The sequence below is a fragment of the Cibotium barometz genome, chromosome 48, assembly GCF_041138505.1.
Source record: "Cibotium barometz isolate CiBa-2024 chromosome 48, ASM4113850v1, whole genome shotgun sequence".
Classification (NCBI taxonomy): domain Eukaryota; kingdom Viridiplantae; phylum Streptophyta; class Polypodiopsida; order Cyatheales; family Cibotiaceae; genus Cibotium; species Cibotium barometz.
In genome coordinates, this window is record NC_141093.1 from 19,318,770 (window position 1) to 19,390,858 (window position 72,089).

Here is a 72,089-nt window from a genome sequence, read left to right on the forward strand (position 1 = left end):
TGGAAATATAGTTACATAATTTGATTAAGCATTAGATAGTCAAAAGTCCTCATTTTCTTAGGTACAAAGTTTATGTATACTACAATAATTGGCCAGAGGATACTGATTTTTCAGAAGGGAAGGAGGATGGAATTCACCCTACGGAGCATTCTTCTTAGAGTGGTACTCCAACTTGTTGCTTGCGCATGGAGAGAGGATACTGACTTCTGCAGAGGGTATTTTCAGAGCCAGTGGGGTTAAACTTTCAGGAAAAGTTGCTGGTATCCACTGGCATTATGGCTCACGCTCCCATCCTGCTGAACTGACGGCTGGCTATTATAATACTCGTTTCCGGGATGGGTATCTGCCAATCGCTAAAATGTTTGGTAGGCATGGTGTTGTTTTGAACTTCACTTGCATTGAGATGAAAGACTTTGAGCAGCCAGCTGAAGCTCGCTGTTCTCCTGAGAATTTGATTAAGCAAGTGGTTTTGGCGGCAAGGAAAGCAGAAGTGCCCGTTGCTGGAGAGAATGCATTGCCTCGCTTTGACGATGGAGCACACAGGCAGGTGGTCAAAAATTCAAGATTGATGTTCCATGACGATCCGCATGGGGCCACCTATGAACCAATGTGTGCTTTCACCTTCCTGAGGATGAGTCAAAGTTTGTTTCAGGGTGATAATTGGCGATTGTTTGTGCGTTTTGTGAGGCAAATGGCAGAGGGAAAGACTTCTAGTGAATGGGATGAAGAGCACAAAGCATCTGAGCTTGTCCATGCAACACGACCACTTGTTCAAGAAGCTGCAGCTGCGTTGGCCTAAACACCAAAGAGGCTCACAGATTTTTGTTGGATGAAATAAGGAGCTACCCTCTTTTGTACAGTTCTGCCACAGTTATTTGCCACATCATATAACGCAACCCTTCAACAATACGTTGTCTCAAAGCTCTTCAAAGAAGTCCTGTTTCTAGCTTGCAGTCGGGTTTCATAATAATCCCAGGAAACAAAGGACCACCTCTGCAAGAGGACCTGAAATTGAAGACCTTGAGTCTTCATGGAGCATACAATTAAGACTTTCCACATCAACAGCAACGAAAATCCAATTAATTCTAAGTAAAATCATTTCTTTAGAAGCGTTCATGTGTCTAAATATATATATATATATATTCCTCAAATCTCTTGTATTTTTTTGCTTCATTTTGAATTACAACTCTTTTTGGTATTTTGGTACACTGGTTTCATTAGACTCGGTAAATAGCTGGGAAGATATGGAGGACGTCATACTAGGGAAAGGTTCCGACCCCTATAATCTTATCTCTAATGTGAGCACTCATCACAAACCCTTGTCCCAACGCCACGCCATTGTCATCCGTTACCTTGAGCGCCTGTCCAGATTGGCAAACATAGTGAAAAGTCTATTCTTGAAGTAGCAGTTGAAGTGGCTGTTTGTATGTGGAGTTTTGTCTGTCAGTGAAAAGTTTAGACACGAAATGGCCGGTTGTATGTGACTTGAGAATTATGCTGTCTGTCTGTATTTAAAATTTCTGATCTTGTTCGGCTGGTTCTTATATAACAAATCAAGACTGATAATTGGGTCATTAATTTGTTAAATTGATCTTCATCCATTTCATAACTCAGACTAGACGTACATTAATTTATTAATCCCATATGCTAAGTTTTAGGTGTGGCTGCAGCTGAACCTCAGTATATGCTAAGGTTTGGATCGTGCGGCCAAGGAAGATACAGACCAACAGGTCGCTCGGTCGTGATGCAGACGACCAAGCAGGTGATGCAGACGACCAAGCAGATTTCGACAGCGAGAGGTCATGTGAGGAGAGTGAGAGAGAGTGAGAGGGGTCACATCTCCTTGTGAGGAGAGTTCGAGAGACAAGCTCACTCTCTCTCTCTCTCTCTCTCTTTAAACTCTTAAATAGTGGGTGGTGTTCAGGCGGCATCACCTCTCTCTTTGCATCGTCTGGGAACTCTGCTTGTCTCTTTCTGGCTTTTTCTTCACAAGTTCACTCTCTCGAACTGTCCTCACAACTCCGAGAGAAGGGAGAATTACCAGAGTCGATTGAAGAGAGAAAGAGAGAGAAGGGCGACCCTAGAAAACTCTAGAGCGTCCGCGTGCTCCACATGCATACGCCCCTCAAAACATCCTTGAAACCTAAGTCCACGACGTCCCCACCTTTTAAAAATAAAAAACCATACCTGCTCCAACGACCCTTGCCTACCATCGTAACCTCACCTATTGAGCCTCAATGATTTTTAGTAATCTATTGGAATTCACAACTTGCTGCAACTGACCTTGCAACTCTTATCCTTTGCTTGGTTAGCCATGCCACTACTTGCATTCTTGGCGAAACTTTCTATATGCACTTATGCAAGGATTGCATCCACTTCTAAGGGGAGGATTTGTGAGACACATGCAAATTTAGTAGTGGTAAATGAGTTAGGGGGTTAGTAAGAAGTGCTAGGGGTGCACACACTTATGGTAACAAGGTCAATACACACTATTAGTACTAGTACTTGACATACGGTTTGATGCGGCTGCACGCTACCCTCTTGGTATTACATTGCTATCATGTGCCACGTGGTCGGAGAGAAGCTCCCAAACTTGCCACGTGGTAGGTATGGGTTTAGTTTCCCGCATTGCTTCTCGAGTGGTTGTGCCACCTTCAGAAGAGAGAGAACCTGCCACGTGGTAGGTATGGGTTTAGTTTCTCACATTGCTTTTGGAGTGGTTGTGCCACCTTCAGAAGAGAGAGCATGTGGCAAGAGGGAGCATGCAAGTCGTGGACCCACGTATAAAAATAAAACTTAGCAATCACCTTGAGATAATATTTCAATTGTCCTATGTACCAACTTGTGAGCTTATATTTGAATATGAGTTGAGTATATGTGTGAATACACTCATAAGGTTTTGTTAGGATGAACTCTACTATAAATATGTATGTGTACATGTGTGTGGGTTCACACATCTCTCTCTCACACACATACACACATACACGTGCACCCTCTCTCACACACACATATACACCCACACGTGCACCTTCACATACACACACACTCTCTCGCGTGCTACTACAGGTATAGACCCTTGCACTTAAATAGTGTACATGTGTGTGTGTGTGTGTGTGTGTGCGCGCGCGCGCTTGCATACACGTGGAGTTGCATGTGTATACGTGTGTCAATTGTGTGCATACCAACTTCATCCGTGCACGTGCGTGCCACTATATGTGCTTTTATGTGTCGATAGTGTGTGTGCACGTCTATGTGAGTGCACCATCAAGTCGTAAAGCCTTAATGAAGGCGGCTCATGCTGCCCTCACGCTCAGACTGTGTATGTGTCGATTGTATGTGACTGTGTGTCAACTTTGTGTACATGTACGTGCAATTGTGTATTGCCCCGTGTGTGTGTGTGTGTGTGCATGCGTCAATGTGTATGCATGTGTATATCTCTGTGTGCGTGTGCGTGTATGTGCACGTGCGCAAGAGTGTGGGTGTGTATCTATATGCTTGTGTGTGTGGGTGCACGTGTGTAAGTATGTGCATGTGTGTGTACGTGTGTGCGTATGCACGAATACTTGTGTGTGCATACGTGCATGTGTGTATGATTGCACACGAGTGTGTGCATGCACGTACACGTGCACGTGCATGTGTATATCTGTGTGTGTTGTGCGTATGTGTGCAAGTGTGTGTGTGCATTTATGTGTATACACAGTGACTCCAAAGGAGCAGTATACTGGCAGAAAACCATATTTTTCACACATGAAAGTGTTTGGATGCATTGCATATGTACACATTCCTGATGAGTTACACATTAAGTTGGATCTAAAGGCTAAAATGTTCATTAGTTACTCCCTTAAGAAAAAGGGGTACACATGTTATAATCCTGTCACACATGAGATGAGGGTGAGCAAGGATTGTCCTTGATGATGAGATGAGCAATTGGTATACTACTGTAAAAGACTCGATTAGATGATACACAAGAGCAGATGGTTGTGTAGAATATAGGTCAGTAATCACAGTCACTGATGAATGGATCGAGAGAGTCCTCTAGAGCAATGGATCTATTGATAGAGCATGGAATGGTAGGCTGTGTTAGAAAATCAATCTTGCAGGCTCAGCAAGTGCATCACATAAAGGTAAAGAGAAGGTTGATGAGTCAGTATGCCTGACATTTCAGAAGGGCATTCATAAGTTGATGGAGAGTTTAGTAGATCATAGCAAAGCCTTGATGAGGAGTTTAGAATTCTAGCTATTAGGACAGCTGGTGCAAGGAAGACTAAGGCAACCACAAGGACACCAAGGATAGATCCCAAGAACATGCATGTCGAGTAGGGTCAAAAACCTTGTTTAAGAATTAACTATGATGGTTATGTAGCTCACCATTATGAATATATGGCAAAGGTTGTGCAGCAAGAGGTTGAACCCACATGTTTTGAGAATGTTGTTGGGCATGTACATTGGGAGAAAGCCATGGATGAACAAATGGCTGTATTGGATGCAAATAAGACATGGGAATTGGTGTCTTTACCTCAGGGTAAAAAGGATATTGGATGTAAGTGGATCTACAAAGTGAAGTATAACTCAGATGAAAGCATTAGCATGTTGTACAAGGTGAGATTGGTTGCCACCCAAAGGTTATGCTCATACCTACAACATTGATTATGAGGAGATATTTAGCCCCGTTATTGCCAAGATGGCAAAACGTGAGAGCTATGCTCATACCTACAACATTGATTATGAGGAGATATTTAGCCCCGTTGTTACCAAGATGGCAAAACGTGAGAGCTATTATTGTAGTGGTGTGGATGTGTCAAAAGTTTGGGTTTTACATCAGATGGATGTTAAGAACATGTTCTTGCATCGTGAGAAGCAACAACAAGAAGAAGTATATTTGGACTAGCCACCTAGTTATGAGGATTTAAGTCACCTAAATTATGTGTGCAGGCTACGTAAAGCCTTGTATGGCTTGAAGCAGGCACCACGAGCATGGCATGATAAGATTTCACAGTATCTTATCACTATTGGCTTTCATATGGTAGATGCTAGTCATTCACTCTATGTGCAAAGAGTGATAAGGGGTTTGTGGTGGTCATCACCATCTATGTGGATGACTTGATTGTTGGGGTGGTAAGAAAGTTCAGAATGTAAAGGGTCTCCTTAAGAAGAAGTTTGACATGAAGGATTTGGGTAAGCTAAGATACTTTCTTGCCATTGAGGTCATCATAGGACGTCTGAGGGATAGTATGCATTGGACATGATGTTGTCCAAATATATGGTATTGTTGGTTGTAATTTTTGTACTATTGGATTAGAATGGCAAGCTGAGTGCAAACATAGGTGAGATTCTGGAGAATGCCACTATGTGCAGGAAGATAGTGGGCAGCTTGATCTACATGACGATCACCAAGCCAGACATGAACCACACAGTTGGGTTGGAGATCTAATTTATGCAGGCTCCTAAGAAGCCACATTTGGATAGTGTGAGGTCTACAGTGGAATATGGCCTCTTTTATGAGGCTGGTATACGATTGCAGGTGTATAGATACACTGGTGGGTTGGTAGCATCTTGGATAGAAGATCTACTAGCAGGTTTATGTTTTCCTTTGTTGGGAGTAGTACTATTACGTGGAGCACAAACAGCCAACAACCGCCTTGTCAACTATAGAGATAGAGTATAGAGGCGTTGTGAGGTAAGCTACTTTGAGATTTAGGGCTGCATATGTGGACATGCAGGTTGTCATCTATAACCTTTGTAGCATACACTTGGCTAGGAACCCAGTGTTTCATGTGTAGACCAAACACATATACTGGGTTCCTCTATGACTTCGACGAGAAGATCATGTGGCAGGAGATGTTGATCTTGTGTATGTCAGCACATAGGAGTAGGTAGCTAACATTTTCACCAAGGCCTTAGGAGAAGAGAATCTTCACAAATTCTACACTATGCTTGGAGTCTTGGAGATGGAGTTGAGCTTGAGGGGGAGTGTTGAGATGTCAATCTTAACACGAGCTGACATTGATGGGTGACCATTCCACCTTTACACCACTTATGCATTTTGGTAGCCTCAACACGACGTATCCTCGCAAGTAATTCTACAGCCGGACTACACATAGTCCAACCGAGTTATGGCATACTTACCTTGCCAGCTCACCTACTTAGCATGTTCACATTATGAAATGCTTATACATAGTACTCTAGTACTTATATTTGTTTTTTCACTTATCTTTCGTAGACCTCTTTTAAGAGCAACAAGTAGAAGAATATTTTAGCCTTCCATCACTATGTGTCTTCTCCATTATTGTGTGTGTGTGTGTGCTTACAAGAGCTCAAGCTCTCTCTCTTCCCCCAATATTTTCAAAATAGAAGGGTCGTATAGAAGCCTTAAGCTTCTAACATCTTGACAAGGGGATCCAATGGTGCTGCTCAGGGGTTGGGGGTAAAACTCTATTGTGTTAACAGATCTCCACTCATGGGTAGGCTTCTGGTGGCTGCTGCTGCTCTACTGCCATATCTTTGCTTGGACATCATGCTTCCCTCATCTAGCCAAGGTACTCTTGGGAACCCATGACCTCCCTGAAGGGTTGTTGTTGTTGAGGTTAAGGTTTGGGGGGTGGCCTTCATCCTCGCTATATTTGATCTCCATAATTTTTTGAGGAGGTGGTCAACATGGCGAGGCAAGAGGAGTGTTGAGTGTTAGGTTACTTGAGGTGATGGCTTGTAAGTGAAGGATGTTGATAGGTGTAGGGCGTCCTCATCCACTAAGGGTATAGATACGGAAGCTTGAGTGTTATAGTTCTTTTCTGCCAATAGACTACACAATCAGTGGGCTACAATCAATCCCCTCCCAATGATGATTCTCTCTTTCATTCTACCTATGGGGGGTCACATAAAATTTGTAAAATGATGTAGGTTTAGTTTTAAAATAAAATTCAACTTCAAAACCACCGATGGTCTCATAGATTAGGAATTGTTTATCGTGGTAATGGTTGTTGAGGATGGTGCAAGTGTTGGGTGGCCTAATGAGGTCCACATCTCCTAAGGAAACATGTTATGACTAGCCCTAGTGTCAACAAGGTGGGCCAAGACTGGCTACATGGTATTTTAAAGGGAATTCTATCTCAAGACAAGCAGGTTTGATCAATGGTTCTATTTCAAATGTGGCGAGAACAAACAAGGTATGATTTTGGCACCGTCTAATCATGCAAACTTTGTCCCAAGCTTGTATGGAGGAGTATTCATGGTCATCACGAAAACCTAAATTTGGTTTGCATGCTCTGGGAGGGGCTCATATTCTTGTTCCTCATCTTTACCATCCAACATATTCTTATAAGCTCTATAGATATCAATCCTTGAAGTTAGCATGCTTGGAGGGCATCATATTCTTGGTCCTCATCTTCACCATCCAACATTATAGATATCAATAGATGTGGTCTAAGTGGTTGTATCACAAATTCATTGGCAAGAATGCCTCAACCCATGGGATGAGGCTTCTTTATTTTCAAATTTATTATCCCTCCAAGGACTGGTTACCCTTACGTACGTATATGTGATTACTTTCCCAATTGTGAACCAACCTTGTGTCTCTCATATAAGGTTTTCCGAGGATTATGGTGTATGACCATCTTCTTTGAAAATCCATCACCACAAATGTGTGGTGGAAACTTAGCCCAAAGGTCTTAAATTTATAAGCTAAAGGATGCCAAAAGGTTTAGTTGTGTTTCCATTTTGGCAAGCTTAACCAAGAGGCTTGTGCCTACAAGATGTGGGCTTCCACAAGCCTCCTAGAAATCCTTGATGATTATGTTGACACTAGCATAATCACCAGCACCAATATCTAAGATTTCAAAGACCATCATTCCTTTATAAGTGATAGTAGGTAACACGACATTCATTTCATTGTATTAAGTGTTCCAGCTTGTTCGTGTGGGCACTTTTAGCTTTCATTTCATCGTATTAAGTGTTCCAGCTTGTTCATGGGCACTTTTGGCTTTCATTTTGTCATGGGTATGGAAGAAGAGCACTCAGTGTGGCATAGCTCATCCTCCTCCTCTTCAGGTTCAAGAGTGTGGGCTCTTAAGTTCTCAATCATTCAGGTGGATAAGTCTCTCCAAAGTTGAGAATTTCCTTATAAAAGAGAACTTATTGAGACTTGAACTTCCAAGGATGAGAAGATTTTGAGGCCTACTGTCCCTCATGCAATATTTATACTAGCTTCACTTGTACTCACTTAGAGGTGGTCTTATAAAGTGAATGTAGGGGAGAGGGAGAGCTTGAAATCCTTGCAAGAAAACACACACACATAAGAGAGAGAAAGACCTAATAGAGAGATGGATGGCTGAGTTTTCTTCTATCTTCTTCTTCTCTCAATCTATTATATAATAAAGATAAGAATACATACTATAAGGGAAAGTACTCTCCTCCTAAAATTATACAAGGTAGGTCCATAGTGTGAACCCAACTATGAGATGGCACTATAACTATGCCATACTCTAGTAATCCAAATGTGGCCATCACATAGCATGTCATCCACTGGAGGCATAATATCAACCATAATCTCACCAACCGTGCAAGTGTGGATGCTATCACCTAGGGTGGGTCATCAATGTTTACTATGTTAGTTGAGACCAATATCTCAACACTCCTCCTCAAGCTCTACTCCACACATTTCACTCTAAGTAAGCTCCTAAACATGTAGAGATTCTCTGTACCCAGTGCCTTCGTAAAGATCTTAGCTACATGTCTCTGTTTTTGCTGACATATACCAAATCTACATCACTTGCTAAGACCTTCTCCCTCACAAGTGATAATACACTTCAATATACTTTATCCTAGTATGATAAGCACCATAATAAATGACAATGGCCCTAATCAACATGGGCACATCAAGTAGCTTTTGAAGCCAAGCTACCTCACACGCTGCCATAGCAGCACCCTTGTACTCTACCTCTATATACTGGATATGTACTCTACCTCTATACTGCATATGTACTCTACCTCTATACTGGATAAGGTAATTGTCGGCTATTTCTTACCACTCCAATTCCAACAGCAGTCTTAAAAGAAAACATAAAGCTAGTAGATATGACACAACCAACCCAATCAGCATCTGTGTGTACCCATGTAGCTGTATCTTTTTGCTAGCCTTATAAAAAAGTCCATAATCAATTGTAGACTTTATGTACTTGAGAATCCATCTAGCCACATCTAAGTGTGGCTTCCAAAGGCCTACGTAAACTAACTCACAAGTCTAACAACATAGCTCAGTCTGGCCTAATAATGTTGATGTAGATCAAGCTACCCACTATGTGCTTGTACATAGTGGGGTCCTCCAAAAGCTCACCTGTTTATGCAACCCAAGCCTTAGAATCTTCCTTGACAGTTGAGTCTTCCCTTGCCATTTGCGTGTCGACTTCTTCACGTGCTTGCTATACAACTCAGAAAGACAACCCTCACCAACTTCATGCCATGCTCCCATGCGACTGCTAATTCTGTCGAGCTCACTTCGTCTCGATGGTCGAGATGATTCTGATGACTAGTTCGTCTGCCAACTTATTCACACGGCTGCATCAATCTTGATGTGTTGTTTTTATATCCAATGGTGGCCACTAAGGTATTAGATACCTTGGTGAAAACCCTTTAAATGATTTTGTACAATACCTTTATATACATGATAAAAAACTACCTTGCTATCACTCTAGCAGCCAATCAAAATATTGGTCATGCCTTAGTGTTACCCAACCTCGGCCACCATCACCAAACCTTGTCTCTTCTTAGAATAAGCCACAAAAAATAGCCTTTGTGATGATAAACTCTTGAAATGATGAACCACTGCACCCAGTCTTCTCAAGCAACCATTGTCAAAGTTTACCAGCCTAGGTATCATTACCAATGTGCTACTATTGGGTTCAAAACATATCAATCATGGAGAGCTCTTGACAAGATACATCATCATCTCTTGAGCTATGACATTCCCACACAATGCATCCAGCATAATGCTATAAAAATGCAAAATGTAATAATGCATTTCAAGCACAACCCCCTCTACTCTCTCTCTGAAGATCAAACATGCTATAATGCCTACCCTAAGTACAAACCAACAATTATTGTTTGATACACAAACAACACAAATATACATGTTTTTTTGGTTTGTTTTTCCAGCCTCACAACGGTAATCCATGATGTACAAAGATTTTCTTGATAAACAAGTGTGCGGCTTGTTGAGATGTCAATGCCTTTTTGTATGGAATAAACCATGCAAAAACGAGGCTTGTTTACTAAATAGGCTCACTATATTCCAAATCATGTCTTTAATAACCTAGGCTTATTTACAAAAGAGGTTTACTATAGTCCAAACCATGTCATTAGGATTCACAGAGGGAAGTCCATTGATATATGCTCCCATGGTTCATTGGCAATGGGTAATGACATCAATGGCCTTGAGTCTTGCCTTTGCACCTCTTGATCTTTTGACAAGTCATGCACTCGACAATAAATCTAGCTACATCCTTTTTCATTTTAGGCCAATAAAACTCTCTATCCATAGAATGTAATGTAGAGGATACCCCTCTATGACCCATGTATGGAGGTTGATGCATCTCCTTTAAAATAAGCTATCTAAATGGTTATCTGTGAGATATAATATTTTTTTAGAAGAAAATATATCCTTCATTATATGAGTAGGAATCTATATTTTATGTTTCATTGAGTTCTAAGACTCCGAAAAATCCAAATCTTGCTCATACAAATCCTTTATGGTGTCAAATAACTCCTTGCTAGGTTGATATTATATCATTGTGGCTGAAAACTCTAAATAAAAGACATCCATTCGTTGATGTGTATATCTGAAATCAAGGGTTGAGAAAGTGTGTCTAATACTCTATTTATTAGTCTTGATTAGGAATTTGAGACCCATAAGATAATGTTTCAAAGCCTAAGAGCATTACTACAATAATCAATTCCTTGTCATATATGTACTATAGTTGCACTACTCTAATTGTCTCAGCTTGTGGCTCTCATAAGAAAAGGGCATGAGGACTGCCCCAACCCTATATCCACTGACATCGATCACAACTACAAAGAATGGTCTAGTAAAGTCAAGAAGTTGTAACACAGGGGCATGAATAAGAGCTTCTTTCAAATCTTGAAAAGATCTATCATGACTTTTGGTCCAATGGAATCATGTCTATTTGGTACAATGGAATCATGTCTATTTGGTACAATGGAATCATGTCTATTAGTCCAATGGAATTGTTTAGCCTTCTTTAGGAGATCTAGAAATGTATGCAAGAAACAAACAATCACAAAAATAGACATATTTGAGGAATATGTGGTTCATCATGTGCCTAAAAGTCACAGGAGCATTGGTAAGTCCAAAGGGCATTACAAAAAACCTATAATGACTGGATTGAGTCTTGAATGTAGTCTTAAACACATCCTCCTTGTCCATTCTTACTTGATATAGCCACACTTAAGGTCAATCTTGCTAAATTTCATATCCCCTCTCAATTTATCCCAATAAGTCATCAACTCTGGGGATGGGATACCTATTCTTTACCGTAATCTTGTTTAAGGCTCTATAGTCTAATACACATATGGTATGTGCAGTTATTTTTCTTGACCAAAAGTACAGGAGCACCATAAGTTGAGCTACTACATCTAATCAAACCTCTCTCTAAAAGTTCTTTTATCTAACATTGGATTTCTTTTTTCTCTATCATATTAGCTCTATAAGGTGCACCACACCCACCATTGACCACACTCACACAGAGCGATAGACAAAACACCACAAGAGTGCAACACTGTATACCAAACTATAGACAAGAATGATACAAAAGAGACTGTGCTCCAACACAGAGAATGTGCTACAACACAGAGAATGTGCTCCAACACAAAGAATGTGCTACAATGTATGTCCTACAAGAGGGTGTCTATCTCTAAGAGTGTGTGTCTATATATCCCCTCGTGTGCCGAGAGAGTGCTCCCCTTATCTCCTCCTCAGGCGTCCTCCTCCTCGAAGTCCCAACCCTCATCATGTAGTGTACAGGGAAGATCTAGAGAGAAGATATTCTGCCGAGAAAAGGAAGATGGTGCTCAAGAGGATCTCGCCATCCCTCCGGAAAGAGAGAAGGGTGTTGCCTCCTTGAGTGCCATTGGAGTTGGCCAAGCACGTCGGAGATGTCGGAGGGCACCGACACTGACGATGGTCGGAGGGCACCAACAGTGGTGATGGTCGGAGGGCACTGGGCGGTGATGGCGGTTGGAGCCGTCGGAGGGTACCAGTGGTCGGAGCACACCGACGGTCTCAGAGTGGTCGGAGGGCACTGGATGTGATGCCGGTCGAAGCCGTCGGAAGGCACCGGTGGTGATGTGACGGTCGGATCCGTCAGAGGGCACCGATCGGTGATGAAGGTCGGAGCCGTCGGAGGGCACTGGTGGTCGGAGGGGTCGAAGGGCACCAACGTTGACAACGGTCGAAGCCATCGGAGGGCACTGACGGTCAGAGCGATCGGTGGAGTGTGGAGGACCTGGATTCCCGTCCGTAACATGGTTTCATGCCCAACCTATCATAACGCACTTTGCCATCTTACTTGCTCGAATGGTACAAATCCAGATTGGCCAGCTAAAGGTTATGCTCAAACCTACTGCATTGATTATGAGGAGACATTCAGCCCCATTGCCCAGATGGCAACACCGTGAGAGATGTAATTACAGTGGGGCTGCATTAAAAGGTTGGGTCTTACATCATGTAAAGAATCCATTCTTGCATGGTGAGTTACAAGAAAAAGTGTATCTGGACTAGCCACCTAGTCACTCAGATTATGTGTGCAGGCTGCATAAAGCCTTATATGGTCTGAAATAGGTGCCAAGAGCATGGCATGACAAAATCGTAGAGTATCTTGTCACCATTGGCTTTCATATGGCATATGCAGATCATTCAATCTATATGCAAAAGAGTGATAAGGGGATTGTTATCATTACCATTTATGTGGATGACTTGATTGTTGGGGGTGACAATGAGCAGGAAGTTGAGCATGTGAAGGGTCTCCTCAAGAAGAAGTTTGACATGAAGGATTTGGGTGAGCTGAGATATTTTCTTGGCATTGAGGTCATCAAGATGCCTGAGGGCATATGGCTATCACAAAGACAGTATGCATTGGACATGTTGTCCAAATATGGTATGGATGGTTGTAAGCCCATTTCTATATCACTGGATCAGAATGGCAAGCTGAGTGTGAATACAAGTGAAATGTTGGAGAATCCCACTATGTATAGGGGTATCTTGATCTACATGACGATCACCATGCCAGACTTGAACTACATAGTTGGGTTGGAGAGCCAATTTATGAAAGTTCCTCATAAACCACATTTGGATGGTGTGAGCAATTGCTGCTCATTCACATGACCAATACGTTTGTGCCAAATATCTATGTCGGCCACAACACTTGCACGTTATGCAAACATAGTTGTTTTCACCTCAAGCATGCGTACATCTAAAGTAAACATTCTACCCACTCTTTTTCTCTTTGTTGCAACCAAATGATATTTATTGTTGAAGTCTCAACATAGCAGCTCTTAGGGTTACAGCATACCTACAAACTCGGGTCAATCATGGGTGGTTGCAAGATCAGGGTGCCCAGTTTTGTCCACTCAGGCACCCTGTAAACAGTAAAAAAACAGGCATTTGTTTACCTTTAGTGGCTAATCTCTCCTAGTAAATCAAGGAATTTCGTTTCAAGTTCTTTTGTTGGAACATCATATTCAAAGTTGGAAATATAGTTACATAATTTGATTAAGCATTAGATAGTCAAAAGTCCTCATTTTCTTAGGTACAAAGTTTATGTATACTACAATAATTGGCCAGAGGATACTGATTTTTCAGAAGGGAAGGAGGATGGAATTCACCCTACGGAGCATTCTTCTTAGAGTGGTACTCCAACTTGTTGCTTGCGCATGGAGAGAGGATACTGACTTCTGCAGAGGGTATTTTCAGAGCCAGTGGGGTTAAACTTTCAGGAAAAGTTGCTGGTATCCACTGGCATTATGGCTCACGCTCCCATCCTGCTGAACTGACGGCTGGCTATTATAATACTCGTTTCCGGGATGGGTATCTGCCAATCGCTAAAATGTTTGGTAGGCATGGTGTTGTTTTGAACTTCACTTGCATTGAGATGAAAGACTTTGAGCAGCCAGCTGAAGCTCGCTGTTCTCCTGAGAATTTGATTAAGCAAGTGGTTTTGGCGGCAAGGAAAGCAGAAGTGCCCGTTGCTGGAGAGAATGCATTGCCTCGCTTTGACGATGGAGCACACAGGCAGGTGGTCAAAAATTCAAGATTGATGTTCCATGACGATCCGCATGGGGCCACCTATGAACCAATGTGTGCTTTCACCTTCCTGAGGATGAGTCAAAGTTTGTTTCAGGGTGATAATTGGCGATTGTTTGTGCGTTTTGTGAGGCAAATGGCAGAGGGAAAGACTTCTAGTGAATGGGATGAAGAGCACAAAGCATCTGAGCTTGTCCATGCAACACGACCACTTGTTCAAGAAGCTGCAGCTGCGTTGGCCTAAACACCAAAGAGGCTCACAGATTTTTGTTGGATGAAATAAGGAGCTACCCTCTTTTGTACAGTTCTGCCACAGTTATTTGCCACATCATATAACGCAACCCTTCAACAATACGTTGTCTCAAAGCTCTTCAAAGAAGTCCTGTTTCTAGCTTGCAGTCGGGTTTCATAATAATCCCAGGAAACAAAGGACCACCTCTGCAAGAGGACCTGAAATTGAAGACCTTGAGTCTTCATGGAGCATACAATTAAGACTTTCCACATCAACAGCAACGAAAATCCAATTAATTCTAAGTAAAATCATTTCTTTAGAAGCGTTCATGTGTCTAAATATATATATATATATATTCCTCAAATCTCTTGTATTTTTTTGCTTCATTTTGAATTACAACTCTTTTTGGTATTTTGGTACACTGGTTTCATTAGACTCGGTAAATAGCTGGGAAGATATGGAGGACGTCATACTAGGGAAAGGTTCCGACCCCTATAATCTTATCTCTAATGTGAGCACTCATCACAAACCCTTGTCCCAACGCCACGCCATTGTCATCCGTTACCTTGAGCGCCTGTCCAGATTGGCAAACATAGTGAAAAGTCTATTCTTGAAGTAGCAGTTGAAGTGGCTGTTTGTATGTGGAGTTTTGTCTGTCAGTGAAAAGTTTAGACACGAAATGGCCGGTTGTATGTGACTTGAGAATTATGCTGTCTGTCTGTATTTAAAATTTCTGATCTTGTTCGGCTGGTTCTTATATAACAAATCAAGACTGATAATTGGGTCATTAATTTGTTAAATTGATCTTCATCCATTTCATAACTCAGACTAGACGTACATTAATTTATTAATCCCATATGCTAAGTTTTAGGTGTGGCTGCAGCTGAACCTCAGTATATGCTAAGGTTTGGATCGTGCGGCCAAGGAAGATACAGACCAACAGGTCGCTCGGTCGTGATGCAGACGACCAAGCAGGTGATGCAGACGACCAAGCAGATTTCGACAGCGAGAGGTCATGTGAGGAGAGTGAGAGAGAGTGAGAGGGGTCACATCTCCTTGTGAGGAGAGTTCGAGAGACAAGCTCACTCTCTCTCTCTCTCTCTCTCTTTAAACTCTTAAATAGTGGGTGGTGTTCAGGCGGCATCACCTCTCTCTTTGCATCGTCTGGGAACTCTGCTTGTCTCTTTCTGGCTTTTTCTTCACAAGTTCACTCTCTCGAACTGTCCTCACAACTCCGAGAGAAGGGAGAATTACCAGAGTCGATTGAAGAGAGAAAGAGAGAGAAGGGCGACCCTAGAAAACTCTAGAGCGTCCGCGTGCTCCACATGCATACGCCCCTCAAAACATCCTTGAAACCTAAGTCCACGACGTCCCCACCTTTTAAAAATAAAAAACCATACCTGCTCCAACGACCCTTGCCTACCATCGTAACCTCACCTATTGAGCCTCAATGATTTTTAGTAATCTATTGGAATTCACAACTTGCTGCAACTGACCTTGCAACTCTTATCCTTTGCTTGGTTAGCCATGCCACTACTTGCATTCTTGGCGAAACTTTCTATATGCACTTATGCAAGGATTGCATCCACTTCTAAGGGGAGGATTTGTGAGACACATGCAAATTTAGTAGTGGTAAATGAGTTAGGGGGTTAGTAAGAAGTGCTAGGGGTGCACACACTTATGGTAACAAGGTCAATACACACTATTAGTACTAGTACTTGACATACGGTTTGATGCGGCTGCACGCTACCCTCTTGGTATTACATTGCTATCATGTGCCACGTGGTCGGAGAGAAGCTCCCAAACTTGCCACGTGGTAGGTATGGGTTTAGTTTCCCGCATTGCTTCTCGAGTGGTTGTGCCACCTTCAGAAGAGAGAGAACCTGCCACGTGGTAGGTATGGGTTTAGTTTCTCACATTGCTTTTGGAGTGGTTGTGCCACCTTCAGAAGAGAGAGCATGTGGCAAGAGGGAGCATGCAAGTCGTGGACCCACGTATAAAAATAAAACTTAGCAATCACCTTGAGATAATATTTCAATTGTCCTATGTACCAACTTGTGAGCTTATATTTGAATATGAGTTGAGTATATGTGTGAATACACTCATAAGGTTTTGTTAGGATGAACTCTACTATAAATATGTATGTGTACATGTGTGTGGGTTCACACATCTCTCTCTCACACACATACACACATACACGTGCACCCTCTCTCACACACACATATACACCCACACGTGCACCTTCACATACACACACACTCTCTCGCGTGCTACTACAGGTATAGACCCTTGCACTTAAATAGTGTACATGTGTGTGTGTGTGTGTGTGTGTGCGCGCGCGCGCTTGCATACACGTGGAGTTGCATGTGTATACGTGTGTCAATTGTGTGCATACCAACTTCATCCGTGCACGTGCGTGCCACTATATGTGCTTTTATGTGTCGATAGTGTGTGTGCACGTCTATGTGAGTGCACCATCAAGTCGTAAAGCCTTAATGAAGGCGGCTCATGCTGCCCTCACGCTCAGACTGTGTATGTGTCGATTGTATGTGACTGTGTGTCAACTTTGTGTACATGTACGTGCAATTGTGTATTGCCCCGTGTGTGTGTGTGTGTGTGCATGCGTCAATGTGTATGCATGTGTATATCTCTGTGTGCGTGTGCGTGTATGTGCACGTGCGCAAGAGTGTGGGTGTGTATCTATATGCTTGTGTGTGTGGGTGCACGTGTGTAAGTATGTGCATGTGTGTGTACGTGTGTGCGTATGCACGAATACTTGTGTGTGCATACGTGCATGTGTGTATGATTGCACACGAGTGTGTGCATGCACGTACACGTGCACGTGCATGTGTATATCTGTGTGTGTTGTGCGTATGTGTGCAAGTGTGTGTGTGCATTTATGTGTATACACAGTGACTCCAAAGGAGCAGTATACTGGCAGAAAACCATATTTTTCACACATGAAAGTGTTTGGATGCATTGCATATGTACACATTCCTGATGAGTTACACATTAAGTTGGATCTAAAGGCTAAAATGTTCATTAGTTACTCCCTTAAGAAAAAGGGGTACACATGTTATAATCCTGTCACACATGAGATGAGGGTGAGCAAGGATTGTCCTTGATGATGAGATGAGCAATTGGTATACTACTGTAAAAGACTCGATTAGATGATACACAAGAGCAGATGGTTGTGTAGAATATAGGTCAGTAATCACAGTCACTGATGAATGGATCGAGAGAGTCCTCTAGAGCAATGGATCTATTGATAGAGCATGGAATGGTAGGCTGTGTTAGAAAATCAATCTTGCAGGCTCAGCAAGTGCATCACATAAAGGTAAAGAGAAGGTTGATGAGTCAGTATGCCTGACATTTCAGAAGGGCATTCATAAGTTGATGGAGAGTTTAGTAGATCATAGCAAAGCCTTGATGAGGAGTTTAGAATTCTAGCTATTAGGACAGCTGGTGCAAGGAAGACTAAGGCAACCACAAGGACACCAAGGATAGATCCCAAGAACATGCATGTCGAGTAGGGTCAAAAACCTTGTTTAAGAATTAACTATGATGGTTATGTAGCTCACCATTATGAATATATGGCAAAGGTTGTGCAGCAAGAGGTTGAACCCACATGTTTTGAGAATGTTGTTGGGCATGTACATTGGGAGAAAGCCATGGATGAACAAATGGCTGTATTGGATGCAAATAAGACATGGGAATTGGTGTCTTTACCTCAGGGTAAAAAGGATATTGGATGTAAGTGGATCTACAAAGTGAAGTATAACTCAGATGAAAGCATTAGCATGTTGTACAAGGTGAGATTGGTTGCCACCCAAAGGTTATGCTCATACCTACAACATTGATTATGAGGAGATATTTAGCCCCGTTATTGCCAAGATGGCAAAACGTGAGAGCTATGCTCATACCTACAACATTGATTATGAGGAGATATTTAGCCCCGTTGTTACCAAGATGGCAAAACGTGAGAGCTATTATTGTAGTGGTGTGGATGTGTCAAAAGTTTGGGTTTTACATCAGATGGATGTTAAGAACATGTTCTTGCATCGTGAGAAGCAACAACAAGAAGAAGTATATTTGGACTAGCCACCTAGTTATGAGGATTTAAGTCACCTAAATTATGTGTGCAGGCTACGTAAAGCCTTGTATGGCTTGAAGCAGGCACCACGAGCATGGCATGATAAGATTTCACAGTATCTTATCACTATTGGCTTTCATATGGTAGATGCTAGTCATTCACTCTATGTGCAAAGAGTGATAAGGGGTTTGTGGTGGTCATCACCATCTATGTGGATGACTTGATTGTTGGGGTGGTAAGAAAGTTCAGAATGTAAAGGGTCTCCTTAAGAAGAAGTTTGACATGAAGGATTTGGGTAAGCTAAGATACTTTCTTGCCATTGAGGTCATCATAGGACGTCTGAGGGATAGTATGCATTGGACATGATGTTGTCCAAATATATGGTATTGTTGGTTGTAATTTTTGTACTATTGGATTAGAATGGCAAGCTGAGTGCAAACATAGGTGAGATTCTGGAGAATGCCACTATGTGCAGGAAGATAGTGGGCAGCTTGATCTACATGACGATCACCAAGCCAGACATGAACCACACAGTTGGGTTGGAGATCTAATTTATGCAGGCTCCTAAGAAGCCACATTTGGATAGTGTGAGGTCTACAGTGGAATATGGCCTCTTTTATGAGGCTGGTATACGATTGCAGGTGTATAGATACACTGGTGGGTTGGTAGCATCTTGGATAGAAGATCTACTAGCAGGTTTATGTTTTCCTTTGTTGGGAGTAGTACTATTACGTGGAGCACAAACAGCCAACAACCGCCTTGTCAACTATAGAGATAGAGTATAGAGGCGTTGTGAGGTAAGCTACTTTGAGATTTAGGGCTGCATATGTGGACATGCAGGTTGTCATCTATAACCTTTGTAGCATACACTTGGCTAGGAACCCAGTGTTTCATGTGTAGACCAAACACATATACTGGGTTCCTCTATGACTTCGACGAGAAGATCATGTGGCAGGAGATGTTGATCTTGTGTATGTCAGCACATAGGAGTAGGTAGCTAACATTTTCACCAAGGCCTTAGGAGAAGAGAATCTTCACAAATTCTACACTATGCTTGGAGTCTTGGAGATGGAGTTGAGCTTGAGGGGGAGTGTTGAGATGTCAATCTTAACACGAGCTGACATTGATGGGTGACCATTCCACCTTTACACCACTTATGCATTTTGGTAGCCTCAACACGACGTATCCTCGCAAGTAATTCTACAGCCGGACTACACATAGTCCAACCGAGTTATGGCATACTTACCTTGCCAGCTCACCTACTTAGCATGTTCACATTATGAAATGCTTATACATAGTACTCTAGTACTTATATTTGTTTTTTCACTTATCTTTCGTAGACCTCTTTTAAGAGCAACAAGTAGAAGAATATTTTAGCCTTCCATCACTATGTGTCTTCTCCATTATTGTGTGTGTGTGTGTGCTTACAAGAGCTCAAGCTCTCTCTCTTCCCCCAATATTTTCAAAATAGAAGGGTCGTATAGAAGCCTTAAGCTTCTAACATCTTGACAAGGGGATCCAATGGTGCTCAGGGGTTGGGGGTAAAACTCTATTGTGTTAACAGATCTCCACTCATGGGTAGGCTTCTGGTGGCTGCTGCTGCTCTACTGCCATATCTTTGCTTGGACATCATGCTTCCCTCATCTAGCCAAGGTACTCTTGGGAACCCATGACCTCCCTGAAGGGTTGTTGTTGTTGAGGTTAAGGTTTGGGGGGTGGCCTTCATCCTCGCTATATTTGATCTCCATAATTTTTTGAGGAGGTGGTCAACATGGCGAGGCAAGAGGAGTGTTGAGTGTTAGGTTACCTGAGGTGATGGCTTGTAAGTGAAGGATGTTGATAGGTGTAGGGCGTCCTCATCCACTAAGGGTATAGATACGGAAGCTTGAGTGTTATAGTTCTTTTCTGCCAATAGACTACACAATCAGTGGGCTACAATCAATCCCCTCCCAAGGATGATTCTCTCTTTCATTCTACCTATGGGGGGTCACATAAAATTTGTAAAATGATGTAGGTTTAGTTTTAAAATAAAATTCAACTTCAAAACCACCGATGGTCTCATAGATTAGGAATTGTTTATCGTGGTAATGGTTGTTGAGGATGGTGCAAGTGTTGGGTGGCCTAATGAGGTCCACATCTCCTAAGGAAACATGTTATGACTAGCCCTAGTGTCAACAAGGTGGGCCAAGACTGGCTACATGGTATTTTAAAGGGAATTCTATCTCAAGACAAGCAGGTTTGATCAATGGTTCTATTTCAAATGTGGCGAGAACAAACAAGGTATGATTTTGGCACCGTCTAATCATGCAAACTTTGTCCCAAGCTTGTATGGAGGAGTATTCATGGTCATCACGAAAACCTAAATTTGGTTTGCATGCTCTGGGAGGGGCTCATATTCTTGTTCCTCATCTTTACCATCCAACATATTCTTATAAGCTCTATAGATATCAATCCTTGAAGTTAGCATGCTTGGAGGGCATCATATTCTTGGTCCTCATCTTCACCATCCAACATTATAGATATCAATAGATGTGGTCTAAGTGGTTGTATCACAAATTCATTGGCAAGAATGCCTCAACCCATGGGATGAGGCTTCTTTATTTTCAAATTTATTATCCCTCCAAGGACTGGTTACCCTTACGTACGTATATGTGATTACTTTCCCAATTGTGAACCAACCTTGTGTCTCTCATATAAGGTTTTCCGAGGATTATGGTGTATGACCATCTTCTTTGAAAATCCATCACCACAAATGTGTGGTGGAAACTTAGCCCAAAGGTCTTAAATTTATAAGCTAAAGGATGCCAAAAGGTTTAGTTGTGTTTCCATTTTGGCAAGCTTAACCAAGAGGCTTGTGCCTACAAGATGTGGGCTTCCACAAGCCTCCTAGAAATCCTTGATGATTATGTTGACACTAGCATAATCACCAGCACCAATATCTAAGATTTCAAAGACCATCATTCCTTTATAAGTGATAGTAGGTAACACGACATTCATTTCATTGTATTAAGTGTTCCAGCTTGTTCGTGTGGGCACTTTTAGCTTTCATTTCATCGTATTAAGTGTTCCAGCTTGTTCATGGGCACTTTTGGCTTTCATTTTGTCATGGGTATGGAAGAAGAGCACTCAGTGTGGCATAGCTCATCCTCCTCCTCTTCAGGTTCAAGAGTGTGGGCTCTTAAGTTCTCAATCATTCAGGTGGATAAGTCTCTCCAAAGTTGAGAATTTCCTTATAAAAGAGAACTTATTGAGACTTGAACTTCCAAGGATGAGAAGATTTTGAGGCCTACTGTCCCTCATGCAATATTTATACTAGCTTCACTTGTACTCACTTAGAGGTGGTCTTATAAAGTGAATGTAGGGGAGAGGGAGAGCTTGAAATCCTTGCAAGAAAACACACACACATAAGAGAGAGAAAGACCTAATAGAGAGATGGATGGCTGAGTTTTCTTCTATCTTCTTCTTCTCTCAATCTATTATATAATAAAGATAAGAATACATACTATAAGGGAAAGTACTCTCCTCCTAAAATTATACAAGGTAGGTCCATAGTGTGAACCCAACTATGAGATGGCACTATAACTATGCCATACTCTAGTAATCCAAATGTGGCCATCACATAGCATGTCATCCACTGGCGGCATAATATCAACCATAATCTCACCAACCGTGCAAGTGTGGATGCTATCACCTAGGGTGGGTCATCAATGTTTACTATGTTAGTTGAGACCAATATCTCAACACTCCTCCTCAAGCTCTACTCCACACATTTCACTCTAAGTAAGCTCCTAAACATGTAGAGATTCTCTGTACCCAGTGCCTTCGTAAAGATCTTAGCTACATGTCTCTGTTTTTGCTGACATATACCAAATCTACATCACTTGCTAAGACCTTCTCCCTCACAAGTGATAATACACTTCAATATACTTTATCCTAGTATGATAAGCACCATAATAAATGACAATGGCCCTAATCAACATGGGCACATCAAGTAGCTTTTGAAGCCAAGCTACCTCACACGCTGCCATAGCAGCACCCTTGTACTCTACCTCTATATACTGGATATGTACTCTACCTCTATACTGCATATGTACTCTACCTCTATACTGGATAAGGTAATTGTCGGCTATTTCTTACCACTCCAATTCCAACAGCAGTCTTAAAAGAAAACATAAAGCTAGTAGATATGACACAACCAACCCAATCAGCATCTGTGTGTACCCATGTAGCTGTATCTTTTTGCTAGCCTTATAAAAAAGTCCATAATCAATTGTAGACTTTATGTACTTGAGAATCCATCTAGCCACATCTAAGTGTGGCTTTCAAAGGCCTACGTAAACTAACTCACAAGTCTAACAACATAGCTCAGTCTGGCCTAATAATGTTGATGTAGATCAAGCTACCCACTATGTGCTTGTACATAGTGGGGTCCTCCAAAAGCTCACCTGTTTATGCAACCCAAGCCTTAGAATCTTCCTTGACAGTTGAGTCTTCCCTTGCCATTTGCGTGTCGACTTCTTCACGTGCTTGCTATACAACTCAGAAAGACAACCCTCACCAACTTCATGCCATGCTCCCATGCGACTGCTAATTCTGTCGAGCTCACTTCGTCTCGATGGTCGAGATGATTCTGATGACTAGTTCTTCTGCCAACTTATTCACACGGCTGCATCAATCTTGATGTGTTGTTTTTATATCCAATGGTGGCCACTAAGGTATTAGATACCTTGGTGAAAACCCTTTAAATGATTTTGTACAATACCTTTATATACATGATAAAAAACTACCTTGCTATCACTCTAGCAGCCAATCAAAATATTGGTCATGCCTTAGTGTTACCCAACCTCGGCCACCATCACCAAACCTTGTCTCTTCTTAGAATAAGCCACAAAAAGTAGCCTTTGTGATGATAAACTCTTGAAATGATGAACCACTGCACCCAGTCTTCTCAAGCAACCATTGTCAAAGTTTACCAGCCTAGGTATCATTACCAATGTGCTACTATTGGGTTCAAAACATATCAATCATGGAGAGCTCTTGACAAGATACATCATCATCTCTTGAGCTATGACATTCCCACACAATGCATCCACCATAATGCTATAAAAATGCAAAATGTAATAATGCATTTCAAGCACAACCCCCTCTACTCTCTCTCTGAAGATCAAACATGCTATAATGCCTACCCTAAGTACAAACCAACCATTATTGTTTGATACACAAACAACACAAATATACATGTTTTTTTGGTTTGTTTTTCCAGCCTCACAACGGTAATCCATGATGTACAAAGATTTTCTTGATAAACAAGTGTGCGGCTTGTTGAGATGTCAATGCCTTTTTGTATGGAATAAACCATGCAAAAACGAGGCTTGTTTACTAAATAGGCTCACTATATTCCAAATCATGTCTTTAATAACCTAGGCTTATTTACAAAAGAGGTTTACTATAGTCCAAACCATGTCATTAAGATTCAGAGAGGGAAGTCCATTGATATATGCTCCCATGGTTCATTGGCAATGGGTAATGACATCAATGGCCTTGAGTCTTGCCTTTGCACCTCTTGATCTTTTGACAAGTCATGCACTCGACAATAAATCTAGCTACATCCTTTTTCATTTTAGGCCAATAAAACTCTCTATCCATAGAATGTAATGTAGAGGATACCCCTCTATGACCCATGTATGGAGGTTGATGCATCTCCTTTAAAATAAGCTATCTAAATGGTTATGTGAGATATAGTATTTTTTTAGAAGAAAATATATCCTTCATTATATGAGTAGGAATCTATATTTTATGTTTCATTGAGTTCTAAGACTCCGAAAAATCCAAATCTTGCTCATACAAATCCTTTATGGTGTCAAATAACTCCTTGCTAGGTTGATATTATATCATTGTGGCTGAAAACTCTAAATAAAAGACATCCATTCGTTGATGTGTATATCTGAAATCAAGGGTTGAGAAAGTGTGTCTAATACTCTATTTATTAGTCTTGATTAGGAATTTGAGACCCATAAGATAATGTTTCAAAGCCTAAGAGCATTACTACAATAATCAATTCCTTGTCATATATGTACTATAGTTGCACTACTCTAATTGTCTCAGCTTGTGGCTCTCATAAGAAAAGGGCATGAGGACTGCCCCAACCCTATATCCACTGACATCGATCACAACTACAAAGAATGGTCTAGTAAAGTCAAGAAGTTGTAACACAGGGGCATGAATAAGAGCTTCTTTCAAATCTTGAAAAGATCTATCATGACTTTTGGTCCAATGGAATCATGTCTATTTGGTACAATGGAATCATGTCTATTTGGTACAATGGAATCATGTCTATTAGTCCAATGGAATTGTTTAGCCTTCTTTAGGAGATCTAGAAATGTATGCAAGAAACAAACAATCACAAAAATAGACATATTTGAGGAATATGTGGTTCATCATGTGCCTAAAAGTCACAGGAGCATTGGTAAGTCCAAAGGGCATTACAAAAAACCTATAATGACTGGATTGAGTCTTGAATGTAGTCTTAAACACATCCTCCTTGTCCATTCTTACTTGATATAGCCACACTTAAGGTCAATCTTGCTAAATTTCATATCCCCTCTCAATTTATCCCAATAAGTCATCAACTCTGGGGATGGGATACCTATTCTTTACCGTAATCTTGTTTAAGGCTCTATAGTCTAATACACATATGGTATGTGCAGTTATTTTTCTTGACCAAAAGTACAGGAGCACCATAAGTTGAGCTACTACATCTAATCAAACCTCTCTCTAAAAGTTCTTTTATCTAACATTGGATTTCTTTTTTCTCTATCATATTAGCTCTATAAGGTGCACCACACCCACCATTGACCACACTCACACAGAGCGATAGACAAAACACCACAAGAGTGCAACACTGTATACCAAACTATAGACAAGAATGATACAAAAGAGACTGTGCTCCAACACAGAGAATGTGCTACAACACAGAGAATGTGCTCCAACACAAAGAATGTGCTACAATGTATGTCCTACAAGAGGGTGTCTATCTCTAAGAGTGTGTGTCTATATATCCCCTCGTGTGCCGAGAGAGTGCTCCCCTTATCTCCTCCTCAGGCGTCCTCCTCCTCGAAGTCCCAACCCTCATCATGTAGTGTACAGGGAAGATCTAGAGAGAAGATATTCTGCCGAGAAAAGGAAGATGGTGCTCAAGAGGATCTCGCCATCCCTCCGGAAAGAGAGAAGGGTGTTGCCTCCTTGAGTGCCATTGGAGTTGGCCAAGCACGTCGGAGATGTCGGAGGGCACCGACACTGACGATGGTCGGAGGGCACCAACAGTGGTGATGGTCGGAGGGCACTGGGCGGTGATGGCGGTTGGAGCCGTCGGAGGGTACCAGTGGTCGGAGCACACCGACGGTCTCAGAGTGGTCGGAGGGCACTGGATGTGATGCCGGTCGAAGCCGTCGGAAGGCACCGGTGGTGATGTGACGGTCGGATCCGTCAGAGGGCACCGATCGGTGATGAAGGTCGGAGCCGTCGGAGGGCACTGGTGGTCGGAGGGGTCGAAGGGCACCAACGTTGACAACGGTCGAAGCCATCGGAGGGCACTGACGGTCAGAGCGATCGGTGGAGTGTGGAGGACCTGGATTCCCGTCCGTAACATGGTTTCATGCCCAACCTATCATAACGCACTTTGCCATCTTACTTGCTCGAATGGTACAAATCCAGATTGGCCAGCTAAAGGTTATGCTCAAACCTACTGCATTGATTATGAGGAGACATTCAGCCCCATTGCCCAGATGGCAACACCGTGAGAGATGTAATTACAGTGGGGCTGCATTAAAAGGTTGGGTCTTACATCATGTAAAGAATCCATTCTTGCATGGTGAGTTACAAGAAAAAGTGTATCTGGACTAGCCACCTAGTCACTCAGATTATGTGTGCAGGCTGCATAAAGCCTTATATGGTCTGAAATAGGTGCCAAGAGCATGGCATGACAAAATCGTAGAGTATCTTGTCACCATTGGCTTTCATATGGCATATGCAGATCATTCAATCTATATGCAAAAGAGTGATAAGGGGATTGTTATCATTACCATTTATGTGGATGACTTGATTGTTGGGGGTGACAATGAGCAGGAAGTTGAGCATGTGAAGGGTCTCCTCAAGAAGAAGTTTGACATGAAGGATTTGGGTGAGCTGAGATATTTTCTTGGCATTGAGGTCATCAAGATGCCTGAGGGCATATGGCTATCACAAAGACAGTATGCATTGGACATGTTGTCCAAATATGGTATGGATGGTTGTAAGCCCATTTCTATATCACTGGATCAGAATGGCAAGCTGAGTGTGAATACAAGTGAAATGTTGGAGAATCCCACTATGTATAGGGGTAGCTTGATCTACATGACGATCACCATGCCAGACTTGAACTACATAGTTGGGTTGGAGAGCCAATTTATGAAAGTTCCTCATAAACCACATTTGGATGGTGTGAGCAATTGCTGCTCATTCACATGACCAATACGTTTGTGCCAAATATCTATGTCGGCCACAACACTTGCACGTTATGCAAACATAGTTGTTTTCACCTCAAGCATGCGTACATCTAAAGTAAACATTCTACCCACTCTTTTTCTCTTTGTTGCAACCAAATGATATTTATTGTTGAAGTCTCAACATAGCAGCTCTTAGGGTTACAGCATACCTACAAACTCGGGTCAATCATGGGTGGTTGCAAGATCAGGGTGCCCAGTTTTGTCCACTCAGGCACCCTGTAAACAGTAAAAAAACAGGCATTTGTTTACCTTTAGTGGCTAATCTCTCCTAGTAAATCAAGGAATTTCGTTTCAAGTTCTTTTGTTGGAACATCATATTCAAAGTTGGAAATATAGTTACATAATTTGATTAAGCATTAGATAGTCAAAAGTCCTCATTTTCTTAGGTACAAAGTTTATGTATACTACAATAATTGGCCAGAGGATACTGATTTTTTCAGAAGGGAAGGAGGATGGAATTCACCCTACGGAGCATTCTTCTTAGAGTGGTACTCCAACTTGTTGCTTGCGCATGGAGAGAGGATACTGACTTCTGCAGAGGGTATTTTCAGAGCCAGTGGGGTTAAACTTTCAGGAAAAGTTGCTGGTATCCACTGGCATTATGGCTCACGCTCCCATCCTGCTGAACTGACGGCTGGCTATTATAATACTCGTTTCCGGGATGGGTATCTGCCAATCGCTAAAATGTTTGGTAGGCATGGTGTTGTTTTGAACTTCACTTGCATTGAGATGAAAGACTTTGAGCAGCCAGCTGAAGCTCGCTGTTCTCCTGAGAATTTGATTAAGCAAGTGGTTTTGGCGGCAAGGAAAGCAGAAGTGCCCGTTGCTGGAGAGAATGCATTGCCTCGCTTTGACGATGGAGCACACAGGCAGGTGGTCAAAAATTCAAGATTGATGTTCCATGACGATCCGCATGGGGCCACCTATGAACCAATGTGTGCTTTCACCTTCCTGAGGATGAGTCAAAGTTTGTTTCAGGGTGATAATTGGCGATTGTTTGTGCGTTTTGTGAGGCAAATGGCAGAGGGAAAGACTTCTAGTGAATGGGATGAAGAGCACAAAGCATCTGAGCTTGTCCATGCAACACGACCACTTGTTCAAGAAGCTGCAGCTGCGTTGGCCTAAACACCAAAGAGGCTCACAGATTTTTGTTGGATGAAATAAGGAGCTACCCTCTTTTGTACAGTTCTGCCACAGTTATTTGCCACATCATATAACGCAACCCTTCAACAATACGTTGTCTCAAAGCTCTTCAAAGAAGTCCTGTTTCTAGCTTGCAGTCGGGTTTCATAATAATCCCAGGAAACAAAGGACCACCTCTGCAAGAGGACCTGAAATTGAAGACCTTGAGTCTTCATGGAGCATACAATTAAGACTTTCCACATCAACAGCAACGAAAATCCAATTAATTCTAAGTAAAATCATTTCTTTAGAAGCGTTCATGTGTCTAAATATATATATATATATATTCCTCAAATCTCTTGTATTTTTTTGCTTCATTTTGAATTACAACTCTTTTTGGTATTTTGGTACACTGGTTTCATTAGACTCGGTAAATAGCTGGGAAGATATGGAGGACGTCATACTAGGGAAAGGTTCCGACCCCTATAATCTTATCTCTAATGTGAGCACTCATCACAAACCCTTGTCCCAACGCCACGCCATTGTCATCCGTTACCTTGAGCGCCTGTCCAGATTGGCAAACATAGTGAAAAGTCTATTCTTGAAGTAGCAGTTGAAGTGGCTGTTTGTATGTGGAGTTTTGTCTGTCAGTGAAAAGTTTAGACACGAAATGGCCGGTTGTATGTGACTTGAGAATTATGCTGTCTGTCTGTATTTAAAATTTCTGATCTTGTTCGGCTGGTTCTTATATAACAAATCAAGACTGATAATTGGGTCATTAATTTGTTAAATTGATCTTCATCCATTTCATAACTCAGACTAGACGTACATTAATTTATTAATCCCATATGCTAAGTTTTAGGTGTGGCTGCAGCTGAACCTCAGTATATGCTAAGGTTTGGATCGTGCGGCCAAGGAAGATACAGACCAACAGGTCGCTCGGTCGTGATGCAGACGACCAAGCAGGTGATGCAGACGACCAAGCAGATTTCGACAGCGAGAGGTCATGTGAGGAGAGTGAGAGAGAGTGAGAGGGGTCACATCTCCTTGTGAGGAGAGTTCGAGAGACAAGCTCACTCTCTCTCTCTCTCTCTCTCTTTAAACTCTTAAATAGTGGGTGGTGTTCAGGCGGCATCACCTCTCTCTTTGCATCGTCTGGGAACTCTGCTTGTCTCTTTCTGGCTTTTTCTTCACAAGTTCACTCTCTCGAACTGTCCTCACAACTCCGAGAGAAGGGAGAATTACCAGAGTCGATTGAAGAGAGAGAGAGAGAGAAGGGCGACCCTAGAAAACTCTAGAGCGTCCGCGTGCTCCACATGCATACGCCCCTCAAAACATCCTTGAAACCTAAGTCCACGACGTCCCCACCTTTTAAAAATAAAAAACCATACCTGCTCCAACGACCCTTGCCTACCATCGTAACCTCACCTATTGAGCCTCAATGATTTTTAGTAATCTATTGGAATTCACAACTTGCTGCAACTGACCTTGCAACTCTTATCCTTTGCTTGGTTAGCCATGCCACTACTTGCATTCTTGGCGAAACTTTCTATATGCACTTATGCAAGGATTGCATCCACTTCTAAGGGGAGGATTTGTGAGACACATGCAAATTTAGTAGTGGTAAATGAGTTAGGGGGTTAGTAAGAAGTGCTAGGGGTGCACACACTTATGGTAACAAGGTCAATACACACTATTAGTACTAGTACTTGACATACGGTTTGATGCGGCTGCACGCTACCCTCTTGGTATTACATTGCTATCATGTGCCACGTGGTCGGAGAGAAGCTCCCAAACTTGCCACGTGGTAGGTATGGGTTTAGTTTCCCGCATTGCTTCTCGAGTGGTTGTGCCACCTTCAGAAGAGAGAGAACCTGCCACGTGGTAGGTATGGGTTTAGTTTCTCACATTGCTTTTGGAGTGGTTGTGCCACCTTCAGAAGAGAGAGCATGTGGCAAGAGGGAGCATGCAAGTCGTGGACCCACGTATAAAAATAAAACTTAGCAATCACCTTGAGATAATATTTCAATTGTCCTATGTACCAACTTGTGAGCTTATATTTGAATATGAGTTGAGTATATGTGTGAATACACTCATAAGGTTTTGTTAGGATGAACTCTACTATAAATATGTATGTGTACATGTGTGTGGGTTCACACATCTCTCTCTCACACACATACACACATACACGTGCACCCTCTCTCACACACACATATACACCCACACGTGCACCTTCACATACACACACACTCTCTCGCGTGCTACTACAGGTATAGACCCTTGCACTTAAATAGTGTACATGTGTGTGTGTGTGTGTGTGTGTGCGCGCGCGCTTGCATACACGTGGAGTTGCATGTGTATACGTGTGTCAATTGTGTGCATACCAACTTCATCCGTGCACGTGCGTGCCACTATATGTGCTTTTATGTGTCGATAGTGTGTGTGCACGTCTATGTGAGTGCACCATCAAGTCGTAAAGCCTTAATGAAGGCGGCTCATGCTGCCCTCACGCTCAGACTGTGTATGTGTCGATTGTATGTGACTGTGTGTCAACTTTGTGTACATGTACGTGCAATTGTGTATTGCCCCGTGTGTGTGTGTGTGTGTGCATGCGTCAATGTGTATGCATGTGTATATCTCTGTGTGCGTGTGCGTGTATGTGCACGTGCGCAAGAGTGTGGGTGTGTATCTATATGCTTGTGTGTGTGGGTGCACGTGTGTAAGTATGTGCATGTGTGTGTACGTGTGTGCGTATGCACGAATACTTGTGTGTGCATACGTGCATGTGTGTATGATTGCACACGAGTGTGTGCATGCACGTACACGTGCACGTGCATGTGTATATCTGTGTGTGTTGTGCGTATGTGTGCAAGTGTGTGTGTGCATTTATGTGTATACACAGTGACTCCAAAGGAGCAGTATACTGGCAGAAAACCATATTTTTCACACATGAAAGTGTTTGGATGCATTGCATATGTACACATTCCTGATGAGTTACACATTAAGTTGGATCTAAAGGCTAAAATGTTCATTAGTTACTCCCTTAAGAAAAAGGGGTACACATGTTATAATCCTGTCACACATGAGATGAGGGTGAGCAAGGATTGTCCTTGATGATGAGATGAGCAATTGGTATACTACTGTAAAAGACTCGATTAGATGATACACAAGAGCAGATGGTTGTGTAGAATATAGGTCAGTAATCACAGTCACTGATGAATGGATCGAGAGAGTCCTCTAGAGCAATGGATCTATTGATAGAGCATGGAATGGTAGGCTGTGTTAGAAAATCAATCTTGCAGGCTCAGCAAGTGCATCACATAAAGGTAAAGAGAAGGTTGATGAGTCAGTATGCCTGACATTTCAGAAGGGCATTCATAAGTTGATGGAGAGTTTAGTAGATCATAGCAAAGCCTTGATGAGGAGTTTAGAATTCTAGCTATTAGGACAGCTGGTGCAAGGAAGACTAAGGCAACCACAAGGACACCAAGGATAGATCCCAAGAACATGCATGTCGAGTAGGGTCAAAAACCTTGTTTAAGAATTAACTATGATGGTTATGTAGCTCACCATTATGAATATATGGCAAAGGTTGTGCAGCAAGAGGTTGAACCCACATGTTTTGAGAATGTTGTTGGGCATGTACATTGGGAGAAAGCCATGGATGAACAAATGGCTGTATTGGATGCAAATAAGACATGGGAATTGGTGTCTTTACCTCAGGGTAAAAAGGATATTGGATGTAAGTGGATCTACAAAGTGAAGTATAACTCAGATGAAAGCATTAGCATGTTGTACAAGGTGAGATTGGTTGCCACCCAAAGGTTATGCTCATACCTACAACATTGATTATGAGGAGATATTTAGCCCCGTTATTGCCAAGATGGCAAAACGTGAGAGCTATGCTCATACCTACAACATTGATTATGAGGAGATATTTAGCCCCGTTGTTACCAAGATGGCAAAACGTGAGAGCTATTATTGTAGTGGTGTGGATGTGTCAAAAGTTTGGGTTTTACATCAGATGGATGTTAAGAACATGTTCTTGCATCGTGAGAAGCAACAACAAGAAGAAGTATATTTGGACTAGCCACCTAGTTATGAGGATTTAAGTCACCTAAATTATGTGTGCAGGCTACGTAAAGCCTTGTATGGCTTGAAGCAGGCACCACGAGCATGGCATGATAAGATTTCACAGTATCTTATCACTATTGGCTTTCATATGGTAGATGCTAGTCATTCACTCTATGTGCAAAGAGTGATAAGGGGTTTGTGGTGGTCATCACCATCTATGTGGATGACTTGATTGTTGGGGTGGTAAGAAAGTTCAGAATGTAAAGGGTCTCCTTAAGAAGAAGTTTGACATGAAGGATTTGGGTAAGCTAAGATACTTTCTTGCCATTGAGGTCATCATAGGACGTCTGAGGGATAGTATGCATTGGACATGATGTTGTCCAAATATATGGTATTGTTGGTTGTAATTTTTGTACTATTGGATTAGAATGGCAAGCTGAGTGCAAACATAGGTGAGATTCTGGAGAATGCCACTATGTGCAGGAAGATAGTGGGCAGCTTGATCTACATGACGATCACCAAGCCAGACATGAACCACACAGTTGGGTTGGAGATCTAATTTATGCAGGCTCCTAAGAAGCCACATTTGGATAGTGTGAGGTCTACAGTGGAATATGGCCTCTTTTATGAGGCTGGTATACGATTGCAGGTGTATAGATACACTGGTGGGTTGGTAGCATCTTGGATAGAAGATCTACTAGCAGGTTTATGTTTTCCTTTGTTGGGAGTAGTACTATTACGTGGAGCACAAACAGCCAACAACCGCCTTGTCAACTATAGAGATAGAGTATAGAGGCGTTGTGAGGTAAGCTACTTTGAGATTTAGGGCTGCATATGTGGACATGCAGGTTGTCATCTATAACCTTTGTAGCATACACTTGGCTAGGAACCCAGTGTTTCATGTGTAGACCAAACACATATACTGGGTTCCTCTATGACTTCGACGAGAAGATCATGTGGCAGGAGATGTTGATCTTGTGTATGTCAGCACATAGGAGTAGGTAGCTAACATTTTCACCAAGGCCTTAGGAGAAGAGAATCTTCACAAATTCTACACTATGCTTGGAGTCTTGGAGATGGAGTTGAGCTTGAGGGGGAGTGTTGAGATGTCAATCTTAACACGAGCTGACATTGATGGGTGACCATTCCACCTTTACACCACTTATGCATTTTGGTAGCCTCAACACGACGTATCCTCGCAAGTAATTCTACAGCCGGACTACACATAGTCCAACCGAGTTATGGCATACTTACCTTGCCAGCTCACCTACTTAGCATGTTCACATTATGAAATGCTTATACATAGTACTCTAGTACTTATATTTGTTTTTTCACTTATCTTTCGTAGACCTCTTTTAAGAGCAACAAGTAGAAGAATATTTTAGCCTTCCATCACTATGTGTCTTCTCCATTATTGTGTGTGTGTGTGTGCTTACAAGAGCTCAAGCTCTCTCTCTTCCCCCAATATTTTCAAAATAGAAGGGTCGTATAGAAGCCTTAAGCTTCTAACATCTTGACAAGGGGATCCAATGGTGCTCAGGGGTTGGGGGTAAAACTCTATTGTGTTAACAGATCTCCACTCATGGGTAGGCTTCTGGTGGCTGCTGCTGCTCTACTGCCATATCTTTGCTTGGACATCATGCTTCCCTCATCTAGCCAAGGTACTCTTGGGAACCCATGACCTCCCTGAAGGGTTGTTGTTGTTGAGGTTAAGGTTTGGGGGGTGGCCTTCATCCTCGCTATATTTGATCTCCATAATTTTTTGAGGAGGTGGTCAACATGGCGAGGCAAGAGGAGTGTTGAGTGTTAGGTTACTTGAGGTGATGGCTTGTAAGTGAAGGATGTTGATAGGTGTAGGGCGTCCTCATCCACTAAGGGTATAGATACGGAAGCTTGAGTGTTATAGTTCTTTTCTGCCAATAGACTACACAATCAGTGGGCTACAATCAATCCCCTCCCAATGATGATTCTCTCTTTCATTCTACCTATGGGGGGTCACATAAAATTTGTAAAATGATGTAGGTTTAGTTTTAAAATAAAATTCAACTTCAAAACCACCGATGGTCTCATAGATTAGGAATTGTTTATCGTGGTAATGGTTGTTGAGGATGGTGCAAGTGTTGGGTGGCCTAATGAGGTCCACATCTCCTAAGGAAACATGTTATGACTAGCCCTAGTGTCAACAAGGTGGGCCAAGACTGGCTACATGGTATTTTAAAGGGAATTCTATCTCAAGACAAGCAGGTTTGATCAATGGTTCTATTTCAAATGTGGCGAGAACAAACAAGGTATGATTTTGGCACCGTCTAATCATGCAAACTTTGTCCCAAGCTTGTATGGAGGAGTATTCATGGTCATCACGAAAACCTAAATTTGGTTTGCATGCTCTGGGAGGGGCTCATATTCTTGTTCCTCATCTTTACCATCCAACATATTCTTATAAGCTCTATAGATATCAATCCTTGAAGTTAGCATGCTTGGAGGGCATCATATTCTTGGTCCTCATCTTCACCATCCAACATTATAGATATCAATAGATGTGGTCTAAGTGGTTGTATCACAAATTCATTGGCAAGAATGCCTCAACCCATGGGATGAGGCTTCTTTATTTTCAAATTTATTATCCCTCCAAGGACTGGTTACCCTTACGTACGTATATGTGATTACTTTCCCAATTGTGAACCAACCTTGTGTCTCTCATATAAGGTTTTCCGAGGATTATGGTGTATGACCATCTTCTTTGAAAATCCATCACCACAAATGTGTGGTGGAAACTTAGCCCAAAGGTCTTAAATTTATAAGCTAAAGGATGCCAAAAGGTTTAGTTGTGTTTCCATTTTGGCAAGCTTAACCAAGAGGCTTGTGCCTACAAGATGTGGGCTTCCACAAGCCTCCTAGAAATCCTTGATGATTATGTTGACACTAGCATAATCACCAGCACCAATATCTAAGATTTCAAAGACCATCATTCCTTTATAAGTGATAGTAGGTAACACGACATTCATTTCATTGTATTAAGTGTTCCAGCTTGTTCGTGTGGGCACTTTTAGCTTTCATTTCATCGTATTAAGTGTTCCAGCTTGTTCATGGGCACTTTTGGCTTTCATTTTGTCATGGGTATGGAAGAAGAGCACTCAGTGTGGCATAGCTCATCCTCCTCCTCTTCAGGTTCAAGAGTGTGGGCTCTTAAGTTCTCAATCATTCAGGTGGATAAGTCTCTCCAAAGTTGAGAATTTCCTTATAAAAGAGAACTTATTGAGACTTGAACTTCCAAGGATGAGAAGATTTTGAGGCCTACTGTCCCTCATGCAATATTTATACTAGCTTCACTTGTACTCACTTAGAGGTGGTCTTATAAAGTGAATGTAGGGGAGAGGGAGAGCTTGAAATCCTTGCAAGAAAACACACACACATAAGAGAGAGAAAGACCTAATAGAGAGATGGATGGCTGAGTTTTCTTCTATCTTCTTCTTCTCTCAATCTATTATATAATAAAGATAAGAATACATACTATAAGGGAAAGTACTCTCCTCCTAAAATTATACAAGGTAGGTCCATAGTGTGAACCCAACTATGAGATGGCACTATAACTATGCCATACTCTAGTAATCCAAATGTGGCCATCACATAGCATGTCATCCACTGGCGGCATAATATCAACCATAATCTCACCAACCGTGCAAGTGTGGATGCTATCACCTAGGGTGGGTCATCAATGTTTACTATGTTAGTTGAGACCAATATCTCAACACTCCTCCTCAAGCTCTACTCCACACATTTCACTCTAAGTAAGCTCCTAAACATGTAGAGATTCTCTGTACCCAGTGCCTTCGTAAAGATCTTAGCTACATGTCTCTGTTTTTGCTGACATATACCAAATCTACATCACTTGCTAAGACCTTCTCCCTCACAAGTGATAATACACTTCAATATACTTTATCCTAGTATGATAAGCACCATAATAAATGACAATGGCCCTAATCAACATGGGCACATCAAGTAGCTTTTGAAGCCAAGCTACCTCACACGCTGCCATAGCAGCACCCTTGTACTCTACCTCTATATACTGGATATGTACTCTACCTCTATACTGCATATGTACTCTACCTCTATACTGGATAAGGTAATTGTCGGCTATTTCTTACCACTCCAATTCCAACAGCAGTCTTAAAAGAAAACATAAAGCTAGTAGATATGACACAACCAACCCAATCAGCATCTGTGTGTACCCATGTAGCTGTATCTTTTTGCTAGCCTTATAAAAAAGTCCATAATCAATTGTAGACTTTATGTACTTGAGAATCCATCTAGCCACATCTAAGTGTGGCTTTCAAAGGCCTACGTAAACTAACTCACAAGTCTAACAACATAGCTCAGTCTGGCCTAATAATGTTGATGTAGATCAAGCTACCCACTATGTGCTTGTACATAGTGGGGTCCTCCAAAAGCTCACCTGTTTATGCAACCCAAGCCTTAGAATCTTCCTTGACAGTTGAGTCTTCCCTTGCCATTTGCGTGTCGACTTCTTCACGTGCTTGCTATACAACTCAGAAAGACAACCCTCACCAACTTCATGCCATGCTCCCATGCGACTGCTAATTCTGTCGAGCTCACTTCGTCTCGATGGTCGAGATGATTCTGATGACTAGTTCTTCTGCCAACTTATTCACACGGCTGCATCAATCTTGATGTGTTGTTTTTATATCCAATGGTGGCCACTAAGGTATTAGATACCTTGGTGAAAACCCTTTAAATGATTTTGTACAATACCTTTATATACATGATAAAAAACTACCTTGCTATCACTCTAGCAGCCAATCAAAATATTGGTCATGCCTTAGTGTTACCCAACCTCGGCCACCATCACCAAACCTTGTCTCTTCTTAGAATAAGCCACAAAAAGTAGCCTTTGTGATGATAAACTCTTGAAATGATGAACCACTGCACCCAGTCTTCTCAAGCAACCATTGTCAAAGTTTACCAGCCTAGGTATCATTACCAATGTGCTACTATTGGGTTCAAAACATATCAATCATGGAGAGCTCTTGACAAGATACATCATCATCTCTTGAGCTATGACATTCCCACACAATGCATCCACCATAATGCTATAAAAATGCAAAATGTAATAATGCATTTCAAGCACAACCCCCTCTACTCTCTCTCTGAAGATCAAACATGCTATAATGCCTACCCTAAGTACAAACCAACCATTATTGTTTGATACACAAACAACACAAATATACATGTTTTTTTGGTTTGTTTTTCCAGCCTCACAACGGTAATCCATGATGTACAAAGATTTTCTTGATAAACAAGTGTGCGGCTTGTTGAGATGTCAATGCCTTTTTGTATGGAATAAACCATGCAAAAACGAGGCTTGTTTACTAAATAGGCTCACTATATTCCAAATCATGTCTTTAATAACCTAGGCTTATTTACAAAAGAGGTTTACTATAGTCCAAACCATGTCATTAAGATTCAGAGAGGGAAGTCCATTGATATATGCTCCCATGGTTCATTGGCAATGGGTAATGACATCAATGGCCTTGAGTCTTGCCTTTGCACCTCTTGATCTTTTGACAAGTCATGCACTCGACAATAAATCTAGCTACATCCTTTTTCATTTTAGGCCAATAAAACTCTCTATCCATAGAATGTAATGTAGAGGATACCCCTCTATGACCCATGTATGGAGGTTGATGCATCTCCTTTAAAATAAGCTATCTAAATGGTTATGTGAGATATAGTATTTTTTTAGAAGAAAATATATCCTTCATTATATGAGTAGGAATCTATATTTTATGTTTCATTGAGTTCTAAGACTCCGAAAAATCCAAATCTTGCTCATACAAATCCTTTATGGTGTCAAATAACTCCTTGCTAGGTTGATATTATATCATTGTGGCTGAAAACTCTAAATAAAAGACATCCATTCGTTGATGTGTATATCTGAAATCAAGGGTTGAGAAAGTGTGTCTAATACTCTATTTATTAGTCTTGATTAGGAATTTGAGACCCATAAGATAATGTTTCAAAGCCTAAGAGCATTACTACAATAATCAATTCCTTGTCATATATGTACTATAGTTGCACTACTCTAATTGTCTCAGCTTGTGGCTCTCATAAGAAAAGGGCATGAGGACTGCCCCAACCCTATATCCACTGACATCGATCACAACTACAAAGAATGGTCTAGTAAAGTCAAGAAGTTGTAACACAGGGGCATGAATAAGAGCTTCTTTCAAATCTTGAAAAGATCTATCATGACTTTTGGTCCAATGGAATCATGTCTATTTGGTACAATGGAATCATGTTTATTTGGTACAATGGAATCATGTCTATTAGTCCAATGGAATTGTTTAGCCTTCTTTAGGAGATCTAGAAATGTATGCAAGAAACAAACAATCACAAAAATAGACATATTTGAGGAATATGTGGTTCATCATGTGCCTAAAAGTCACAGGAGCATTGGTAAGTCCAAAGGGCATTACAAAAAACCTATAATGACTGGATTGAGTCTTGAATGTAGTCTTAAACACATCCTCCTTGTCCATTCTTACTTGATATAGCCACACTTAAGGTCAATCTTGCTAAATTTCATATCCCCTCTCAATTTATCCCAATAAGTCATCAACTCTGGGGATGGGATACCTATTCTTTACCGTAATCTTGTTTAAGGCTCTATAGTCTAATACACATATGGTATGTGCAGTTATTTTTCTTGACCAAAAGTACAGGAGCACCATAAGTTGAGCTACTACATCTAATCAAACCTCTCTCTAAAAGTTCTTTTATCTAACATTGGATTTCTTTTTTCTCTATCATATTAGCTCTATAAGGTGCACCACACCCACCATTGACCACACTCACACAGAGCGATAGACAAAACACCACAAGAGTGCAACACTGTATACCAAACTATAGACAAGAATGATACAAAAGAGACTGTGCTCCAACACAGAGAATGTGCTACAACACAGAGAATGTGCTCCAACACAAAGAATGTGCTACAATGTATGTCCTACAAGAGGGTGTCTATCTCTAAGAGTGTGTGTCTATATATCCCCTCGTGTGCCGAGAGAGTGCTCCCCTTATCTCCTCCTCAGGCGTCCTCCTCCTCGAAGTCCCAACCCTCATCATGTAGTGTACAGGGAAGATCTAGAGAGAAGATATTCTGCCGAGAAAAGGAAGATGGTGCTCAAGAGGATCTCGCCATCCCTCCGGAAAGAGAGAAGGGTGTTGCCTCCTTGAGTGCCATTGGAGTTGGCCAAGCACGTCGGAGATGTCGGAGGGCACCGACACTGACGATGGTCGGAGGGCACCAACAGTGGTGATGGTCGGAGGGCACTGGGCGGTGATGGCGGTTGGAGCCGTCGGAGGGTACCAGTGGTCGGAGCACACCGACGGTCTCAGAGTGGTCGGAGGGCACTGGATGTGATGCCGGTCGAAGCCGTCGGAAGGCACCGGTGGTGATGTGACGGTCGGATCCGTCAGAGGGCACCGATCGGTGATGAAGGTCGGAGCCGTCGGAGGGCACTGGTGGTCGGAGGGGTCGAAGGGCACCAACGTTGACAACGGTCGAAGCCATCGGAGGGCACTGACGGTCAGAGCGATCGGTGGAGTGTGGAGGACCTGGATTCCCGTCCGTAACATGGTTTCATGCCCAACCTATCATAACGCACTTTGCCATCTTACTTGCTCGAATGGTACAAATCCAGATTGGCCAGCTAAAGGTTATGCTCAAACCTACTGCATTGATTATGAGGAGACATTCAGCCCCATTGCCCAGATGGCAACACCGTGAGAGATGTAATTACAGTGGGGCTGCATTAAAAGGTTGGGTCTTACATCATGTAAAGAATCCATTCTTGCATGGTGAGTTACAAGAAAAAGTGTATCTGGACTAGCCACCTAGTCACTCAGATTATGTGTGCAGGCTGCATAAAGCCTTATATGGTCTGAAATAGGTGCCAAGAGCATGGCATGACAAAATCGTAGAGTATCTTGTCACCATTGGCTTTCATATGGCATATGCAGATCATTCAATCTATATGCAAAAGAGTGATAAGGGGATTGTTATCATTACCATTTATGTGGATGACTTGATTGTTGGGGGTGACAATGAGCAGGAAGTTGAGCATGTGAAGGGTCTCCTCAAGAAGAAGTTTGACATGAAGGATTTGGGTGAGCTGAGATATTTTCTTGGCATTGAGGTCATCAAGATGCCTGAGGGCATATGGCTATCACAAAGACAGTATGCATTGGACATGTTGTCCAAATATGGTATGGATGGTTGTAAGCCCATTTCTATATCACTGGATCAGAATGGCAAGCTGAGTGTGAATACAAGTGAAATGTTGGAGAATCCCACTATGTATAGGGGTAGCTTGATCTACATGACGATCACCATGCCAGACTTGAACTACATAGTTGGGTTGGAGAGCCAATTTATGAAAGTTCCTCATAAACCACATTTGGATGGTGTGAGCAATTGCTGCTCATTCACATGACCAATACGTTTGTGCCAAATATCTATGTCGGCCACAACACTTGCACGTTATGCAAACATAGTTGTTTTCACCTCAAGCATGCGTACATCTAAAGTAAACATTCTACCCACTCTTTTTCTCTTTGTTGCAACCAAATGATATTTATTGTTGAAGTCTCAACATAGCAGCTCTTAGGGTTACAGCATACCTACAAACTCGGGTCAATCATGGGTGGTTGCAAGATCAGGGTGCCCAGTTTTGTCCACTCAGGCACCCTGTAAACAGTAAAAAAACAGGCATTTGTTTACCTTTAGTGGCTAATCTCTCCTAGTAAATCAAGGAATTTCGTTTCAAGTTCTTTTGTTGGAACATCATATTCAAAGTTGGAAATATAGTTACATAATTTGATTAAGCATTAGATAGTCAAAAGTCCTCATTTTCTTAGGTACAAAGTTTATGTATACTACAATAATTGGCCAGAGGATACTGATTTTTTCAGAAGGGAAGGAGGATGGAATTCACCCTACGGAGCATTCTTCTTAGAGTGGTACTCCAACTTGTTGCTTGCGCATGGAGAGAGGATACTGACTTCTGCAGAGGGTATTTTCAGAGCCAGTGGGGTTAAACTTTCAGGAAAAGTTGCTGGTATCCACTGGCATTATGGCTCACGCTCCCATCCTGCTGAACTGACGGCTGGCTATTATAATACTCGTTTCCGGGATGGGTATCTGCCAATCGCTAAAATGTTTGGTAGGCATGGTGTTGTTTTGAACTTCACTTGCATTGAGATGAAAGACTTTGAGCAGCCAGCTGAAGCTCGCTGTTCTCCTGAGAATTTGATTAAGCAAGTGGTTTTGGCGGCAAGGAAAGCAGAAGTGCCCGTTGCTGGAGAGAATGCATTGCCTCGCTTTGACGATGGAGCACACAGGCAGGTGGTCAAAAATTCAAGATTGATGTTCCATGACGATCCGCATGGGGCCACCTATGAACCAATGTGTGCTTTCACCTTCCTGAGGATGAGTCAAAGTTTGTTTCAGGGTGATAATTGGCGATTGTTTGTGCGTTTTGTGAGGCAAATGGCAGAGGGAAAGACTTCTAGTGAATGGGATGAAGAGCACAAAGCATCTGAGCTTGTCCATGCAACACGACCACTTGTTCAAGAAGCTGCAGCTGCGTTGGCCTAAACACCAAAGAGGCTCACAGATTTTTGTTGGATGAAATAAGGAGCTACCCTCTTTTGTACAGTTCTGCCACAGTTATTTGCCACATCATATAACGCAACCCTTCAACAATACGTTGTCTCAAAGCTCTTCAAAGAAGTCCTGTTTCTAGCTTGCAGTCGGGTTTCATAATAATCCCAGGAAACAAAGAACCACCTCTGCAAGAGGACCTGAAATTGAAGACCTTGAGTCTTCATGGAGCATACAATTAAGACTTTCCACATCAACAGCAACGAAAATCCAATTAATTCTAAGTAAAATCATTTCTTTAGAAGCGTTCATGTGTCTAAATATATATATATATATATTCCTCAAATCTCTTGTATTTTTTTGCTTCATTTTGAATTACAACTCTTTTTGGTATTTTGGTACACTGGTTTCATTAGACTCGGTAAATAGCTGGGAAGATATGGAGGACGTCATACTAGGGAAAGGTTCCGACCCCTATAATCTTATCTCTAATGTGAGCACTCATCACAAACCCTTGTCCCAACGCCACGCCATTGTCATCCGTTACCTTGAGCGCCTGTCCAGATTGGCAAACATAGTGAAAAGTCTATTCTTGAAGTAGCAGTTGAAGTGGCTGTTTGTATGTGGAGTTTTGTCTGTCAGTGAAAAGTTTAGACACGAAATGGCCGGTTGTATGTGACTTGAGAATTATGCTGTCTGTCTGTATTTAAAATTTCTGATCTTGTTCGGCTGGTTCTTATATAACAAATCAAGATTGATAATTGGGTCATTAATTTGTTAAATTGATCTTCATCCATTTCATAACTCAGACTAGACGTACATTAATTTATTAATCCCATATGCTAAGTTTTAGGTGTGGCTGCAGCTGAACCTCAGTATATGCTAAGGTTTGGATCGTGCGGCCAAGGAAGATACAGACCAACAGGTCGCTCGGTCGTGATGCAGACGACCAAGCAGGTGATGCAGACGACCAAGCAGATTTCGACAGCGAGAGGTCATGTGAGGAGAGTGAGAGAGAGTGAGAGGGGTCACATCTCCTTGTGAGGAGAGTTCGAGAGACAAGCTCACTCTCTCTCTCTCTCTCTCTCTTTAAACTCTTAAATAGTGGGTGGTGTTCAGGCGGCATCACCTCTCTCTTTGCATCGTCTGGGAACTCTGCTTGTCTCTTTCTGGCTTTTTCTTCACAAGTTCACTCTCTCGAACTGTCCTCACAACTCCGAGAGAAGGGAGAATTACCAGAGTCGATTGAAGAGAGAGAGAGAGAGAAGGGCGACCCTAGAAAACTCTAGAGCGTCCGCGTGCTCCACATGCATACGCCCCTCAAAACATCCTTGAAACCTAAGTCCACGACGTCCCCACCTTTTAAAAATAAAAAACCATACCTGCTCCAACGACCCTTGCCTACCATCGTAACCTCACCTATTGAGCCTCAATGATTTTTAGTAATCTATTGGAATTCACAACTTGCTGCAACTGACCTTGCAACTCTTATCCTTTGCTTGGTTAGCCATGCCACTACTTGCATTCTTGGCGAAACTTTCTATATGCACTTATGCAAGGATTGCATCCACTTCTAAGGGGAGGATTTGTGAGACACATGCAAATTTAGTAGTGGTAAATGAGTTAGGGGGTTAGTAAGAAGTGCTAGGGGTGCACACACTTATGGTAACAAGGTCAATACACACTATTAGTACTAGTACTTGACATACGGTTTGATGCGGCTGCACGCTACCCTCTTGGTATTACATTGCTATCATGTGCCACGTGGTCGGAGAGAAGCTCCCAAACTTGCCACGTGGTAGGTATGGGTTTAGTTTCCCGCATTGCTTCTCGAGTGGTTGTGCCACCTTCAGAAGAGAGAGAACCTGCCACGTGGTAGGTATGGGTTTAGTTTCTCACATTGCTTTTGGAGTGGTTGTGCCACCTTCAGAAGAGAGAGCATGTGGCAAGAGGGAGCATGCAAGTCGTGGACCCACGTATAAAAATAAAACTTAGCAATCACCTTGAGATAATATTTCAATTGTCCTATGTACCAACTTGTGAGCTTATATTTGAATATGAGTTGAGTATATGTGTGAATACACTCATAAGGTTTTGTTAGGATGAACTCTACTATAAATATGTATGTGTACATGTGTGTGGGTTCACACATCTCTCTCTCACACACATACACACATACACGTGCACCCTCTCTCACACACACATATACACCCACACGTGCACCTTCACATACACACACACTCTCTCGCGTGCTACTACAGGTATAGACCCTTGCACTTAAATAGTGTACATGTGTGTGTGTGTGTGTGTGTGCGCGCGCGCGCTTGCATACACGTGGAGTTGCATGTGTATACGTGTGTCAATTGTGTGCATACCAACTTCATCCGTGCACGTGCGTGCCACTATATGTGCTTTTATGTGTCGATAGTGTGTGTGCACGTCTATGTGAGTGCACCATCAAGTCGTAAAGCCTTAATGAAGGCGGCTCATGCTGCCCTCACGCTCAGACTGTGTATGTGTCGATTGTATGTGACTGTGTGTCAACTTTGTGTACATGTACGTGCAATTGTGTATTGCCCCGTGTGTGTGTGTGTGTGTGCATGCGTCAATGTGTATGCATGTGTATATCTCTGTGTGCGTGTGCGTGTATGTGCACGTGCGCAAGAGTGTGGGTGTGTATCTATATGCTTGTGTGTGTGGGTGCACGTGTGTAAGTATGTGCATGTGTGTGTACGTGTGTGCGTATGCACGAATACTTGTGTGTGCATACGTGCATGTGTGTATGATTGCACACGAGTGTGTGCATGCACGTACACGTGCACGTGCATGTGTATATCTGTGTGTGTTGTGCGTATGTGTGCAAGTGTGTGTGTGCATTTATGTGTATACACAGTGACTCCAAAGGAGCAGTATACTGGCAGAAAACCATATTTTTCACACATGAAAGTGTTTGGATGCATTGCATATGTACACATTCCTGATGAGTTACACATTAAGTTGGATCTAAAGGCTAAAATGTTCATTAGTTACTCCCTTAAGAAAAAGGGGTACACATGTTATAATCCTGTCACACATGAGATGAGGGTGAGCAAGGATTGTCCTTGATGATGAGATGAGCAATTGGTATACTACTGTAAAAGACTCGATTAGATGATACACAAGAGCAGATGGTTGTGTAGAATATAGGTCAGTAATCACAGTCACTGATGAATGGATCGAGAGAGTCCTCTAGAGCAATGGATCTATTGATAGAGCATGGAATGGTAGGCTGTGTTAGAAAATCAATCTTGCAGGCTCAGCAAGTGCATCACATAAAGGTAAAGAGAAGGTTGATGAGTCAGTATGCCTGACATTTCAGAAGGGCATTCATAAGTTGATGGAGAGTTTAGTAGATCATAGCAAAGCCTTGATGAGGAGTTTAGAATTCTAGCTATTAGGACAGCTGGTGCAAGGAAGACTAAGGCAACCACAAGGACACCAAGGATAGATCCCAAGAACATGCATGTCGAGTAGGGTCAAAAACCTTGTTTAAGAATTAACTATGATGGTTATGTAGCTCACCATTATGAATATATGGCAAAGGTTGTGCAGCAAGAGGTTGAACCCACATGTTTTGAGAATGTTGTTGGGCATGTACATTGGGAGAAAGCCATGGATGAACAAATGGCTGTATTGGATGCAAATAAGACATGGGAATTGGTGTCTTTACCTCAGGGTAAAAAGGATATTGGATGTAAGTGGATCTACAAAGTGAAGTATAACTCAGATGAAAGCATTAGCATGTTGTACAAGGTGAGATTGGTTGCCACCCAAAGGTTATGCTCATACCTACAACATTGATTATGAGGAGATATTTAGCCCCGTTATTGCCAAGATGGCAAAACGTGAGAGCTATGCTCATACCTACAACATTGATTATGAGGAGATATTTAGCCCCGTTGTTACCAAGATGGCAAAACGTGAGAGCTATTATTGTAGTGGTGTGGATGTGTCAAAAGTTTGGGTTTTACATCAGATGGATGTTAAGAACATGTTCTTGCATCGTGAGAAGCAACAACAAGAAGAAGTATATTTGGACTAGCCACCTAGTTATGAGGATTTAAGTCACCTAAATTATGTGTGCAGGCTACGTAAAGCCTTGTATGGCTTGAAGCAGGCACCACGAGCATGGCATGATAAGATTTCACAGTATCTTATCACTATTGGCTTTCATATGGTAGATGCTAGTCATTCACTCTATGTGCAAAGAGTGATAAGGGGTTTGTGGTGGTCATCACCATCTATGTGGATGACTTGATTGTTGGGGTGGTAAGAAAGTTCAGAATGTAAAGGGTCTCCTTAAGAAGAAGTTTGACATGAAGGATTTGGGTAAGCTAAGATACTTTCTTGCCATTGAGGTCATCATAGGACGTCTGAGGGATAGTATGCATTGGACATGATGTTGTCCAAATATATGGTATTGTTGGTTGTAATTTTTGTACTATTGGATTAGAATGGCAAGCTGAGTGCAAACATAGGTGAGATTCTGGAGAATGCCACTATGTGCAGGAAGATAGTGGGCAGCTTGATCTACATGACGATCACCAAGCCAGACATGAACCACACAGTTGGGTTGGAGATCTAATTTATGCAGGCTCCTAAGAAGCCACATTTGGATAGTGTGAGGTCTACAGTGGAATATGGCCTCTTTTATGAGGCTGGTATACGATTGCAGGTGTATAGATACACTGGTGGGTTGGTAGCATCTTGGATAGAAGATCTACTAGCAGGTTTATGTTTTCCTTTGTTGGGAGTAGTACTATTACGTGGAGCACAAACAGCCAACAACCGCCTTGTCAACTATAGAGATAGAGTATAGAGGCGTTGTGAGGTAAGCTACTTTGAGATTTAGGGCTGCATATGTGGACATGCAGGTTGTCATCTATAACCTTTGTAGCATACACTTGGCTAGGAACCCAGTGTTTCATGTGTAGACCAAACACATATACTGGGTTCCTCTATGACTTCGACGAGAAGATCATGTGGCAGGAGATGTTGATCTTGTGTATGTCAGCACATAGGAGTAGGTAGCTAACATTTTCACCAAGGCCTTAGGAGAAGAGAATCTTCACAAATTCTACACTATGCTTGGAGTCTTGGAGATGGAGTTGAGCTTGAGGGGGAGTGTTGAGATGTCAATCTTAACACGAGCTGACATTGATGGGTGACCATTCCACCTTTACACCACTTATGCATTTTGGTAGCCTCAACACGACGTATCCTCGCAAGTAATTCTACAGCCGGACTACACATAGTCCAACCGAGTTATGGCATACTTACCTTGCCAGCTCACCTACTTAGCATGTTCACATTATGAAATGCTTATACATAGTACTCTAGTACTTATATTTGTTTTTTCACTTATCTTTCGTAGACCTCTTTTAAGAGCAACAAGTAGAAGAATATTTTAGCCTTCCATCACTATGTGTCTTCTCCATTATTGTGTGTGTGTGTGTGCTTACAAGAGCTCAAGCTCTCTCTCTTCCCCCAATATTTTCAAAATAGAAGGGTCGTATAGAAGCCTTAAGCTTCTAACATCTTGACAAGGGGATCCAATGGTGCTCAGGGGTTGGGGGTAAAACTCTATTGTGTTAACAGATCTCCACTCATGGGTAGGCTTCTGGTGGCTGCTGCTGCTCTACTGCCATATCTTTGCTTGGACATCATGCTTCCCTCATCTAGCCAAGGTACTCTTGGGAACCCATGACCTCCCTGAAGGGTTGTTGTTGTTGAGGTTAAGGTTTGGGGGGTGGCCTTCATCCTCGCTATATTTGATCTCCATAATTTTTTGAGGAGGTGGTCAACATGGCGAGGCAAGAGGAGTGTTGAGTGTTAGGTTACCTGAGGTGATGGCTTGTAAGTGAAGGATGTTGATAGGTGTAGGGCGTCCTCATCCACTAAGGGTATAGATACGGAAGCTTGAGTGTTATAGTTCTTTTCTGCCAATAGACTACACAATCAGTGGGCTACAATCAATCCCCTCCCAAGGATGATTCTCTCTTTCATTCTACCTATGGGGGGTCACATAAAATTTGTAAAATGATGTAGGTTTAGTTTTAAAATAAAATTCAACTTCAAAACCACCGATGGTCTCATAGATTAGGAATTGTTTATCGTGGTAATGGTTGTTGAGGATGGTGCAAGTGTTGGGTGGCCTAATGAGGTCCACATCTCCTAAGGAAACATGTTATGACTAGCCCTAGTGTCAACAAGGTGGGCCAAGACTAGCTACATGGTATTTTAGAGGGAATTCTATCTCAAGACAAGCAGGTTTGATCAATGGTTCTATTTCAAATGTGGCGAGAACAAACAAGGTATGATTTTGGCACCGTCTAATCATGCAAACTTTGTCCCAAGCTTGTATGGAGGAGTATTCATGGTCATCACGAAAACCTAAATTTGGTTTGCATGCTTTGGGAGGGGCTCATATTCTTGTTCCTCATCTTTACCATCCAACATATTCTTATAAGCTCTATAGATATCAATCCTTGAAGTTAGCATGCTTGGAGGGCATCATATTCTTGGTCCTCATCTTCACCATCCAACATTATAGATATCAATAGATGTGGTCTAAGTGGTTGTATCACAAATTCATTGGCAAGAATGCCTCAACCCATGGGATGAGGCTTCTTTATTTTCAAATTTATTATCCCTCCAAGGACTGGTTACCCTTACGTACGTATATGTGATTACTTTCCCAATTGTGAACCAACCTTGTGTCTCTCATATAAGGTTTTCCGAGGATTATGGTGTATGACCATCTTCTTTGAAAATCCATCACCACAAATGTGTGGTGGAAACTTAGCCCAAAGGTCTTAAATTTATAAGCTAAAGGATGCCAAAAGGTTTAGTTGTGTTTCCATTTTGGCAAGCTTAACCAAGAGGCTTGTGCCTACAAGATGTGGGCTTCCACAAGCCTCCTAGAAATCCTTGATGATTATGTTGACACTAGCATAATCACCAGCACCAATATCTAAGATTTCAAAGACCATCATTCCTTTATAAGTGATAGTAGGTAACACGACATTCATTTCATTGTATTAAGTGTTCCAGCTTGTTCGTGTGGGCACTTTTAGCTTTCATTTCATCGTATTAAGTGTTCCAGCTTGTTCATGGGCACTTTTGGCTTTCATTTTGTCATGGGTATGGAAGAAGAGCACTCAGTGTGGCATAGCTCATCCTCCTCCTCTTCAGGTTCAAGAGTGTGGGCTCTTAAGTTCTCAATCATTCAGGTGGATAAGTCTCTCCAAAGTTGAGAATTTCCTTATAAAAGAGAACTTATTGAGACTTGAACTTCCAAGAATGAGAAGATTTTGAGGCCTACTGTCCCTCATGCAATATTTATACTAGCTTCACTTGTACTCACTTAGAGGTGGTCTTATAAAGTGAATGTAGGGGAGAGGGAGAGCTTGAAATCCTTGCAAGAAAACACACACACATAAGAGAGAGAAAGACCTAATAGAGAGATGGATGGCTGAGTTTTCTTCTATCTTCTTCTTCTCTCAATCTATTATATAATAAAGATAAGAATACATACTATAAGGGAAAGTACTCTCCTCCTAAAATTATACAAGGTAGGTCCATAGTGTGAACCCAACTATGAGATGGCACTATAACTATGCCATACTCTAGTAATCCAAATGTGGCCATCACATAGCATGTCATCCACTGGCGGCATAATATCAACCATAATCTCACCAACCGTGCAAGTGTGGATGCTATCACCTAGGGTGGGTTATCAATGTTTACTATGTTAGTTGAGACCAATATCTCAACACTCCTCCTCAAGCTCTACTCCACACATTTCACTCTAAGTAAGCTCCTAAACATGTAGAGATTCTCTGTACCCAGTGCCTTCGTAAAGATCTTAGCTACATGTCTCTGTTTTTGCTGACATATACCAAATCTACATCACTTGCTAAGACCTTCTCCCTCACAAGTGATAATACACTTCAATATACTTTATCCTAGTATGATAAGCACCATAATAAATGACAATGGCCCTAATCAACATGGGCACATCAAGTAGCTTTTGAAGCCAAGCTACCTCACACGCTGCCATAGCAGCACCCTTGTACTCTACCTCTATATACTGGATATGTACTCTACCTCTATACTGCATATGTACTCTACCTCTATACTGGATAAGGTAATTGTCGGCTATTTCTTACCACTCCAATTCCAACAGCAGTCTTAAAAGAAAACATAAAGCTAGTAGATATGACACAACCAACCCAATCAGCATCTGTGTGTACCCATGTAGCTGTATCTTTTTGCTAGCCTTATAAAAAAGTCCATAATCAATTGTAGACTTTATGTACTTGAGAATCCATCTAGCCACATCTAAGTGTGGCTTCCAAAGGCCTACGTAAACTAACTCACAAGTCTAACAACATAGCTCAGTCTGGCCTAATAATGTTGATGTAGATCAAGCTACCCACTATGTGCTTGTACATAGTGGGGTCCTCCAAAAGCTCACCTGTTTATGCAACCCAAGCCTTAGAATCTTCCTTGACAGTTGAGTCTTCCCTTGCCATTTGCGTGTCGACTTCTTCACGTGCTTGCTATACAACTCAGAAAGACAACCCTCACCAACTTCATGCCATGCTCCCATGCGACTGCTAATTCTGTCGAGCTCACTTCGTCTCGATGGTCGAGATGATTCTGATGACTAGTTCTTCTGCCAACTTATTCACACGGCTGCATCAATCTTGATGTGTTGTTTTTATATCCAATGGTGGCCACTAAGGTATTAGATACCTTGGTGAAAACCCTTTAAATGATTTTGTACAATACCTTTATATACATGATAAAAAACTACCTTGCTATCACTCTAGCAGCCAATCAAAATATTGGTCATGCCTTAGTGTTACCCAACCTCGGCCACCATCACCAAACCTTGTCTCTTCTTAGAATAAGCCACAAAAAGTAGCCTTTGTGATGATAAACTCTTGAAATGATGAACCACTGCACCCAGTCTTCTCAAGCAACCATTGTCAAAGTTTACCAGCCTAGGTATCATTACCAATGTGCTACTATTGGGTTCAAAACATATCAATCATGGAGAGCTCTTGACAAGATACATCATCATCTCTTGAGCTATGACATTCCCACACAATGCATCCACCATAATGCTATAAAAATGCAAAATGTAATAATGCATTTCAAGCACAACCCCCTCTACTCTCTCTCTGAAGATCAAACATGCTATAATGCCTACCCTAAGTACAAACCAACCATTATTGTTTGATACACAAACAACACAAATATACATGTTTTTTTGGTTTGTTTTTCCAGCCTCACAACGGTAATCCATGATGTACAAAGATTTTCTTGATAAACAAGTGTGCGGCTTGTTGAGATGTCAATGCCTTTTTGTATGGAATAAACCATGCAAAAACGAGGCTTGTTTACTAAATAGGCTCACTATATTCCAAATCATGTCTTTAATAACCTAGGCTTATTTACAAAAGAGGTTTACTATAGTCCAAACCATGTCATTAAGATTCAGAGAGGGAAGTCCATTGATATATGCTCCCATGGTTCATTGGCAATGGGTAATGACATCAATGGCCTTGAGTCTTGCCTTTGCACCTCTTGATCTTTTGACAAGTCATGCACTCGACAATAAATCTAGCTACATCCTTTTTCATTTTAGGCCAATAAAACTCTCTATCCATAGAATGTAATGTAGAGGATACCCCTCTATGACCCATGTATGGAGGTTGATGCATCTCCTTTAAAATAAGCTATCTAAATGGTTATGTGAGATATAGTATTTTTTTAGAAGAAAATATATCCTTCATTATATGAGTAGGAATCTATATTTTATGTTTCATTGAGTTCTAAGACTCCGAAAAATCCAAATCTTGCTCATACAAATCCTTTATGGTGTCAAATAACTCCTTGCTAGGTTGATATTATATCATTGTGGCTGAAAACTCTAAATAAAAGACATCCATTCGTTGATGTGTATATCTGAAATCAAGGGTTGAGAAAGTGTGTCTAATACTCTATTTATTAGTCTTGATTAGGAATTTGAGACCCATAAGATAATGTTTCAAAGCCTAAGAGCATTACTACAATAATCAATTCCTTGTCATATATGTACTATAGTTGCACTACTCTAATTGTCTCAGCTTGTGGCTCTCATAAGAAAAGGGCATGAGGACTGCCCCAACCCTATATCCACTGACATCGATCACAACTACAAAGAATGGTCTAGTAAAGTCAAGAAGTTGTAACACAGGGGCATGAATAAGAGCTTCTTTCAAATCTTGAAAAGATCTATCATGACTTTTGGTCCAATGGAATCATGTCTATTTGGTACAATGGAATCATGTCTATTTGGTACAATGGAATCATGTCTATTAGTCCAATGGAATTGTTTAGCCTTCTTTAGGAGATCTAGAAATGTATGCAAGAAACAAACAATCACAAAAATAGACATATTTGAGGAATATGTGGTTCATCATGTGCCTAAAAGTCACAGGAGCATTGGTAAGTCCAAAGGGCATTACAAAAAACCTATAATGACTGGATTGAGTCTTGAATGTAGTCTTAAACACATCCTCCTTGTCCATTCTTACTTGATATAGCCACACTTAAGGTCAATCTTGCTAAATTTCATATCCCCTCTCAATTTATCCCAATAAGTCATCAACTCTGGGGATGGGATACCTATTCTTTACCGTAATCTTGTTTAAGGCTCTATAGTCTAATACACATATGGTATGTGCAGTTATTTTTCTTGACCAAAAGTACAGGAGCACCATAAGTTGAGCTACTACATCTAATCAAACCTCTCTCTAAAAGTTCTTTTATCTAACATTGGATTTCTTTTTTCTCTATCATATTAGCTCTATAAGGTGCACCACACCCACCATTGACCACACTCACACAGAGCGATAGACAAAACACCACAAGAGTGCAACACTGTATACCAAACTATAGACAAGAATGATACAAAAGAGACTGTGCTCCAACACAGAGAATGTGCTACAACACAGAGAATGTGCTCCAACACAAAGAATGTGCTACAATGTATGTCCTACAAGAGGGTGTCTATCTCTAAGAGTGTGTGTCTATATATCCCCTCGTGTGCCGAGAGAGTGCTCCCCTTATCTCCTCCTCAGGCGTCCTCCTCCTCGAAGTCCCAACCCTCATCATGTAGTGTACAGGGAAGATCTAGAGAGAAGATATTCTGCCGAGAAAAGGAAGATGGTGCTCAAGAGGATCTCGCCATCCCTCCGGAAAGAGAGAAGGGTGTTGCCTCCTTGAGTGCCATTGGAGTTGGCCAAGCACGTCGGAGATGTCGGAGGGCACCGACACTGACGATGGTCGGAGGGCACCAACAGTGGTGATGGTCGGAGGGCACTGGGCGGTGATGGCGGTTGGAGCCGTCGGAGGGTACCAGTGGTCGGAGCACACCGACGGTCTCAGAGTGGTCGGAGGGCACTGGATGTGATGCCGGTCGAAGCCGTCGGAAGGCACCGGTGGTGATGTGACGGTCGGATCCGTCAGAGGGCACCGATCGGTGATGAAGGTCGGAGCCGTCGGAGGGCACTGGTGGTCGGAGGGGTCGAAGGGCACCAACGTTGACAACGGTCGAAGCCATCGGAGGGCACTGACGGTCAGAGCGATCGGTGGAGTGTGGAGGACCTGGATTCCCGTCCGTAACATGGTTTCATGCCCAACCTATCATAACGCACTTTGCCATCTTACTTGCTCGAATGGTACAAATCCAGATTGGCCAGCTAAAGGTTATGCTCAAACCTACTGCATTGATTATGAGGAGACATTCAGCCCCATTGCCCAGATGGCAACACCGTGAGAGATGTAATTACAGTGGGGCTGCATTAAAAGGTTGGGTCTTACATCATGTAAAGAATCCATTCTTGCATGGTGAGTTACAAGAAAAAGTGTATCTGGACTAGCCACCTAGTCACTCAGATTATGTGTGCAGGCTGCATAAAGCCTTATATGGTCTGAAATAGGTGCCAAGAGCATGGCATGACAAAATCGTAGAGTATCTTGTCACCATTGGCTTTCATATGGCATATGCAGATCATTCAATCTATATGCAAAAGAGTGATAAGGGGATTGTTATCATTACCATTTATGTGGATGACTTGATTGTTGGGGGTGACAATGAGCAGGAAGTTGAGCATGTGAAGGGTCTCCTCAAGAAGAAGTTTGACATGAAGGATTTGGGTGAGCTGAGATATTTTCTTGGCATTGAGGTCATCAAGATGCCTGAGGGCATATGGCTATCACAAAGACAGTATGCATTGGACATGTTGTCCAAATATGGTATGGATGGTTGTAAGCCCATTTCTATATCACTGGATCAGAATGGCAAGCTGAGTGTGAATACAAGTGAAATGTTGGAGAATCCCACTATGTATAGGGGTAGCTTGATCTACATGACGATCACCATGCCAGACTTGAACTACATAGTTGGGTTGGAGAGCCAATTTATGAAAGTTCCTCATAAACCACATTTGGATGGTGTGAGCAATTGCTGCTCATTCACATGACCAATACGTTTGTGCCAAATATCTATGTCGGCCACAACACTTGCACGTTATGCAAACATAGTTGTTTTCACCTCAAGCATGCGTACATCTAAAGTAAACATTCTACCCACTCTTTTTCTCTTTGTTGCAACCAAATGATATTTATTGTTGAAGTCTCAACATAGCAGCTCTTAGGGTTACAGCATACCTACAAACTCGGGTCAATATGATCTTCCCAAAAGAAACCAAATCCTTGTTGTGTGTTAGGCACATAAAGTATATCAGCCAAGTACCTCAGCTTGCCATCCTGCATAGCCAATGGCACATTCCCAATTTGAGCAATAGGATGAGCCGTGTCATCACCTATCTCTACATAACCTAGATTTTCCATATTTTTAACATCTCTAAACCACTCACCGTGATAAGTCATTTGTGGATACATCTGTAGTCATTGAATTTAACATGTGATGCATAACAAATAAATTCTCACATCTATCTTCAAACTGCTTACTTGAATATGCAAAATTGTTTTGCTGCAACATGCCATTTTTTATCACTCTGCCTCGTAAAACATTCTGTTGCAAAGTGACCTAGTTTGCCACCACAATAAAAACAATCCTTTGAACTTGATCCAGATTGCTGTCTTTGCCAATTTCCCCGGCCTCTCAAGCTCCCCTTGCCTTGAGACTGGACTCTTCCACTGTGTGTGTTTGCTACCTACAAATCATTGGACTGTTGTTGTCCACCACCTTGGCCTCGACTACGACCTCTACCTCTACCTCTACCTCTACCTCTACCTCTACCTCTACCTCTACCTCTACCTCTACCCAAATTTGAGTAGAAGGTCTATTCCTAAAGTGTTCTTGCTTTGGGAGTAAGAGTCTCTACTTCTTGCAATATTTTGTTACAAAGTGACCTGGAATGCCACCACAATAAAAAACAATCCTTTGAACGTGATCCCGATTGTTGTCTTTGTCAATTGCCTTGGCCTCTCTGGCTCCCATTTCCTTAATACTCGCCTCTTCATTGTGTGTGTTTTCTGTTGTTGTTACAAATCATTGGACTACTACTTTTCATAATTCTAGTTTCTAAAATGACCATCACCTTATCTACATCTACCTGAATTAAGTATAATTTCTATTCCTAAAGTGTTCTTGCTTTGTGAGGAAGAGTCTTCACCCAAATACTTCTCTTCTATTATTAACATAGACACTAAGTCCTGAAAGTTGGGAACATTCTCTCTTATAGCATTTGAGATCTTGAATGGCATGTATTCTTTGCCAAGCACATTCAAACAGATGCTCACCAAGTCATCATCTTCCACTGAGACATTAATAGATCCAATGGATTTAATTATACCCCTAATCTTCAATGCATACTCATTGATGAACGTGTTCTTCTTCTCACTGTGTATACCGCTCTTGTTTTAGCTGCAACTTCATTGCCTTTGTGTTTGTCTAAAACATCTTCATCAGGTTTTGCCATGAAATTATGGAGTGTTTGCATACTGTAGATGCCCTATAATTGTGTCTGTCACATTGATTGAAAGCCAATACATGTCTTTCCTTGCATCTTGGTTCCAGTATTTAAATGCCTTTATCTCTTCTAGAGTAGTGTTCTCTTTAGGTAATTCTGGAGGCTTCTCATTATCTCCTTCAACATAGTCCCAAAATCCTTTTACCATCAAGAAATCAATCATTTTAAACTTCCACGCATGGAAGTTATTCTTGTCAAGCTTCTCACTCACAATTTGGTTGATGTTGTTAGACATCTTTGCTTGCAGGCATAAATCTGCAAATAAACAATTTTTGTATGCAACCTGCAACACAATAGTATCTATTGTAACTCTTATAGTAGTACTTTTGCATAATATGTATGTCGCAACACATGACCAGAGTACACGTACATACACCCACAATCAGCAATATATGTGCAATCACTATCCACACAACCCAAATGCACTATTGCACTACAATAACCAGCTTTCGAACAGAATAGTTCTAAACCAAAACTTCCTAGAAGTGCCCAAAAATACCTTGTGGCCAAACGGAGGCCAAAACATGTCAGAAATACAAATTTGGTAGTAAAACAATAGTACAAAGTATTGTGCACCATTCAGGTACCTCTACACCTACAAAGACAGCTCCTTAATTAGAGATGTATAGATCCCAGAGCTACCTAGGGAGCGTTGTATCAAAACGAGAAGCGAAAGAGATAAGGATACTCTTACTCGTGTACCACTTCCTTTTGTAGCTCCCTTTGCTTGCCTTTCAACTCCGTAACATAAACCAGGCTCTGATACCATTTAGGGAGGAGAGAGAGCTTAAGCTCTTGCAATTACACACACACACTCTCACAAAAATGGAGAAGACACACAAATATGGAAGGTTGAAATCTTCTACTTATTTCTCTCAAAAGAGGTCTACAAAAGATAAGTGAAAACCAACATAAGTACTAGAGTACTATGTACAAGCAGTTCATAAATGTGAACATGCTAAGTAGGTGAGCTGGCAAGATAAGTATGCCATAACTTGGTTGGAGTAGTTAGATGTAGTCCAGCTATAGAATCACTAGCGAAGATCCATCATGTCAACTACTAAACGAGCAAGTGGTGTAAAGGTGAAACAATCACCCATACACATCATGAGTGTGTCAGCTCATGTTGATTTTGACATCTCGACACATTTGGGTCCCAAAAACCTCATAGACCACACCCCAATCTCCAAATCCAAAGAGAGTTAGGCGGTGGTCTTGAATGCTAGCTCAAGCTTAGCATAATTGAGATTCCGTGTTGGTTCCTAACCAAGCTACTAGAATCACAAGGCTTCTACGAATGGAACCCCCTACATTTGGGTTTTGAAGTCAAGAAAACTCGCACCACAAGCCCTCTGTAAATACGCCATCAAATGCCAAACCAAAAATGGAGTAGATACTAAAAGCAATGCGTCCTAGATGCCAACCCTAAATCTTAAGCAAGAATGGAGAGCATTGGGTTTACACCTCGATTCATGTGCCAATGCCACCTTCAAAGAAGTTGGAGGAGATCGTGGCGATGTCAAGTAGCAAGAGGCAATAAAATAAAGGCTCACATGTGCCACATCATCACACATAGGCTCGGTGTGCCATGTCATCACCTAAACAAATCTTGAAAATAAGGTGCCATATCATCACACAAGCTCACTTGTGCCATGTCATCATATAAAAAAAAGCTTAAAAAGACTTACATTATTTATTATTTATTATTTATTTTAAAATATAGAAAGAGGAGAAAGAGACAGAGAGAGAGAGAGAGAGAGAGAGTGGGTGAGTGAGTGAAAGAGAAAGAAAGAGAGCGAGAGAGAGCAAGCATGAAAACCTCCACTAAGAAGAGAATTGGGAAGGGAACCTAAATGCGGGGAGAAGAGTCGGCAACAAAACCGAACTCGGCAAAATCCCAAGACTCAACCGGGCTTTGTCTCTCTCTCCAAGGTGCAAAACATGCCCACAACCATGCTAATCAAACAAGGTAGAGATGCCCAAGTCCCTCAAACCTGCACCCCATGGTCTTAGCATTGTGTGCGACAAGCCACCCAACTCGCAGTTTACCAATGTACATGCCATACTAGGTGTCCTAAATTCTTTCATTCTCATGGATTAGCCAACCTCATTCACACTTGCCTTATTGACCATCATCGCTACACATCAACACACAATTCCCTATCTCAAACAATGTGTAGAAGTCAAAGAAAAGACAAATAAGTGTCAAAGAAAGTGTTGTGTTGGAGTTCTCACCGGAAGAAGCTTCTACACACATGGGTCCACCTTTTGAACAACTTGCCGACACCTACAATATAAACACATACTTTGCATCTAGTACATACATCAAGTGGCATCGATATCTCAAGCGCGTGCATTAAGTTTCATCATTGATAACCGTCTAAGTACACTTTGGATGGGGCGGGCCATGGCGACTGCAAGCCTAGCCCATGGTATGACCTTCACGTCATGGACCTTCCTCAAATCAACACAAGAACCTTATGTGGCCTCTACTTTAGCGCCTCCACCCATTGATCAACATTTCCTCTATTCACAATGCTCTGCTAATGCCAAATCCTTCGAGCCACAAAGACTGTGTTAATCCCATTTTGGATTAACAAAGATGCTCCTCCAATTAAGGAAATTCATAAGTGTTATGTAAAGGCACTATAAAAGTTATACATTTTGAGATACTGGCCACCCAAGGCCTTAGTTAGTAAGCTTTAGGCGCCCAAGTGTGAATAAGGGCCAGATGTATAAAAGGCAATTTCTCATAATGAAAGAACACAATCACCCTTTGTGCTATAAGAGCTATTGCTTTGTCTTGTGTGTGTGTGAGAGAGAGAGAGAGAGAGAGATTGAGAGAGAGAGAGAGAGAGAGAGAGAGAGAGAGAGTGTGTGTGTGTGTGTGTGTGTGTGTACTCTAGTTCATGTTCCTCTTCTATGCATGTGTATTAGAGAGTGAGAAGAAGATTGCCTTGCATTGTGGTGTGAGCGACTCCGTGGTGACAACCTGGAGGTGGAGATTGGAGGACTGGAGCTTCCAAAAGCGTACTTGGAGAGCCTCAAGGGACATGAGCTCGAAGCATTGGTAAGTACCCAATGATAGCTGTAGTCTATTTCTATTTCTTCTTCCGATTGTGAATGGGTGGAGTTCTCTCTTGGGAGGTGCAGTAGCCCATGACATTTTTTGTGCCGCCTGCGCGGGGAAACCCCATTGTTTCTTCCATCCTCTTAAGAGCTCCAACTCCCATTATGCAAGATTCACTATTGCCTTTCATTTTGAAGGTGCATTGTGAAAAACTATGTAGATAAGGTTTGTGTGGAAGAGAAGAAATTAGAGTAGTTATGGAAAATCGTGTATTTGGAAGTGTGGGTGAGTACTTGGTATTGCCTAGAGGAAAGCTACACTTGGTTTTACTTTCAATTTTTTTGTTTTTGTCACCAATTTCTAAAGCGTGAACTCGCAGTTGGTAACACACTTTGTTCTATTTTTTCCAAAAAAAAATCATAAAAATTACAAAAACAAAGAGCCATTGGTTGTGTTGGTGACTTGCATTGCATTTCAATTGCTTGGCACAACCTTTCTGGATCTTTTGGATAGGGAAATCACACTCTAAACATCATTATGTTGACACGGTTGTTAACACGTGAACGTGTAGGAAACAATTCACGACATGAACCATAGTCTACTTCACGTCAAACACTCTCTGCACAATCAGTGCCAAAAATTTTGGGATTGCATTGCTAAAGTTAGGGCGCCTTATCCGGACACATCTGACACAAAGAAATGCCAAAAACCTTATCTTGTGAAGTGCAATGAAACAGTTCATGATATGAAATAAATTCACGACATGAAACACCACCTGGTTCACGACGTGAACTACACTCTGCTAGTTCACGGAGACCTACTACTTCACGGCGAGAAAAGTCTTGTTCATGGAGTAAGAGTTGTCAGACCAGCGGTAAGATAAGTTCACAAGTACACCATAGGAGTTGCCCCAACTCGAATTACTACAATTCTAAGCTGAAATTTTGAAGCGTGAAACACGATTGCTCACGACATGAAATATAGTTCATGACGTGAACCGCAGAGTCTGCTACTTCACGATGTAAACTGTAGTCTGTTGTTTCACAACAAGAAGATTCAACTCGACACAAAACCAATCTTAGCGGTTAGAGTAGTGATTTAGCATATGGAAACACATTCTGATGCACTTGAGGTCAGGGAAACTCATTGGAGACGACCTTACCCCCGACAACAGTGCATCAAATCACCTAGGTTCTTCCTACCAAAGAAGTGTCGGTTCAGGTCACTCAGCGAGCACTCAATTAAGTGTTGCAGCTTGGAGAAATCTGACCACCATAGAAACAAGTAGCAAAGAATCCATGGAAGAAGGGCTAAGATTCTTTGGCTTTGGAGAGGAAGAAAAACCAGCTTCTCCTACGAAGTCCAGCAGAATCTTTGATATGGCCAGGGGATTTTTTAGTCTCCAGCACGGCACGGAAGAAGCACAATCTGCGGGCACAGGCCCATCAACAAGTGTAGGACACGGTCTAAGACCAAATTTATCAACCTAAACTTCCGGCCCCAGGAATGCTAACACATTGAGAATTAGTGCGATGACCCCTAGGGTTAGGAGGGATAAGGAAAATGATGCCAAGATAGGTCAAATCTTCTTCCCCACATCTAAGGAAGTGGAGGTGGACTTGAAGGTGGCTGAACCAGAGCAACAATTGCGGCTACTAAGCTTAAAAAAACAAGAGCTCGATACGCGAAGAACAATGGCGGAACATAGGGAAATGGATAATTTGAATATGTTGCAACCATGTGGCAAGGATTTAGAAACATCTAGAAATGCTATTGATAACATGTGGATGGGGATGACAGAAGGAGGGATACCAGCCCTAAAACCTGTCAATGAGGAACCAAAGGTTGATGAAAGCCTTGAAACACAAGAAGAGGTGGACAATCTACTTAGGGCATGTACACGAGAAGAGGATCGACTCTACACAAGACAGGATATACAAGAAATGATCAATGATCCCACATTCTTGCAGAGCATGAAACTTTTAATCCAACAAAGGGGCGGGCTGAGGATGCTAACAATGAGCCAAGTGATGAGGATTTACCCAGACCTAGCCATAGACCCAAATTGAATAGAAGAACCAATGCGGGAAGAGGACAAGGTCTAGGTAGGGGGGGTAGCTCGTTGAAGGCCAATTGTGGATCCTAACACAAATCTAAATGCAGTCACAAGGGTGGATCTATTGAATATGGCTACAGAAATGGGCAGAGGCATGGTTAGGGAACTAGGCACTGCCCTTAAATCCAGACCATCTCAGATGAAGCCACACATCATTTCAAAGCTGGTGCAAAAATTCTCAGGTGATTGAGGACTTGATCCAACACATAGAGGTCTTTGAGTTAACCTGTGAAACATGTGGGCCAGTGATGAGTGATGTAACCATGATATATGCTTTTTCTTTTACCTTAGAAGGGGAATCCCACCAATGGTATCAAACGCTAAAGCCTAAGGATAAAGTCAATTTCACTCGGCTTAAGAATGTGTTCATACTAAGCTTTGCTCGAAGTGGTGATAGGTGGAGTCCTGTGGCATAGCTCCACAACATCAAGCAAAAAGATAATGAGTTCATGATGCGAGATTATGTTTCTCGACTTAAACACTTGAACTCAAGATGCAAAGTGAGGGAAAGGTTAACTGATCAGTTATTGTCCTATTTTCGGAGAGGAGTCTGAGATCATAAGATGCATGATTACCTGGTGTTAGCCCAACCGACCACTCTAGATACGTGTTATAAGTTGGTGATTAAATATGAGGATAACATGCTTTAGTTGCCGCAACCAAAAGACGCCAAGTTAGCTTCAGTAGTGGCAACATCATGAGTATCTAGTCATCAAGACACATGATCTAAGAACAAGGAAGTTGGCAACATGACAGTCGAGGAACTTAGTAATGCCATCTTGGAGAAGTTAAAGGTTAGGGATGGGAGAGAAACATCAGGGAATGCCTATCTCTACCCTGGAGAGAGTTGATTTAGTGCTCTATCTGTAGACAAAATCACACAAGCACTGAATGTCCTCACCTAAGACCAAGGCAATTACTTTATTGTGCTCATTATCAAAGACTAGGGAACCATGACACTGCCATGTGCAGGTATTTAAGGATCCAACCTCTAGCACAACTACCAGCACACCCAGAGTGCCTGTAGCCTTACCGACAGTACTACCCACCATGAAAACCAATGGGGATGTAGGAATACCTCCTACTTACCAAGAGGGATGTTCAAAATGCAGGACATGTCGCCATTCCCGCCACCTATCCTACCACCACAACCACCACATGCCAAGATCAACCAGGTGTTGATATTGAGAAACCCTTGGAAGAGGGAGAAGTCATGCGTGAGGTAGAAGTCAATAATGCCTACTACAAGGAACCCATGGAGATCACACCGGAGTACTATGTCTTACAAAGCAGCACGCCAGTACCAGTGTTTCAAACCATGGTACAGTGGAAAGGAAAAGACGAACTTAACTATGAGAAGCAAACCCGTACAGTGTTTCCATTGTAATGGACCTCATCGAGTAGTGGAGTGTCCTCTAAAGAATGTGGCTAATGATAATGGCCAAACCCAACCAATCGTAGCACAAACCAATGCCATGCCAACACTTTCATGTGTTAAGTGTGGTGTTGATCATTTGATCAAGGACTGCCCATATTGCACCAATGGCTTTGCTTCTACTTCTAACAATGCCACCATCATGACTATAAGTGTGCAGCCTAGAAACATCACCCCACTGAATGTCCTGACACGTGCACAAGCGAAATAGGTGGACAAAGGGAAAAACCCAAAAGGTGTTACAACCTCTAAGAGAGACGGGAAGAAGGAGAAGAGTGAAAAAGGTGGGCAAGGGTGATACCATGGTCATGATTCAGGATTATTCCGAGGAAGATACCATTGACATCGGATCCACCCAATTAAAGGAAGGAGATGACCAAGTATTGAAACCAGATGAGCAACCAAAAGAGAGACCAACAACCCCCAAAGATGTTGGAGAATAACCTAATGCTAAAGAAACAATAAGGAAGCTGAAGGAAGTTGAAGGAAGCTAAGGCCCTTGTTGAGGAATGTCAACATAGCCATGAAGGCAAACTGAGGGCTAACAAGGCTAGGGATACAGTGTATCCACGAAATGAGCTTTTTAAAGAAAGGAAGTTGGATGTGTCTACTCCAATTCCAGAAGAGTCTAAAGAAGGGACTCATAGTGACCTCATGGCAAGAATGTTTGAGGAGGTAGATCAAGATTTGTCAATCCATTCATTCCCTAGGGTTGAATATGCGACAAACAGTGGAAGGAGCCCTCACTTGCCAGAGAACCTAGAGACATAGGCAATCTTGCAGCAATATTATCCACAACTGTCAAAATGCCACTAGGACCATTGCTACGTAACATGCCGGCATTGTGGGCAGATGTCAAGGACTAGGTAGAAGAAAGAATGAACCCAATGTCCAATACAGAGGAGAGCTAGTCACCTCTAGCAGAAAAGAACCTAGTGCATGAGGAAGGGGGAGCACCCAAATTCATTAAAATACCTATCAACCAATTGGGCCGGTATTATGACAGTGATAACATGAATGCCACAATCCCAATCTACCATAACGAGTACCAAGCACTTGCTATCCTAGATGGAGGTGCAAGTGTAAGCATCATCATCACCAAGAGATGTTGGAAAAATTGGGGAGAACCGGAATTAGAAAGAGCGGATCTAATCGTCAAGATGGCAGATGGAACATCCTCAAGACCTATGGGGCTATTGCAGAATGTTTGGCTTAAGGTCTTTTCGTTTCATTACCATCATACATTTGTTGTAATGGACTTTCTACGCCAGCCAAATTCATATGATATTATCTTAGGCAAACCGGTCCTTCATAAGGGAATCCAAGGTGGTGCACGATTGGGCATTAAACCAAGTGTATATTGGATTTGCAAATTTTAAAAATCGATCTCCATACGTGGAAGGCATACCCCATGGAAGGGAAATCATTTGGAGATGATTTGGTCACCAGAGAAAAAATCACATCCTTGCAAGTCTGCCAACAACCAATTAGGGAGAATTCACGGGAAGAGGAAGAGGCCGAAATGTACATGTCGCTTCCAGGTCCTCCGAAATTTAGTGAAAATTGGATGCATGTACTTGCCCACCATAGATGTGTTGCCCCCCCCAAAGGAACCAAATACGTTGAATCAGGAATCATTCCCACCACCTTAGTGCGCATGGTAGATGTGCAATCAAGAGAAGAGGAAATAGAGGATAAAGCCTCCAACACAGAGGGGTCAGAACCGCAAGGTCGTAACAGCACCCAACTCCTTAGGAAGTGGCAAAAACAAGAGGTATATCGCTCGACAAAATGCCCTGTTACATAGTAAACCCACGGACACCCAATGGCTAAGATATCTCAAAGTCACTAAGGTGCACGAGGAGTCTTCTAAAAACTATGGTGAGGAATTGAGTAAGAGCAAGAGGCAAAGAAGGTGATGGCTAGGACAGAAGATCATGAGGATGACAAGCCAAACTTGCTCTCAGTGCCGGACCATATCAAAACCTACACCATTGAGCAATGAAAAGTGGTCCAATTGACAGCCAAAAGAGTGAAGGAAAATGGCCAATCCACATCCTATGATGGTCTAGCAGAAGTTAAGGAGGTAGACATCGCAGAGCTAGGGGAGGATACCAAACTTGTGTACACTGCTCTCCTCAAAGAGTTCAAGGATTGTTTTTCTTGGAAATACATGGAAATACATGGAAATGAAGAGTGTGCCACCCAAGGTAATTCAACACACCATCCCGATCATGGAAGGATTGCAACCATCCAAGCAAAAACCGTATCAGATGAATCAAAAATATGCGGCGATTGTAAAGGAGGAAATTGATAAACTCATCATTTCGTGGATTTCATCTATGAGATTGAGCACACAAATTGGCTTTCACCAATCGTGATTGTGCCAAAGAAGAATGGAAAACTAAGAGTGTGTTGATCTTAAAAAGGTCAATGCAGGCACCAAGAAAGACCACTACCCTACTGCCATACACGGAACATGTGTTAGAACGGGTAGCAGGTGAGGAAGCCTATAGCTTCTTAGATGGGTTTCAAGCTACAATCAGGTGTCCATAGCACCAGAAGCCCAACATAAGAAGGCCTTCAACACGATGTGGGGAACCTATGCTTATAAGGTTATGCCTTTTGGCCTCACCAATGCCCCAGCAACCTTTCAATGAGACTGATGTGCACGGCCTTCAAAGACTACTTGCAAAAGTGGCTAGAGGTATTCATTGATGATCTATGTGCACACTCATACTGGACTGACCACTTGGCTTTCTTAAGGAAGGTGTTTGAGAGATGTCAATTATATCATATATCTGTAAATCCTTTAAAGTGTCAATTCTAGGTCAAGCTTGGTGTAATCTTAGGGCACATTGTGTCTAAGAATGGTATTTCCATTGACGAGAGCAAAGTGAAGTTGATATTAGAAGTACCCCCACCAACAAACAAGGGTGTACAACGGTTTATGGAGCACGTTGGATATTATTGATGATCCATCGTATTCTATGCGAAAATTGCCATGCCATTGTATAGATTACTCATCATCTTTGAATGGACTGAGGAATGTCAAAATGCATATGATAAGGTGAAGAAGGCATCGACTAGTGCACCAATTCTGAGACCACCCAACTCTAATCTTGTATTCCATGTGCACATCGATATGCATCGAATTTGCTATAGGATGCATATTGGCGCAACCTAGGGAATTCAAATTGGATTACCCAGTTTGCTTTGCCAGTCTCGTCAAACTGAAAGATGCAGAGATAAACTACACCACAACTGAGAGTGAAGGGTTGGCCATGGTTTATGCTGTAAAGAAATATCGATATTACTTGTTGGCCAACAAGTTTGTACTCTTTGTTGATCACCAGGCCTTATTATATCTAGTGAATAAGTCTTGCAGCACCACAGGGAGAGTCACACGCTAGTTGCTTTTACTCCGTAAATTCAACTTTACGATCAACGGTGAGAAAAGGAACACAACATGTTTTGGCAGACCATATGTCTAGAATTCCAAACGGAGAACCTGCACTGGCATAGAAGATGACCTCCCATATGCATGTCTTTTCAAAATTGATATGCATAAAATATATTTTTTTATAAAAGCGTTACTTTCATCAAATTTTGATTTTATGCATAGAAAGATGCATAAAGAAATTTATTTTTATTTCAAAAGAGTTATTCTCATTAATTTTGATTTTATGCATAGAAAAATGCATAAAGAAATTTATTTTTATTTCAAAAGAGTTATTCTCATTAAAATTGAATTTATGCATTTAAGATTTATTTTTATTTTGAAAGTGTTATTCTCCTTAAAATTGAATTTATGCATAAATAGATGCATAAACAAATTTTTATAAAAGTGTTATTTCCCACTGAAGTTGTTCTTATGCAGTCCAGCAATGTATTCATCTCACAAGCACGTTATGTGATCGTGGCCACAGATTATTTCACTAAGTGGGTAGAGGCGAGAGCCTCTAAAAGAGTTAATGCTTGAACTACGACCAAGTTCTTATATGAATAGATCATTTTTCGATTTGGCTATCCACTAGAATTAGTCAGTGAGACCGGGGTTTACATTTCATTAATGAGGTGATTGAACAGTTACTCACAGGATTCCTTGTATTCCATCAAAAATCATCACCTTACTACCCATAGGCAAATGGCCAAGCAGAGAGCACAAACAAGATTGTGTGTGCTATCTTAACTAAGACCTTAGAAGCCAGTCTCGCACGGATTGGGAACACAAGCTAACTACAGCACTATGGGCCTATTGTACATCGTATAAGGTAGCAATGAGATATACTCCCTTTCGTCTAGCTTATGGCATTGATGCGGTAATGCCTATGGAATTTTTAGTTCCAAGCTTACGGATTGCAGTACAGGAAAGACTTACAGAGAACGTATTAGTCGAGAGGTAGGTTGACTTGAAAAACTCGATGAAACACAACTAATTGCATCACATGGGCTTATGGTCAAAAAACTATGGATAAAAGACTGGTTTGACCATAACCTGAAACACAAAGAATTGGAAATGGGGGACCTCGTCCTCATGTATGGCGTGGGAAGAACCAAGAAAAAGAAACATAAATATAGAGGGTTATGGCCTTTTAGAGTGTCCGAAATCACCTCTCAAGAATCAGTTCAGATTGAAACCATCGATGGGGTAGAAATGGAGGGATATATCAATAGGAGTAAACTCAAAAAAATATTATGGTCCCCTGACCCAGGAAATGCTTGCACAAGAGCATCTTCTAAAACGAAAGAAAGAGCTAGTCAAGGAAGAAATCAGACAAGCTCAAGATGAAGCCAAGGCAAGGGAAGCTAAAGCAAAACAGAGACTCCAAGGGAGAATGCTACACGTGAACATGGCTTCACTCACCTTGCTTGACAAAGATGATCTAGATATTAAACTTGCACGACTCAGTGTAAATATCTCTATAAAGGGTAGTCACATGACAAGCATTGCATTGATTGATACAGGGATAAGTCATAACTTGATTTCCTATGAGACATGGGTAGCTCTAAAACAAACCCCCCCTAGAGGCAACTAATGCACAAGTTCGCAGTGTGCAACTATCTATTACTCAAACAATGGGATTTTTCAATGTTAATATCTCCATCAGAAATAATCCTTTGGTTGGGAAGGTTTTTGTTATGCCTGCAGGAACTTTTAAGAGGAGATGATTCTTGGACGATCTTGGATTTGCGCCAGCAAAATCCAAGAAACTGTCACATCCACCAATGGACAAAATGGGAAGTACAACTCAACGATGGCAAAGAAACCATCATCCTTCCATTATGGAGTCCATTTAATAAGGGAAAATAGGCTATTACATGCGACATGGAGCCGCAAATGCCAAACAAAGTGGACAAATCAACAGAACAGGCATCCACGTCAAAACATCATCCCGAGTCAAGAGAACTACAATAAAGGCAACAAATGTATCCGGTCAAACAATAATGGGTTCCCAAGTCCCAGCTTCAAGCTCAAGGATACTATGATAAGGACAAAACCCCGTGGGTGTCAAATCAAGAAAGCAGCGCTACAAAAAGTAAGCGACAAGGGAAACAATCCAAGGAGAGGAAGCAGCAACCTAAGTATGCCCGAACACCACTTGACATTTAAAAGCAGTGGATCATAAAAGACTTACTAGAGCAACACAGAGCTACTGTCAAGGAAATGCAAAGGTATGGGTACCAAAACCAACCTAAGACCCAATGCTGCGTGTGTACCTCCAGAAGAACAAAAGAGAGACAAATCCATAGGCAAACTCGGGTCCCAGCTAAATCAGTGTCAAGGCAGTACCGAAATTGGTCTGGCAAAGAAAACCGCTCAACCAAGTAAACAAAGGAGTGCGACACCTCCAATATCACCCACCAAAGAGATCAAGTTGAGCCAAGTGGTGGAACAAGGTAATGCAAATGTGCACTCACATGCACATGAAACAAAACAGGTTCACCAGGATTCGGTAGACGTAATCCTCCACTGGGTGGAAGGAAAGCTTAAAAATTCTCACTCAGAACTAAAGTGACTACAACAACACATACCCACAAGCTCCAAAGTACAAACTTGGTTCCCATGGCAATAAAAGGAAGGAGGGTCACAAGGAGTACCTAGCTCCAATCTAGCTCCAAAGTACAAACTTGGTTCCCATGGCAATAAAAGGAACAAGGGTCACAAGGAGTACCTAGCTCCAAGCAAAAACTCCATATGGGTATAAGGTAAAGGGGGTATGCAGTACACGTCGTGAAACATGTTCATACATTTCACGTGTGCAATTCTACTCCTCTGAATGCATTATGTGTGGCCTTAGGATGTTTGAGCATATAGGAATCCATAGGGTATCACCATTTGCATGAAAAAGGGAATGAGGTTGTTTCACGTCGTGAACTGACAAGCTATTTCACGTTGTGAACCGCTCCGAGCTGTTTCACGTCGTGAAACATTTCAAGCTAGTTCATGTCGTGAACCGACTCATGCCAGCTCACGCTGTGAAATGGTCAAAAAGCCTCCATGTATCATATTCCAACACATTTCATACCCAATCAAGATGGCCGCCAGTGCCGACGGCTAGATCATAAATACTTCACTTTTCCTCTTTCATCATCTTTTTTCGAGAGGTCTCCTCTACCATCCTCTAAGTGATTGCGAGCATTGTCGACGCCCCATCCGTCCAGCACATCACCTTCGTCATCTGCTTGTGTGTGATCATCGTTCTCAAGTAGGAGCTCTAAGCTCGCCTATGGATTACTTCAATCATGCTTATCAATCATGGTTATCAATCGTAATTATGTGCACATGATCACTGGCCCTAATGCTTGCATCTACTGATTTTTCTTTTCCCTTTTTATTCTTTTAAGCTTCATATTGCATCAATAATCACTTCTCACAAAATAACTTGGGGAATTTATAACGGGAAACAGTAGTCTATTGTTTCACAATATCCAACCCGCCCATGCTACTTCATGGAAAACAAACTAATGTCTTTCCTCCATCCACTAATGATAAATCACTCAATTCACAAATTGCCAGTTCACGCACTCCCAATTCATGCACTACTAGTTCACGTGTTAACACATTCCATGGCTTAGCCCTTTCACACGGGTTAAGCCATTTCACGTATTGACATTTCACAAGTTAACACTTCACGTGTTAAGTGTTAACACTTCACGAACTAACAATTCACGCACTGCCAGCTCACTTCCCCAGTTGATTCACGAAAAACACCAAATCACAAAGTCCAAAATTTTCTGCTAACATCCATCCTTTATTGTTGATTGCTCACCACACTAACACACTTTCCATCATCCTACATCACTTAGAGAATCACTAACACACACACACACACACACACACACACACACACACACACAAAAGGGAGGGCCAACACATGTGCCGCCAGCACATGTGTTGATTGCTCACCACACTAACACACTTTCCATCATCCTACATCACTTAGAAAACCAACACGTGTGCCGCGAGCTCCTACTATAGTCAACACTGATGCTATTTTTAAAATGTTACATATGGCATCCTCCGAGGCCTCCGACTAGGAGTGTGAAGGGAACCCGACCATCACCCAAGCTAGCACAACAGGATCACCTTCCGCCGTCAAAAGAAAGCGGGCGCAAAGGGACACAAAGGTTACATATTTGGGGGCATATGCAAAGGATTTACAAGGGACAATGCTCCAGACAGATATCCAGACCAATCAAGGTACGATCATCTTCCAGTACCACAACCCGGAGTGCCTAAATATTCTCGAAGACACTGCTGTGCATTATAAGCTAGAGAAGGTGGGGCTAGGAAAGATGGTAGAGGTACTCCCCGGACAATCAGCCCATCATTATGTGCAGAATATATTAAAACCTATGACAAAAAGGGGGGACCATCACAAAGCCAGATGGATCTCAAGAGCAGGTTCTCATCACTGAAGCCATAATCAGGAGATGCACTACAATTTTCCCCTCCCGTTTAGTCACATGTGCACTCACTGGATCAAATTCCCATGGAGGACATGCTCAAGAGGCTCCTGTAATTCCAACATTAGGGAAAATTTGGACTCACTTTTGGGCCTTTTAATCTCTTTGATATTCTAGGGAATACATACAACTAGGCATCTTGGCCTTCCACATAAACTAGGTATCTTGGCCTTACACAATTTACCATGGCTACATCATCGGTGCCAGTGGGTACAAACAATACAAATAGTACAAGGGGTAGGTGAAATTCCATAGCTTCAAAAAAGTCTTTCAATGTCCTCCCCTGGATAGGAGGCTTCTACCACATTTGCTTGTTGAGGTTGATTCTTCGACCGCAGTTATTCTCCATGTGTCCCAGCTTCCCACACACGATGCATCAAGCTTTGGTTTGTTCTTGAACTTGCATGTGTTGATTGTGTGACCCAACTTGCCACAATGATTGCATCTAGGCTTAAATTCCCTTTTACCAGCATAGAGTGCTAAGTCCCTTGAAGAGGACGCTCCATTTTCATAGAGTGCTAAGTCCCTTGAAGAGGACGCTCCATTTTCATACTTGCTTTTCATCTTTTGCTCATGTTCAAGCAATGAAGCTTGTACATCATTCAAGGTTAGAGTAGAGTTGTTAGACAAGATTTCAACTATGTTGGCATACTCTTCTTTCCTTTCACAACTAGCAAAATAGCTTTAGCTTAGGTACTTTACCAATGGTAGCAAGTTGTTGTTTGATACTTTTATACTTGTTGATGTGGCTTTTTAGATCAAGACTATTACCTAGGTTGAGTTGATACAATTGCATGAGCAAGTAAACTTTGGAGTGCTTTGCTTGTGTACCAAACAATGTGTTTAGCTCTTCCCATGCCTCCTTGGCCTTCTCAATCCCAGCGATATGATGAGTTGTCTCATCATCTATGCAAGTGCTATGAGTCCCAATGCTCTCTCATTTTTCTCATTCCGTGTGCTTCCTATGCTTGCTTGAGTATCCCTCCCTTGAATTATTCCCCATAGATTTTTCTTCATGAGTGCATACATGATGTTTGACTGCCATGTGTGAAATCCCACCCCATTAAACTTGATGATTTCATCTTGGGCCATGGTGAATAGGGAGTCTTACCAGTGTCCACGTCTATGCGGTGGTACTCTTGGCAGTGTCTACCCTTTCAATGACTGGCTCAAAGAGACTTATGATCACTTTGCCTTAATGTGGAGGATGCTTACATACATGCCATATTCATTACTGATTTGCAGAATGACTCAAGTTGGTAGCATACACATCAATGATGGGATGCACAACACACATGACGAGATTCACTAGTGAGAGCTAGGCATTACAAGGCAATTTAAAGATGATTT

General features: G+C 41.9%; 4 pseudogenes across 1 annotated transcript; all 4 read left to right on the forward strand.

Moving 5' to 3' along the window:
* The window catches only part of LOC147610919 (beta-amylase 1, chloroplastic pseudogene), a 2,390-nt pseudogene extending 1,591 nt beyond the window's left edge, over window positions 1-799 (forward strand).
* An 11,363-nt stretch (window positions 800-12,162) lies between these two features.
* LOC147610920 (beta-amylase 1, chloroplastic pseudogene) lies at window positions 12,163-14,552 on the forward strand (annotated as a pseudogene).
* Window positions 14,553-25,910: 11,358 nt separating this feature from the next.
* LOC147610921 (beta-amylase 1, chloroplastic pseudogene) lies at window positions 25,911-42,273 on the forward strand (annotated as a pseudogene). The gene is made up of 3 exons (XR_015263897.1): window positions 25,911-26,008; window positions 27,563-28,349; window positions 42,096-42,273. The product of XR_015263897.1 is annotated as a beta-amylase 1, chloroplastic pseudogene (transcript).
* On the forward strand, window positions 39,658-42,048 carry LOC147610922 (beta-amylase 1, chloroplastic pseudogene; annotated as a pseudogene).
* Window positions 42,274-72,089: the final 29,816 nt, after the last annotated feature.